This window comes from Antechinus flavipes, chromosome 3, assembly GCF_016432865.1.
Source record: "Antechinus flavipes isolate AdamAnt ecotype Samford, QLD, Australia chromosome 3, AdamAnt_v2, whole genome shotgun sequence".
Taxonomy (NCBI): Eukaryota; Metazoa; Chordata; class Mammalia; order Dasyuromorphia; family Dasyuridae; genus Antechinus; species Antechinus flavipes.
This window is the reverse complement of record NC_067400.1, coordinates 484303146-484375234: the sequence shown is the minus strand read 5'-3', so window position 1 is coordinate 484375234 and position 72089 is coordinate 484303146.

The window sequence follows — 72089 nt, the reverse complement described above, 5'->3', positions numbered from 1 at the left end:
TACTAACTGCTAAGTAATTAGAGTTGATCTAATCTTACAAGAAGTTGTTTTGGCCAGAACCTGAAACAAGGTACTAAGTAGAACTAATCAAGACAAGGCTTGTGTTCCCACCTTTACTCAAAGTCCACACCTTAAAGCTCTTTGGGCCAGAGAGCACTATGGGAGAAAACCCATAATCCCATTCTCTCAGAAGGTTCACATATAAGGCGAGACAGCCATTCCAGAATACTTTTTTCCTCTTGGCTGGCTGATCGCGCTAGACTCGAGAGAAACGACTCTGCTGCAGAGAACACTTTTGACGGATTTCAGTGGAGCTACGCCAGAAGCCCTCTCTCTGCGGCAAGTTGGTGCTGGGCTCCCCAGAAGGAGATAAGAGAGATCTTCCATCTCTGTTGGAGGCAGAAGAAAGCAGAGGCAGAGGCTGAAGGGCAGAACCTTTGGATTTGGAGACATCCGAAGGGCTCTAAGCCTCTAAACCGGCTGTGCCCTGAGAAGAACAAACTCCAACATTTGAACTCTTAACAATTCACCATATAAAATGCACGATGAAAATGGGGAGATGAATACTCATTGTCCAATGCTGAGTTAGAGATCTACCTCCAAGAGGCATCTGCCTCAGCCTGGAGGTAATATGATATCATTGAAAAGAGGTGTTTTTGTGGGAAAGGAGTAGGAAAACTTTAATGTACATTGATTGGTGATGCTGTGGATGTCTACAAGTTATTATTATTCTAAGGCACAGGTGCATAGTACAGAAATGGGAGAGGTTGTGAACTTGTATAGTTTAAGAAGTTACCATGACACTAACTTTATGGTAACTTTTTAAATATAGCTGATTTCTGGCATCTGTTCTTCTAGCCTCCATTTAAAACATACAAAATTATATAGCAATGTGACTATATTTAGCAATGTGAATAATAGGAACTTAGTGACCAAAAGGTTCCATGTTGTGCATCTTTATCATCAGCAATATCACCATCATCAATGTCATTATCATTCACCAAATAGCACAGACAATGTGTATATGTAAACTAAATGCCAGTGACCTTCACATATTCTTGAGAAAATGGAAAAATGGATAATTAAAGACATGATTGATGAATATCCAGAAAAGAAACAGGAAAGAACAAAAATATTATGGCTAAGCCAAGAACAGATTGTGCCAAACTTATCTCAGGGTCTACCTCCCACCCAAATCCCTTTTGGAGCAGGATTACTAAAACAGTAGAGGCAAAAATATTAAAGAAAGATAAATTTTGTACTTTTTGTTCTCAAATGACACACAAAAAAATGTAATAACAAATCATAACATGTAAGTTGTAGAGAAAAATACATATTTTTGTAGATAGATTTATAATTCACTTTAATTTTATTCTAGGTAAAAATTAATAAGCACATACATAATATGTGGAAGTTATAGAGATGTAATAGATATAGTCTACCTAAATTTTGGCAAAACTTTTAATAAAATTTCATGTAATATTATTGTGCAGAAGATGAAGAGATATAGATTAGATGGAAATGCAATCAGATGGATTTATAATTGGAAGTGTGGCTGAATTGAATAAATAGTTCTTAATGGATCCATATCAACATGAAAGAGAAGTTCCAGAGGATTGCCCTAGGAATCTATGCTGTTTGACATTTTAATCAATGATTAGGAAAAAGATAATAGATGCTATGCTAGTCAAATGTGCTGATAACACAAAGCTATAAAGGATAGCTAGCCCATTAGATAATGAAATCAAGATATGGAACAATTTTGATAAGCCAGGGGCTATTGAATCTAATAAGGTATAATTTAATTAGAATAAATATAGTCTTATACTTATTTTAAACAACAACAATTTTAAAAGTATAATATGGGTGAAGCACTGTTAGACAAGTTTTTGTTTCTCCTGAGAAAAGATACCCACATTTTAGTGGAATGAAAGCTCAATTATAGTAAGCAGTGTGATGTAAACAGCACAAAAAATTAATGTGACTTGAGGCTTAATTGAAAGGTGCAGATACCAGGAACAGGGAGAAGAGAATTTAGTTATTTTCTGCCCCCATCAAACTTCATGTGGAATGTTGTATTCAGTTTCTATGCACTTTGGTTTATGGGGATTAAAATTATTCTACTACAATATTAAAAACAAAACAAAAACAACAACAAATTCTAAGGTAAAGCTGTGAATCAATGGCACTTTATTAAAAGGTCCATGATTTCCTCCAATGAAATGGGTCTCAATTCTTCCCCACAATCTGAGATGCCTCCTCATTCCAAAGCCTTATTTTCAGGGAGCTAGATGCCCAGTCATTCAAGAATAGCTATAATAAATACAGAACAAATACAGAACATTTCCATTGATTGATGTGTGACACATAAGCTAAAATAAAGAAAAAAATATATCAGCAGAGTCACAAGTTGGGTGAAATAAGGAATATTTATACAGAAGATTAATTCTCCTTAATTTGGGCAAGAACAAATGCCACCATCATTGTCCTCAATAGTCATAAGATGGTTACTGCTATTATTGGGTAAAGGATTGTTCTGGAGGTGCAAGAATTTTAAGAAAGACATTGATAACTTGGGAAGTATATTGATGAGAACATACAAGATGGTTTTAAGTCCATGACCTGTGAATAACAGATGAAGAACTTGGGCATACTTAGATAGAAGAAAAGAAGACTCAGACTTAACATGAAAACTGCTTTCAAATATTTGAAGGGTTATGATGTGGTAGAAGGATTAAATTTGTTCTTTTTGTCCCCAGGGAGTAGAACAAATAACAAATGTGTGGAATTTGGAGAGTTGAAATTTGACCTACTCTAAAAATGCCAGAAAAATAGAGCTACTCAAAATTGGAATGCACTGTGTAAATAGGCAGTGGGTTTCCTAGTCTTAGAGGTCTTGAGGCAGAGGCTGAATGACAATTATCTGGGTATGTCATAGTAGGGATTCCTCTACTACTTTCTGTAATCTCTATCTAGTTCTCAAAATGCAAGTTTCTGTGGTTTTATTTATTCCCATTTTCAGCTCCAGGCATTTGGCTTATATAAGGAAGAAATTTTTCTTAATTTGACCCTTTGATTTCAGTAGATAATGATCTAATTTCTGTAGCCCTGCCACTGTTTTTTTTTTTTTTATTATATTATATCTATATTACATTATATCTATCTATTAACTATCCTCTCTCTATCTCTCTGTCTCTCATTCTCTTTCTCTGTCTCTGTCTCTTTCCTCACATTTATGTAAATTTACACATACTCATATTGATGAGGATAATGCAGCCTCACCCAGAAGAGAATTTGCATTCCCTGGGAAAGACTCTGTTCCCACACATTATGCACCTTTTGGATGCAAAACCTACATTCCCTGGGAAAGACTCCTTTCCCACACCCTATCTCAAGTATGTTCTTTTCAGATGTAAAACCCAAATTGTTCTGTTTCTATATAAGAGTAAGCCCTGAGAAAATGTCTTTGGGCAATTCTTTGACATTGTCCACTAAGAGAACATCTTAGTTTCTCTCTCTTTAATAAAAGCCTTTCTTATCACAGCCTTTTGTGTAGCGTTTCTCGCTCCGAACCTGCCCTAACTTGGTGTTCTGGAGAACTAGGAGACCAACCCATTTTCCTGCCATGATCCATACCTCATCAATATCTACTTAAGTATCTGCACACATCTATCTATAATATTCACAAACATCTATGTGTATTTGTTTTCTAGACTTTTGTGTCATATCTATATAAAGTGTAAGTGGCATGAGGGCAGGGAGGCATAAAAAACAGTTAGTTTTATATACATTACTCTTCTGTAAGTTATCTCATTCAAGCCAGTCTCTTGATAGTTCATGTTTGATACTGAAACAAAATGAAACCTGTAAGTCATTCGATAATTAACAAAATATATATTTATCCAGGTATATCAGGAAAATGTTCAATATGTATAAACATTGAGTTGATCTCAAAATGGTTCAAATGAACTAAACTTCTTTGGGAGATATATCTATTGTAATCCACCAGTCAAGCCTGAGAGTTCCTGGCACTCTTGACTGCTTTGTACCTGCTCAGTGAGGAAAGGACATAAATTTTCTTACTCCCTCATTGCTCTGAGGCAATTACATCAACACAAGTACAATGGATACTATTTGTTAGAATTCATATCTTCACTAGAAAAAGAATTTTTAATTGTTAATGTGAATATGTTCTCAAATTAACACTGAACCAGCTCAGCAAAGCGGGAGAAGCAAAGAAAGATTCCATTTTTATCTCCATCAGAGCCACATATAGTGCTTTGTAAATGAATGGATGACCAGAATGATCATCAACACCACCAGGCATTTAATACACTTTTTGCATGCATGTACTTTACTAATTACACTTAATTATGCTTATTGCCAAGATTAGAGTAAAGAAAATATCCTACCAGAGCTTCACTCTATATAGGAATTATTTTAGAATAATTATATTGATGAAAAGACATATTCCACATCCATTTATACTCTCTCTCTCTCTCTCTCTTTCTCTCTCTCTCTCTCTCTCTCTCTCTCTCTCTCTCTCTCTCTCTCTCTCTCTCTTTTTATATATATATATATATATATATATATATATATATATATAAATAAACACACTCATTCACATATAGAATAACATAGGAAAAAGCAGGGTGATTCAGTGGCTATAGCTCTGGACCTAGCATCAGGAAGATTTGAGTTTAAATCTGGCCTCAGATACTTAATGGTTATATGACCTGAGGAAATCTCTTAACCTTTGTTTTTCTTGATTTACAGAACAAAGGAATGGCAAAAACAAACAAACAAACAAACAAAAAACTCCAGTATCTTTGCCAAGAAAACTGCATGGGCAATGTAGTCCACAAGGTAACAAAGAGTTGGACATATGTGAATGACTGAAGAAAAAGAACAACAAAAAATACCAGAGAACTATTAAACAAATATCAATACTATGGTATAGATGAATATAGTCCAAAGTCAAGGCAGTTTTAGTTATAAGAGGGTGGAATTTCAGCTACATGAAGATGAAGGAGAAGATTTATAACTTTATATAAATATTATTCAAGCAAAAAGAAGCATTGAAGCTTGAACATGTGCTCCAATGACATCTTTCTTACCATTTGAGACCCAAGTGTTTACAGTAGCCAAATATCTTGAATTAAAATTAGAAGGAATACATTGACAAAAGATGTTTTTTTATACATAACCTCATTAAAAATACACTTTCTGGGTTTGAAATCATCACTGTCTACAATTTTCTGGTTCTGATATGCTTCTTAAATTAATTCAATAATCATTTTTAAGTACTCTCTATATTCACATTTTAATTCAATTTTGCCCTCTAAATTCAAAGTCACCTTTTTATAGTCAACTGTGCTTGAAAGTGGTAATACAAAGTTAAAGTCTCCTTATCTCAAGAAGCATATATTCTACTGAAAAGATATAATTTTTACATGAATTATTGAATAAAAATTTACTTTCAGAGGGATTACCAATACTGACGATGGATTTTAGGGATACTATTTCCTGTAAATAGCTGTTTGTTTGTTTGTTTGTTTGTTTTTGGACAACATTACTCTGTTTGCATGTGTTTTTTGCACCCATATCTATTTTTTTAAATAACTTTTTATTGACAGAACCCATGCTAAGGTAATTTTTTACAACATTATCCCTTTCATTCACTTCTGTTCCGATTTTTCCCCTCCCTCCCTCCACCCCCTCCCCCAGATGGCAAGCAGTCCTATATATGTTAAATAGGTTACAGTATATCCTAGATACAATATATGTGTGCAGAACCGAACAGTTCTCTTGTTGCACAGGGAGAATTGGATTCAGAAGGTAGAAATAATCTGAAAAGAAAAACAAAAAGGCAAACAATTTACATTCATTTCCCAATGTTCTTTTTTTGGGTGTAGCTGCTTCTGTCCATCCTTGATCAATTGAAACTGACTTAGAGGACTTCCGGAGCGGAGCCAAGATGGCAGAGCAGGCACACACTACTCTCTAAACTCCTCTCATTACCCTCATAACCAACTATTTAATCCAGCCTCAAAAATAACTCCTCACTCCTTAAATTCATGAAGATTAGAAGCACTACAATTTACCAGCCGAAGTCCATCTGGAAGCTCACCAGGAAAGGTTTGGCCTGAGGGGCCAGGAACAGACTAGCACAGGAACGAAAGGCTAGCGTCCTGAGCAGACCGGGCAGGGGTGATCTCTGTGGCTAGAGAAGTTATAGAGACGACTCTGCTATAAGCTAACTGCTCTGCCTTGATTACAAAGCAGTAAACTAGCAGAGAAATTAAAGCCTAAAACAGAGGATCCTCTAAAAAATGCCAGAAACTAACGAGATCTGGCTGTAACCCCTCAAACCCGGAAGTGACTCAGACAGACTTTTTCTCAGCCCTATGGCCACATCCTGCAGTTCAAGGCTTTTGCAGGGGCAGTTACTAATATGCACAGCAGGGAAGCACAGCCTGGGCAGCCTCTAATCAGCATAGTGGGGGGCTCAGCCTGGGGCAATAGAACCTCCCTTACTGACTGCGCTTCTGGAGCAGACACTTCCAATCCCAACAAATCCATTCACTGCTCAGCTGCTAATACCCACAGCCCCAGGGCAGGGTTTGGCTTGGGGCAGTGAAACTCTCACTGCTCAGTATCTAGCCCCAGGGTAGTCATTATCTCACACAGCCAGGGTTCTTTGAAGGGCAGTTTCCCAGCCTGGCCCTGCAGGCCTGAGTTACTTTCGGGTGGGGAACTCTTTCCCAGAGCACTCCAGTACCTCGCTGCTTTTTGTAGCCAGTTGGCAGGACAGCTACCCGTCCATATACCTTTCACTACTCTGCAGAGGAAGCTGGTAACCTCCTGGCTCTGAAGGCAGACCTTACAGGCTTTAACAAAATGAGTAAAAAAATCGAAAGAACGATTGATAGTTTCTACACAGAAAGAGAACAGCTTTTCAACCCTGAAGAGACTAATAGCAGACAGTCTCCAGACAATTGTTGGTCTCCAATACAAAAGGCTCTCCTAGAAGAGACTATTCAAAACCTTAAAAGAGAGCTAGAAGAGAAATGGGGAAAGGAAAGAGAAGCTATGCAAGAGAGTACAGAAAAGGCACATAACTCACTAAAAGAAAAATTTGATAAAGTGGAAAAAGAAAACAACTTCCTGAAATGTGAATTGGAAAAGGTAAAAAACTCCCAAGAAGTGCAGGGAAAGAGAATTTGCGAATTGGAAAAAGAAAATAACTCACTAAAAAAAAAAAAATAGCGAAATGGAAAAAAATTTCATAGAGCAAAACAACTCAATTTGACATATACAAAAAGAAGTAAAAAAAGCTAATGAAGAAAATAACTCACTAAAAATCAGAACTGAATAAATAGAAATGACTGATTCATTGAGACATCAAGAATCAGTCAAGCAAAACCAAAAAAATGAAAGATTGGAAAAAAATGTCAAATATTTACTTGGAAAAACAACAGACCTGGAAAATAGATCTAGGAGAGATAACCTGAGGATCATCGGGCTACCAGAAAATTATGATGAAAAAAAGAGCCTAGATACTATTTTACAGGAAATCATCAAAGAGAACTGCCCAGAAGTAATAGAAGCGGAAGGGAAAATAGGCAATGAAAGAATTCATTGAACACCTTCTGAAAAAGACCCTAAAATAAAGACTCCGAGGAATATTGTGGCCAAACTTCAGAATTTTCAGACTAAAGAAAAAATTTTACAAGCAGCCAGGAAAAAAACAGTTCAAATACTGAGATGCCACATTAAGGGTCACGCAAGATCTGGCTGCCTCAACATTAAAGGATCAAAGGGCCTGGAATCCGATATTCTGAAAGGCAAAAGAACTTGGAATGCAGCCAAGGATAAATTACCCAGCTAAGCTGAGTATTTTTTTTCCATGGAAGAAGATGGACATTTAATGAAATAGAGGAATTCCATCTGTTTCTAAGGGAAAAACCAGACTTAAACAAAAAATTTGATCTCCAACAACAGGAATCAAGAGAAGTAGAAAAAGGTAAAAGGAACTCTTGAGAACTGTATTTCTGTTGTGGATATACATAAAAACCATATGTATAATTTGATTTTACTGATATAACATAAAAAAGGAAAGTAGAAATGGAAAGGTAGTCAGAAAAAGGGAAGAAGGGAGATAAAAATAGGGAAACTACATGTGACAGTGAGGCAAAGGAAACCTATCATATATGAGGGAACTTAGGGGGAGGAACATTGTGTGAATCCTACTCTCATCAGAGTTGGCTCAAAAAGGAAACAATTGACATATTTGTTTTACACAGACTCTTCTCTCACTTCATTAAAAAGTGGGAGAAGGAAAAAGAGTAATAAGGGAAAGGAACAAGAAAAAGGGAAGGGATTCAAAGGGAGGAGGGAGGGATACTAAAGAGGGAGAGCTGTGCGATGTTAGTGGGACCAATAAGTTTAATACTAGGGAAGAAGGGAATGAGGGCAAGAAAAAGAAAAGTATAATCTGGGGATATTAGGATGGCAGGAAATACAGAATTGGTTATTTTAACTGTAAATGTGAATGGGATGAACTCTCCCATAAAGAGGAGGCGGATAGCAGACTGGATCAAAAGTCAGAACCCTACAATCTGTTGTTTACAGGAAACACATTTAAAACAGGGAGATACATACAGACTAAAGGTAAAAGGCTGGAGCAGAATCTATTATGCTTCAGGTGAAGTCAAAAAAGCAGGGGTAGCCATCCTTATCTCAGATCAAGCAAAAGCAAAGATTGATCTGATTAAAAGAGATAAGGAAGGAAACTATATCTTGCTTAAGGGTACTATAGACAATGAAGCAATATCAATATTAAACATATATGCACCAAGTGGTATAGCATCTAACTTCCTTAAAGAGAAGCTAAGAGAGTTGCGAGAAGAAATAGACAGCAAAACTATAATAGTGGGAGATCTCAATCTTGCACTCTCAGATTTAGAAAAATCAAATCACAAAACAAATAAGAAAGAAATTAAAGAGGTAAATAGAATATTAGAAAAATTAGGTATGATAGATCTCTGGAGAAAACTGAATGGTGACAGAAAGGAGTATACTTTCTTCTCAGCAGTTCATGGAACCTACACAAAAATTGACCATATATTAGGACATAAAGACCTCAAAATTAAATGCAGGAAGGCAGAAATAGTAAATGCTTTCTTTTCAGACCACAATGCAATAAAAACTACATTCAACAAAAAGTTAGGTGTAAATAGACCAAAAAGTAATTGGAAACTAAATAATCTCATCTTAAAGAATGATTGGGTGAAACAGCAAATTATAGACACAATTAATAATTTCACTCAAGATAATGACAACAATGAGACATCATATCAAAATTTATGGGATGCAGCCAAAGCAGTAATAAGGGGAAATTTTATATCCTTAGAGGCTTACTTGAATAAAATAGAAAAAGAGAAGATCAATGAATTGGGCCTGGAACTTAAAAAGTTAGAAAAAGACCAAATTAAAAACCCCCAATCAATTACTAAACTTGAAATTCTAAAATTAAAAGGAGAAATTAATAATATAGAAAGTAAAAAAACTATTGAACTAATAAATAAAACTAAGAGTTGGTTTTATGAAAAAACCAATAAAATTGATAAACCTTTGGTAAATCTGATTAGAAAAAGGAGAGAGGGAAATCAAATTGGCAGTCTTAAAAATGAAAAAGGAGAACTTACCACTGATGAAGAGGAAATTAAAGAAATAATAAGGGGTTACTTTGCCCAACTTTATGCCAATAAATTTGATAACCTAAGTGAAATGGATGACTACCTTCAAAAATATAGGCTTCACAGATTATCAGAGGAGGAAGTAAATTGCTTAAATAGTCCTATTTCAGAAAAAGAAATAGAAAAAGCTATTAATCAACTCCCTAAAAAAAAATCTCCAGGACCAGATGGATTTACATGTGAATTCTACCAAACATTCAAAGAACAATTAGCCCCAGTGCTTTATAAACTATTTGAAAAAATAGGGAATGAAGGAGTCCTACCAAACTCCTTTTATGACACAGACATGGTACTGATACCTAAACCAAGTAGGTTGAAAACAGAGAAAGAAAATTATAGACCAATCTCCCTAATGAATATTGATGCTAAAATCTTAAATAAGATATTAGCAAAAAGACTACAGAAAATCATCCCCAGGATAATACACCATGGTCAAGTAAGATTTATACCAGGAATGCAGGGCTGGTTCAATATTAGGAAAACTATCAGTATAATTGGCCACATTAATAATCAAATTAACAAAAACCATATGATCATCTCAATAGATGCAGAAAAAGCATTTGATAAAATCCAACATCCATTCCTATTAAAAACTCTTGAGAGTATAGGAATAAATGGACTTTTTCTTAAAATAATCAGTAGCATCTACTTAAAACCAGTAGTAAGCATCATATGTAACAGGGACAAACTGCAACCATTCCCAATAAGATCAGGAGTAAAACAAGGTTGCCCACTATCACCGTAACTATTTAATATTGTATTAGAAATGCTAGCTTTGGCAATAAGAGATGAGAAAGAGATTAAAGGAATAAGAATAGGCAACGAGGAAAGCAAATTATCACTCTTTGCTGATGATATGATGGTATGCTTAGAGAACCCAGAGACTCTACCAAAAAGTTATTAGAAACAATCCACACCTTCAGCAAATTTGCAGGATATAAAATAAACCCACAGAAGTCATCAGCATTCTTATATATCACTAACAAAACCCAACAGTTAGAGTTACAAAAAGAAATTCCATTTAAAGTAACTACTGATTGTATAAAATATTTAGGAATCTATCTGCCAAGGGAAAATCAGAAACTTTATGAGCAAAACTACAAAACACTTTCCACACAAATTAAGTCTGATCTAACCAACTGGAAAAATATTAATGCTCTTGGATTGGGCAAGCAAATATAATAAAGATGACAATACTACCTAAATTAATCTATTTATTTAGTGCTATACCAATCAGACTCCCCAAAAACTACTTTGATGAACTAGAAAAAATAACAACAAAGTTCATATGGAAAAACAAAAGGTCAAGAACTTCAAGGGAATTAATGAAAAAAAAATCAAATGAAGGTGGCCTAGTTGTACCAGATCTAAAATTACATTATAAAGCAGCAGTTACTAAAACCATCTGGTATTGGCTAAGAAATAGACTAGTTGATCAATGGAATAGGTTAGGTTCAAAGGACAAAACAGCCAATAACTTTAATAATATAGTGTTTGACAAACCCAAAGACACCAGTTTCTGGGATAAGAATGCATTATTTGACAAAAATTGCTGGGAAAATTGGAAATTAGTATGGCAGAAACCAGGCATTGACCCACACTTAACACTGTACACCAAGATAAGATCAAAATGAGTTCATGACTAGGAATAAAGAATGAGATTATAAATAAATTGGAAGAGCATAGGATAGTTTACCTCGCAGACCTGTGGAAGAGGGAGGAATTTATGACCAAAGAAGAACTAGAGATCACTATTGACCACAAAATAGAAAATTTTGATTATATCAAATTGAAAAGTTTTTGTACAAAGAAAACAAATGCAGACAAGATTAGAAGGGAAACAATAAACTGGGAAAACATTTTTACAATCAAAGATTCTGATAAAGGCCTCATTTCCAAAATATATAGAGAATTGACTCTAATTTATAAGAAATCAAACCATTCTCCAATTGATAAATGGTCAAAGGATATGAACAGACAATTTTCAGATGAAGAAATTGAAACTATTTATAGATATATGAAAATACGCTCCAAATCATTATTAATCAGAAAAATGCAAATTAAGACAACTCTGAGATACCACTAGGTGGAATTGTGAACACATCCAGCCATTCTGGAGAGCAATTTGGAACTATGCTCAAAAAGTTATCAAACTGTGCATACCCTTTGATCCAGCAGTGTTTCTACTGGGCTTATACCCCAAAGAGATACTAAGGAAAGGAAAGGGACCTGTATGTGCCAAAATGTTTGTGGCAGCCCTGTTTGTAGTAGCTAGAAGCTGGAAAATGAAAGGGTGCCCATCAATTGGAGAATAGTTGAGTAAATTGTGGTATATGAATATTATGGAATATTATTGTTCTGTAAGGAATGACCAGCAGGATGAATACAGAGAGGACTGGCGAGACTTACATGAACTGATGCTAAGTGAAACGAGCAGAACCAGGAGATCATTATATACCTCAACAACGATACTGTTGGAGGATATATTCTGATGGAAGTGGATCTCTTCGATAAAGAGAGTTAATTCAGATCAAAGATGGACAGAAGCAGCTACACCCAAAGAAAGAACACTGGAAAATGAATATAAACTGCTTGCATTTTTGTTTTTCTTCCCGGGTTATTTCTACTTTCTGAATTCAATTCTCCCTGTGCAACAAGAAAACTGTTCAGTTCTGCACACATGTATTGTATCTAGGATATACTGTAACCTATTCAACATGTAAAGGACTGCTTGCCATCTAGGGGAGGGGGTCGAGCGAAGGAGGGGAAAAATCGGAACAGAAGTGAATGCAAGGGATAATGCTGTAAAAAAAATTACCCTGGCATGAGTTCTATCAATAAAAAGTTATTAAAAAAGGAAAAAAAAAAGAAACTGAGTTAGATCTCTTTGTCAAAGAAATCCACTTCCATCAGAATACATCCTCATACAGTATCATTGTTGAAGTATATAATGATCTCCTGGTTCTGTTCATTTCACTCAGCATTAGTTTATGTAAGTCTCTCCAAGCCTCTCTGTGTTCATCCTGTTGGTCATTTCTTACAGAACAATACTATTCTATAACATTCACATACCACAATTTACCTATCCATTCTCCAATTGATGGGCATCCCTTCATTTTCTAGTTTCTAGCCACTACAAACAGGGCTGCCACAAACATTTTGCCACATACAGATCCCTTTCCCTTCTTTAGTATCTCTTTGGGGTATAAGCCCAGTAATAGCACTGTTAGATCAAAAGGTATGCACAGGTTGATAACTTTTTAGGCATAATTCCAGATTATAGCTGTTTTTTTTTTAAACCAAACATTCTTATTTCCTGCTTGAGCTCATCCTTGTTTTAAGCCTTTAAGGTAATAATACAATAATTTCATCAACTTTTAAAAACTTTTTTTTTATCAACTCATGGCATGTAAGTCCTAGAAAATAGAAGGAAGGAAAAATGGAACAAGTGTTTTTAAAGCAGCTACTATGTGCTAAGCACTTTTCAAATATTATTGCATTTGATCCTTTCAAACACCTTGGCATGTTGGTGCCTTTATTATTCCCATTTTACAAACAAGAAAATCAAGGCAGAAAGCGAAGTTAAGTGGTTTTTCCAGGGTCACACAGATAATGAATATGTGAGCCTTAATTTGACTCACCTTTTCCTAAGTCCAAGCTTCGGAACAGGTAACTATATCTTCTTGTTCTTCTTGTCTCTCTCATTTCTTTCATTCTTTTTATCCTCCTCTTCTTCCTTCTCCTCCTTTTCCTTCTCCTCTTCTTCCTTCTCCTCCTCCTCCCTCTCCTTTTCCTCCTCCTTCTTCTTGTTCTTGTTCTTATTTTTCTTTTTCTTGTACTTGATCTTGTTCTTGTTCTTCTCTTCCTCTTCCTCCTCCTTCTTCTCCTTCCATCCCCAACCCTACCACTTATTAAGTGTTGTCTCTTTTAACTTTCATTTTTTTTCTCTATAGAAAGCTAATATATATGCCTTAAGATAAAATTACCTCAAAAGGTTTTTGTAAAGAAACCTTTTCTGATGTGCTTTATAGAGATTATGTATTTTTCTTACTAATAATAACAGATTTTTCGTTAACTTAGTTCTTGCCATTTTATTCTCAAGAACACAAGAAGCCCAGTGTCCTTCTGTTTCATCAGGAAGTAAAAGTTCACTATCTTTCAGGATATTAAGTTCTTTAGGTATGATTATGATTTCATCATCCAGTAATGTTTATTATACAGTGAATGTCAGAAAATATCTTCATGTGTAATTGAAAGAAAACTACTAAATCGCATGAAAAAAGTGTTTTTTGTGATTGTATGTATACTGGGTTACTTGAACATGAGAGTACATTTTTCCACCACAAATTTATTTGCTTCTTTATAAAATCCTATAATAGGTTGTGATAGTTGTGATAGTAATTATTCTCATTTTATGGATGAGAAATGTCAGCATCCATCTCCAGTAAATACCAAGAGTATGAATCTGCCTTGAATATCCAAGGCCAGGTGGAAGATATGCTTTGCAATCTTCATTTATTAATCTGAGAGCCAGGACTTATATACTCTTTAAGCTAGTGTTATATTAACACTAACTACCTCCAGGTGATGGCATATATATTTCAGGGTTAATGCATAAACCATACTTTGACATTTCAATTCCAACTTAACTATCATTACAAATGTATTTATCAAAACAGAGTTGTAAATAGCATAGTTGTGATACTAATCAATACCAAGGTATTTGTCAAAACAGAATTGTAAATAGCAAAAATGATCATACCAGTGATTTATCAAAATAGAGTCATAAATAACATAGTTTTGATGCCTTGTTCTTGTCATATGCATTCTCCATCAAAATTATCCTAAATTCATTTTGAGTATGTCTTTCAGTCATTGTTAAAGTTGGTGAGCCAATGCTTTGGATTGCTTTCTCTTACAAAGAGCAGGTCTCAAATAATACCTGGACCAGATTCTTGCTGTATATGGAATTATTCAATACTGGTCCTCTACAGAAAAGACTGAAGGTAATTCAAATAATTTGACTTTTTTGCTCATGGTTGTCCTGTTAGAAACTGTATGAAGGATTAAAATTCAATATTTTCTGACTCTATTTCTATCACTCTATCTACAACGACCATGTCTCTCATAGTAGATATCTTATAAATATTAGATTAATTGAATTTTCCCTATTGTATTATTTCTGTGTTATGTACTATGTTATTAAACTAGAAATGTATTCTATTATAAACTAGGAATGTATTCTATTATAAACTCTGTACTTTTTACTTCACCAGCTTTCTTTTACTAGTCTTAAAGATAGTTACTATAGGATTCCCCTTTCCCCTTAAAAATTGGAGTGAAAGTACTATGTAACATACCCTCTAGTCAGGCATAATTTGATTTGGGTTAACTAGCAATAAAGAGAGGAATAGAAAACAATTTTCAGTATACAGTCTGTTCTTAGACTACTAGTAAGTTATTATTTGTTCTGAATTGCCTTTATATAGGAAAAATCCCCCACAAAAATAAACAAAAAAACTGAGAAAGTGCTGCTATCAATATCATATTCATATTAAGGCAGAGCTGTCATCATTGTACCATTGAGCATTCCTAGAATGTTGATGGGGATCAATAGCATTTATAAAATTAATAAAATTATAATATAATGTAAATTATATCCACATCACAATTTTTTAATTAGTCATTGTGTCAGTCAATAAACATTAAGTGCCTATCATGCTAAGGAAGGACTTGGAAATTTCACTGATATCTCATTCCTTTTTAAATTCTGCATGTTTTCCTGATTTTTCCAACTTATAAAATAATCATTCACACACATACACACACACACATACACACACACACATTCTCTCCTCCTACACGTACAATAGATCAGTCATATGGGGTTTGCTACATGAAAGAAAGAAACAGAGACAGAGTGACAAAGAGATGTGTTAACAACTGCTGTACTTACTCACCACTGTGACTAAAAAGTAGTTTTCTGACTACATTGTTTCCAGAGATTCATTAAAAAAAGGTAATGAATTTGAAGTAGCAATCTTTTTCTATACATTATTCCCAACCATGTCTCTGGACATTTCATACTCTTTGAAGATTATTTTAACGATGTCTCATCTGATTTTGGCTTCTTGTATCTCCTTTCAAGGTAAAGATGGATTCAAATAGTCACTTCTATTTAAACAGTTAGCTCTTTCTCCCTGTGCTTTTGATATATTTCTCTGGTTTTAAAATCTTCAAAGGTTATATATGCTCCCTGATGCCCTGCTTCTGGTCATAGGGTATTTATAGTTTCTTTCTATCATTCTCTCTATCTTTTTCAAATGCATTATGTATTTATTCAATCTTTTAACACAATATTCTCTGACAGAATAATAATTCTTTTAATTCAATTAAATAGGAAAATGGACACCTAACAAATTTTCCTCTTTTAATTTATAACCTTATATAGTATCTTTATTCTAAAATTGTATCCCAAGCTTATTTTTACATTTTTATTGTTATAATAGCTATAATTTATATAATCTGTTAAGATTTTCAGAATAGTTTACATGTTATATAATTTAATATGCACCCAGTAACACATGGACTATTTTTAGTCCTGATTTACAAGTGAAGAAGCTGAAGAAGACAGACATCAAATGACTTGTCAGGACTCAATAGCAAGAAAGAATTTGAGACAAAATTCAATCTCCAGTCTTCCTAATTTCAATATAGCATGTTATCTATTTAGCTTCAAGAGATATTTATTAAAGATACATTTTCTTTCTAATATATTTTGCTCTTCCATCTTTTCCAAAGTATCTCTTGTCCCTTTACTACCTCAGAAAGCCAACACTTTTTACAAAGGCTTTAATGAGGAAGGGGAGAGTTCATCAAAACTAGCTGACACATCAAAAAAGCTCCATATCATTTTCAGTGTTCTATACCTTCAATTTTTCATGTATGTACCATGTTTCCCCAATAATAAGACACTGTCTTATTATTTTTTTTTTTGGACAGAAAAATGTTAGAGGGCTTATTTTCAGGGGAGGGCTTATTTTAATGAACATTGACAGCAATTTTAATAAACAGGTAAATGTGAACAAAAAAAAAGTACCTTTATTCAATAATGATCATGTCATCTTCTTCAAAAACATCGTCATAAGTGTCCATACCCTGAATTCCGTCCTGGATGTCTTGCTCCTCTATTTCCTTCAGAAGAAGTGGACCCATTCTGTCATGTCCAGCAATATAGGTCTCTTTAAATGAACATGTCTTGTCCAGGTAACCTGCTCGTAGTGCCTTGGCGACACAGCTGTCAGTAATTTTATCCCATGACTTCTTCACCCAAGCCACGACTTCTTGCAGACAAGGCTTCACAAAGTTTCCACGCTGATTTCTTTCCATTCTATTTTCAAAGTAATCATTGACTTCCATGCGCAAATGGTCCTTGAATGGCTTGTTTATTGCAATATCAAGGGTCTGGTGATAGGCAGTCATTCCTCCAGGAATCATTACTTGATCTATTCTTCTCTCTGCAAGGAAGTTCTTCATTTCTTTAGCGTGGTGAGTGCTGGCTGAGTTCTTCTTTTATGCTCCATCATGCCCCTTTTATCCTCCATCATGCCCCCTCACTCCCACTTACATACCGGGTTTTTATGTTGTCCTGCCTCAGCTCTCCTCCGCGGCACTGCTCTCAATGGCGCCAGCAAACAAAACACTGGGGAAGAACAGGATGATGCACTCACTGCTGCAGCTCTGATTGGATGTAGCTCGGAGAGCGGCGTGCGTTTCACCCGGGGTGGGGAGAGGAGGAGATGGTGCATACAGAGGGTACCATAATGTAGCGTGTAGCACAGGGGATCACCTTCACTACAGTAGCAATCTCAATAGGGCTTATTTTCAGGGGAGGGCTTATTTTAGAGAAATCTTACACAATAAGGGGAGGGCTTATTTTCGGCATAGGTCTTATTATCGTCGAAACACAGTATTTGTAGGGTTTTGACTTTTGATCCCGTCTGCTATCTATTTCCACTTAATGGGAGAGTTCATCACATTCACATTTATGGTTAAAATGACTAATTCTGTATTTTCTGCCATCTTATTATCCCTAGATTATGCTTTTCTTTTTCTTACCCCCCCACCCTCTTTCTCAGTTTTAAACTTATGCGCCCCACTTGTATCACACCTCCTATCCTCTTTAGGATTCCTCCTTCCCCCTTTTGAATCTCTTCCCCTTTCTTGTTCCCTCCCTTATTACTCTTTTCCTTTTCCTTTTTCCTCTCCTCCTTTCTAATGAGGTGAGAGAAGATTCTCTGTAAAATAAATATGTCAGTTATTTTCTCTTTGAGCCAACTCTGATGAGAGTAGGAATCACACAATGTTCTTCCCCCTCTCTAAATTCCCTCAGATATGATAGGTTTCCTTTGCCTCTTCGTGTGATGTAATTTCCCTCTTTTCATCCTTCTTTCCCCTTTTTCTGACACTATCTCCTTTCCATTTCTACATCCCTTTTTTATGTTATATCAGAAAAATCAAATTATACAGGTAGTCTGTATGTTTATCCACAATAGAAATACAGTTCTCAAGAGTTTCCTTTTACCTTTTCTGCTTCTCTTGAGTCCTATTGTTGGAGATCAATTTTTTGTTTAATTCTGTTTTTTCTTTAGAAACAAATGGAATTCATCTGTTTCATTAAATGTCCATCTTCTTCCCTGGATGAAAATGCTCAGCTTGGCAGGTTCGTAACTGCCCTGAGCAAGCCCATACTGCGGAATGTTGCTGCAGAGTTGTGTTATGGTCTGCACTGGGTCCTTCACTTCCGATTTTGGGTGGGTATAGTCAGATCCTGTTAGGTTCTGGAGGTTTTTAGGGTACTTTCTCCCTTTGGCTTTAATTTCTCTGCCAGTTTACTGCTTTGTAATCAATGTAGAGCATTCAGCCTATGCCAGAGTCAGAACCTGAGGCCACCCCCTTTCTCATCAGCTCTGTTTGCTAGTCTTTCCTACTTCCCTGCCTGTGCTGGTCTGTTTCCTCCCCTCAGGAAAAATCTTTCCTGGCGATCTTCCAGATTATCTTCAGCTGGTAAATTGCTGTACTTCTAATCCTTGTGGGTTTAACCAGTCAAGCACTATTTTTGAGGTTGGATTTAATAATTGGTCCTGAGGTTATAAGAGGAGCTTAGAAAGTTGTGTGTGCCTTCTCTGCCATCTTGACTCCACCTCTTGTTGCTTCTTTTGCTAATCTTTGAGCTTCAGTAATGACTTCAACTTTTGAACTATCGGGTACATACTTCCAATCAACAATCATGACCTGAGTCATATTATCCAATTTGGTGAATTGGTCTTTGTGGAACATGTCTTTATTTTTACTTGTTTTTCCACCATTTTCTTTCCAGTTGTTAATCTATTCGTTCATACCTTTGGTGATAAACAGGTTATCTGTCCACACAAGTTTGTCCGTATTTTGGGTCTTTGCTTGCTCAAATCTTGTGTTCCTTCTCTTCCATTACTTTTGCAGGCCCCCTGAATATACACAGTGTTAGGGTGTGATCCTTGGTATGGTTGTCCATACCAGCTTCCAGGTTTTCCACTTTACCAACCATATTCATGGCTATTTGGAGTGTGCTTCCAACTTATGTCCAGTATCTGCAAAGTTTTAGTGGGAAAAGAAAGTAACTTTGCATCTTTTGTTTTCTATGTTCTTCTTATCACTTAGTACCTTTCTGGTTTGGGGCAGCTGAAGTCAGTCTATTGATCCTTCTCAAACTGTCATTAGGGAATTGATGTCCTACTAACTATGACTGAAATGTAAGAAGAGTTCTTTTAGGGCAGTATCAAAGAAAGAAAGATTCTAAATTGAGCAGTGTTCCCTTAATCTGAATGACAACAGCAAGACATCTCAAGATCTTGACATTGGCTCTCTCCAAACAATATGTCTGAGTGTATGACTTCTGAAGAAATCTCTAATTTGTAATACAAGGAAACCTGCAAGGAAACTAATTTAATTTAATCTACCTTTTATGTGATGGTAGGAAGGTGCTTTAAGTTAGCATTAGTTATGCCATAGGATGAATTCCAAAACTGTGAGCATAAGTGTTCTGTTTCCTGGGCTGTGCCCCATGATGGTATCATAATTAAAAAGTCATTTTGTTCTGGGTTTACTTTATAAATTGATTTAAAAAATAATTGTGAGAATTTATATAACACTTTAAGGTTTGCAAATCATTCCATAAAAAATATTATCAACTTTGATCTCTATAACAACCCTATGAAGTTGGAGTCTTATTGCACTTATTTTATAGATTGTATATATATTATTTATATGGATAGGTACATGTATAGCAGCAAAGAGCTTATTCAAACTAAAAGAGAACACATTCGGAAGTTGAAAGAGGAAGTTAAAATTCTACATCAAAAATTGGAAAGGAATGTGAAGTATGGCTCTGGCCCAGCTCGATTCCCCCTCCCCGACATGTTGCAGTATGTTCTTCAGTTTGCCAGCACCAAGCCTGCCGAGGAAGTGCCTCCCTCGGGGCATGCCTCATCTCTCCACTGCCCCATTTCTGACCTGGCAGCCAAAAAGAGTATTAGATCAGAAGAATACTCTGGCAAAGTTGAAGTTTCTCTATCCTCCTTGGAAAAAGAAAGTTTACTACAAAGTGATCTGATAAATAAGCCATTTACATCTTCCCGACCTTCAGTGAAAATGCCTGAGCACCCAGCTCCACGAACAATTACTGAGGAGGAAATGAATTTTGTTAAGACTTGTCTTCAGAGGTGGAGAAGTGAGATTGAACAAGATATACAAGACCTAAAGAACTGTATTGCAACTACTACTCAAACCATTGAGCAAATGTACTCTGATCCCCTTCTGCCAATTTGAGATTGTCAGAACTTAAATGGCTCACCCAATGTCACACAGTTAAAAACATGCATGAGATGAGATTTGAACTCAGAATTTTCTGATTCTGAGTCTAATGCTCCATTTGCTATACCACTCACCTGCCATTAATTATATGTTGCATCTTTAATGCAATCTTACATCTTTAATGTCTTCAATTACTGTGTTCTTGGTAAGTTGTTGTTATTCAAATAATATGGGGTGATGCTTTGTACTTTTTCAGGAGAAAACTAGGTTTCCATGAGCACTGAAAGATAGAAAAAATGAAACAAAGAGATGTTGGAGAATAGATTTAGAGTTATTTGTAATCTTGAACATCATATAATGTCTTGGTTCATAGATAGTTCCTGATAGAGCCAAGGTCCAAAATCACTTCTTTTTTTATAAATACAACCTTTCCAACATGTTTCAGCAACTTATATTTCTGAAGGGTCTAGTGGGAAAGCAGGCTATTATGACTGTAGATAGAAAGGGGCTTATGTTGAATTTACTAGAGAGGCATAAAAACTAAAGATTGGCAGTAAAAGCTCACAGAGAGGAAGCCTTTGTTGTTGATTACTCTTTGCAAATTCTAGTTTGATTCCTGTATCTGATCACTTTCACTATAGGATTACCATGTGGTAAAGGTCCATAGCCAAAAAGTTGTAAGATGGGATCCATTCACCACATTTCTGTGGTGGGATATACCTTTTGACTGTTTTGAAAGACATAGATCCCAATGGAGAAATAACTTTGGACCCATGCAATAGAGTGGACCAAACAGAAATTAGTACTATGAGCATTTTGGAGATCAGGGTGGGATTTATAGCTTTTCTAGAAGCAAATTTCCATTCCTTATTCTGACTCCTTTAGCATCTAATGATCATTTTCTAGTTTAGTATCATCTAAAGTATTATGTTTTATTGCCAGGTGACATGTTTTAGAAAGGAAAAGGTTATAAATACAGTCATGGGTAGATTTGAAACCATGCTTCATAAGGATTATTTAAAATTTCAGAGCATTCTTTAACAGGAAAAAAAAAAAGCTGGGATATTTGAAGGATTAATATATAAAAGAGACCTACAGAGCAGAATTATGACTATAGTATAGAAGACAAAAGAATATTGGAACAGAGAAGACCAGAATTCATCTTCAGAAGAGGACTCTGAAGTAAAAAAAAAAAAAAAAAAAAGACTTCTACTCCAAAGAGTAATGTTGACTCCCTGCCCACAGAATTTGTTGAAGAACTTTAAAAAAATTAAAAGCCAAATAAGAGATATTAAGGAAAAACTAAAACATGGAAAATATCTATCCAAGAAAAATAAGAAAATTATAAGGGAAAAAAATAAGCAAGTAAGCAAATATAAAAAGAAATACAATGTCTCAAAGATAAAAATAACTTTGAAAATTAGAATTGGGCAAGGAGAAGCCAGTGAAGCTATAAGAAACCCAGAAATAACCAAACAGAATATAAAGAATGAAAAGAGGGAACCAAATGTGAAATGTTTTATTAAAAAAAAAAAAAAAAACAGGTCTGGACAACAAATCAAGAAGAGAAATTATAGGGGCAACTAGCTGATACAGTAGATAGAGCACCAGCACTGAAATCAGGAGGACCTAAGTTTAAATCTGGCCTCAGACATTTAACACTTCCTAGTTGTGTGATCCTGGGCAAGTTACTTAACCCCAATTGCCCTAACAAAAGAGAGAGAGAGAGAGAGAGAGAGAGAGAGAGAGAGAGAGAGAGAGAGAAAGAGAGAGAGAGAGAGAGCACGCAAGAGAGAGACAAATTATAAGAATAAATGAATTGCCTGGGAAAATGTAACCAAAAAAAAGAACCTTGACACAAGAAATAATCCAAAAAATATATATAATTTAGGATATGCATTCTCCAAAATGTATAATGAAATCAGGGTTAGGGTTGGATGGAGATCAAAACAAAGAATGGATGATGAAGACAAGGGAGGATCTATGTGTATTAGGTAGTTAAATAAGCAAGACAAGTTGAGAAGTAGAATTAAAGAGAGTTAGTAGGGATAAGATATAAGAAATGTACACAAACACAATAATAATGATCAAAAGTTGAATTTATTGGGAAAAAAGTATGAGTAGTACTCATTGATCTCAGACAAAGTCAGATTTAAATAGTCAATTAAGAGAGACATCTCCATTATATGTCAGCTATCTTAGTATTGTTTTAAATATCTGTTTATGTATGTATATAGGCATATGTAAATATGTCTGTGAATATTGGTGTACACACACACATACAAACAGATCTATATTTAACTGTAGTCTTTTTTGGAGGAAGTGGGAAAGCTGAATGGGAAAAAAAAGAATAAAGCAAAAAGTACACAGCAGAGAACAAAATAAAACCTATAAGAAAACAGAGACAAGATTGATAATCATGAATATAATGTCTTCTATTATATATGCTTTCTGAAAATGGAAATTAATAGTGATATATTTTCTATCCTCTCTGATGTTCTGCTGGATACATGATGATGATCTTTTTTATCTTTCTTTCTTTTTCTATTTCTTTTTTTTTTGAATCTGAGTTTTAAATAAATTTAAAATAAAAAGAAAAAAAGCTCTTTCAGTAAGTCTTCTTGGGCTTGTTTCCAATTCACATTTTAAAGGCTTTGTTTGTAACTGTATTGCTTTCATTATCTTTTAAATTTGTTTTGATCTTACCTGTAATCATAGTAGATTTTTATCATTAGATTCCTTTTTGTTTTTTCATTTGTCCATTCTATTTCTTGATTTTGAACCCTAATGTTAGTATTTGTCACTAATCTCCAAATGGCAAATATGAAGAAGAAGATTACTGTCTCAAGCTTCAATTATATTTGCATGCTATTTACAAAGCTAGTTTGGGGGGTTAAAAGTTTTCAGTGGTTCCATCATAGTGTGATCTGGGAGATGGAATTAGTGCTATACTGGTCTGTGCATTATTTCTTCCCTAAGAAGAGTCTGTGATCCTTTCCAGATTACAATTGAGGCTACTCCTCTTGATCTCTGATCCTTTGCAACCCAAAGTGATACTACTCATGAGAGCTACCTCTTGCTTTAGAAATAACTTGCTCCTTTCCAACATTATTATAAGTAAATTGGAAGAACATAGGATAGTTTACCTCTCAGATCTGTGGAGAAGGAAGGAATTTGTTTCCAAAGAAGAGCTGGAACTCATAATTGAACAACAAATAGATAATTTTGATTATATTAAATTTAAAAGTTTTTGTACAAACAAAACAAATGTAGACAATATTAGAAGAGAAGCAACGAATTGGGAAAACTTAAACATTTAAGAGTTCAAATAAAATCCACTCAGCTTCCAGTTTCTGGCCTCTACAAAGAGGACTGCCACAAACATTCTTGAACATACAGGTTCCTTTCTTTCTTTAAGATCCCAAAGAGATCTTAAGGAAAAGGGACCCACATGTGCAAAAATGTTTCTGGCAGCCCTTTTTTAGTGTCAAGAAACTGGAAACCAAGTGGCTGCCCATCAACTGGAGAATGGCTGAATAAATTATGGTATATGAATGTAATAGAATATTATTATTCTGTAAGCAATGACCAGCAGGATGATTTCAGAGGCCTGGAGAGACTTACATGAACTGATGCTGAGTGAAGTGAATAGAACCAGAAGATCATTGTCCACGGCAACATCAATATTATAGGATGATCAAGTCTGTTGCACTTGGCTTATTCCAACAATGAGATGATTGATGCCAGTTCCAATGATCTTGTTATGAAGAGAACCATCTATACCCAAAGAGAGGACTGTGGGAACTGAATGTGGATCACAATATAACATTCTCACTTTTGTTGATGGTGTTCACTTGTATTTTGTTTTCTTACTCATTTTCTTTTCTTTTTGATCTGATTTTTCTTGTGCAGCAAGAGAATTGTATAAATATATTTTCACATATTGGATTTAACATATATTTTAACATGTATAATATATATTGGTTTGCCTGCCATCTAATGGAGTGGGTGAGGGGAAAGAGGGGAATATCTGAAACAAGGCTAGGCAAAGGTCAGTGTTGAAAAATTATCTGTGCATATGTTTTGAGAATAAAAAAATTTAAAATTAAAAATAAAAAGGAAGAATTAAAAAAAAAATTGCTAGAGAAACAGATTTTGTCAGTTTCTTATTCCGTGTCAAATATTAGCACGGGGATCCCCTGTAATATTTTTCTGAGCAATTTCCTGGTCGACATCTCCATTTTGAGCGCTCCTCAGTCCTTTGCTGCTTTCTCACCACCATTTAGCTTCCCTACTGGAATTTCATCCACATGGGCTCTAGATCAACTACTGTCTGTTTGAAATTGAACTCTCTTCCTGACCTTCTGAGTTGTTTTGGCTTGTAAGATTGTTTCACTATGGTTTTTTATTTGCTCTGCATTTCCATAATTTGATTTGAAGCTTTATTTTATCCCTGTTTGCTGGGGAACATTGGGAGAATTCAGCTGAGTGCCATCTTTATTGTGCTATCTTGACTCTACCCCACCCCTAAATGATAATATAAATTATATTATCTCCATTGTATAGATGAGAATCTCATCCATGACAGAGACTAATTATGTTTTCATAGATTTTAAATGTCTATGTTTCTTTGACTTTTTTCTGATAGACACATTTTTACAAAGACCACATAAGTATAGCCAGTTTTATAATTCACTGCCAAAAAATAATGGCTTATTTCTCCCAACATATTCCTTGCAGATAGTGTATAGCTATATAGTTTATTACCCAACTTGTGACAGACTACCCTGACTCTTGTGTTCTTTGTGTGATGCATAAGAGAACAAAAATATGAAAATAAATATCTGCACATATTAATGTGAGCCAAAGAATTTAATCTAGCATCCAAGAAAAATGATTGGCAAATTTATTGAAAATCTTAAGTTTGTATATTTAGAGCTAACAATATGTATTTCTTGGTTTGAATTGAGATCTCCTTAATTTATTCTGGTCCTTACAACCTGTCAAGGAAGAAAGCATTTTCTGAAATGAAAAGCATCATAGAAGATGTTCAAATTTTGTAAATATTAGAACACAGTGACAAGAACATTATATAAGCTAACAAGAGATTATACTTAAGATGAAAACTATAAAGAAAATTCAGAATAATCATTTTAGTAATAAATATTATCTTTAAGCACATTTATCCGTTTATACTGGAATAAATTACATTTATTGTTCTTATGTGTTTTGTAAACAGCAGGGTTAGAAAAGTATTTTTAGTGAAGCACTCCCCATAATAATTTCTGTTGGGATGTATTGGCAGGGATTTGAAAGGTATGAAATGATATTTTTTATGCCCAAAAATAACGTTATTTGAAGTTCTCTGTCCAATATCAGAGAGGAGAAGACAATAGAGTATATAAGTATGTCTGTATTATGTTATTCTAAGTGATAAAAACATTTTAAAGGTAATTGAGGATGATTCTGGGGACAATAGGCTAGTCTTCCTTGTACCCTTTGTTTAGGCAGCTGATTTAAACACGTGGCATTATTTTTGAGTCATTTGAGGCTGAGCCAATTCAGAAAAATGCAAAATGAAAGGAATAAAATATTTTAAGTTTAAAATTCAAAGCATGAAAAAATGGAACTATTTCCCCATCAATGTGCTTCTAATGAAAAAAAAAGTGAGCTCATGTTATGCCTGCCATGTCTTTGGAAAACAAGGTTTATGTCAATCTATTGAAAAACTTCCTAATTGAATGAGTGGTGGGAACTGCAAAGGTCAGAAGAGGGAGTAAAGGTAATCTACCTTATGCTTGTTTCCTTCAGCTTCAACAAAGTGAAATCACAAGAGGGCAAGTATAAAATGCATTCACATTGAGAACTTTCCCAGGAATTTTGCCACTCTATCCCTTTTCCTTCCCTCAGATATGATGAATGTCTCTTAGACCCTCATTCAAGTATATTTTTCCATAAAGCTGTGTTTCAGGCAATTGGCTTTGGTAAAAACCAAAAACCAAAAACCAAACAACAACAACAACAACAAAACCTCCCCTCATAATTATATAAATTTATGTTTCTGTTCAATGAAAGGAATTAGGCAATCTCTAAGTTTTCTTGCAGTTATTTATTCTATAATCCCATTAAAATCTAGGTTTATAATAGAACATGGAATGATATTAAGGAAAAGAACTTTGCTTGATATCCAGTGCTCTTTCTGACTGGTAGTAGAGAATTATTTAGGATTATTTTCTTTTATTTACATGGTTGTATAAAAGCTTTATTTATTCCCTAAAACTATCTATGGTCATATAAAAAAAAATGCTCTAAATCCCCACTGATTAGAGAAATGCAAATGAAAACAACTTTGAAGTACTTCCTCATACCTGTCAGATTTGCTAAAATGACAGGAAAAGATAATGATAAGTGTTAAGCAGGTTGTGGAAAAATTGGAACACTAATGCATTGTTAGTGGAGTTACAAATTGATACAATTATTTTGAGGAACAATTAGGAACTATGTCCAAAGGGCTATAAAGCAATGCAAATCAGCAGGGCAACTAACAAGTTTGAATTCCAATGAGATCATAAAATAGGGGAAAGGACCCACATGCAACAATATTTGTAGCAGCTCTTTTTGTGGTAATAAAGAATTGAAAAATGAACAGATACCCATCAGTTGGAAATGGCTGAAAAAAATTAGAGTATATGAAAGTAATGACATAACTTTTTTTGTGGAAAAATATGGGTGATTTAGGCAAAGTTTTTATTGTTTTATAATCTATACACAAATTGGGTCATAGTGGAGGCAGACTCAAGTTGGTAAAGTAAAATCAGAGGCTTACCTGAGCTCTTACAAATTATCTTCCAAACTACATTAAAATAATGCCTCAAAACAAAACAAATTTTGGAATGACAGAACCAACAAAAAGGACAGAGTGGAAAAAAGCTTTCAATCTCATGACAACTTATATAGTTCATAGGAAAGGCTTGTCTCATTGGGAGGAGCTCACTTCAATGCCAGCCATACCCTGGCAAGCCAGCAATAGACCGTGAGTGTGACTGAATGAGCAATGACATCTTCTGGAGCTCTCCAGCAACTGACAGTAATGTGTTGGACAATTGGTCAAAAAAAGATTACAAAGGATCTTCCCTAGCAATAGGTACAGAATTATAAGTTGCAGATCCAGCTCAAATAAAAGCAATAACTCACTAAATAGTATAGACACAAGGGAACAGGTTTCCTAGTAATAGTTCCAGGGTAAAAAGAACATTTGTGTTCACTCACAGATTAGGGAAAACAAAACAAATTGAACCACAAAAACATGAATTCCTAAAAGAGCAGAAAAAATATTTTGAAAATTAAGAGGAGACAAAATATTTTTGGGAAAAGAAAGTGATACAAAAAAGCATTTAAAAATGTTGGTAAAAGAAGCATAAACAGCACTGAAGAAAATAACACCTTAAAATAGAATAGGCCAAATAATAAAATGGCACAAAAGTATTAGAGAAGAACTCCTTAAAGACAGAATTCATCTAATAGAAAAAGATATATAGAAATTTACTAAAGAAGAATTCATTAAAAAGCAAAATTGATCGAATAGGAAAAAAGTGGTATGGAAATTCACTTAAGAAAAGAACTTTACAAAGTAGAATTGTGGAGGGGAATAGGGGGATGGGAAGGGGAATGAGTAAACCTTATTCTCATCAGAGTTAGCTCAAAGACAAAATAAGATACAACTCAATATGGGTCTGGAAATCTGTCTTATATTGTAAGATAGCAAAATGAAGGGGATATGACAGTAATAGAAGAGATGGCATCTTGGAGGAGGAAGTGATCAGTAGCAAAACATGTTTGAGGAGGATCAGGGTGAAAGGAGAGAAAATAGAATAAAAATGGGAGGAAATAGTGTTAACAATAGTAATTGGAAAAATTGGAAATTGGAAATTGGAAAATTTATTTTGGAAAAAATAATTTTGAAGGAAGTTTCTCTCATTTCTTATATGTATTGGGAACCCAGTCAAATTTATAATAAAAAAGAGCCATTCCCTAATTGATAAATGACCAATGGATTTGATCTATGACCAAAAGATCTATAAAATCATGCATTTCTATGATCTAACAATACCATTAGTAAACATATATCCCAAGAGAACTTTTTTTTAAAAAGAGAAAAAGGACTTTTATGTGCAAAAATATTTATAGCAGCTGTCTTCTCAGGACAAAGAGTTGCAAATTGATGAGATGACCATCAGTTTTGGAATGGTTGAATAAATTGTGGTATGTAATTATGATGAAATATTATGGTTTTATGGGAAATGATGAGTAGGATGCTATCAGAAAAACCTGGAAAATCCTCCATTAACTCAATCAAAGTGAAATGTAATAAATATAAAATAATAGCAATATTGTGGGATAATCAGCTCATGACTATCCCGAAGGACTTATGATAGAAAATGCTACACATACCCAGAGAAAGAATTGATTGTGTCTGAATACATACAGGAATATACTCTCTAAAATAAAACAAACAACAAACAAAACAAAACAAAACCTTTTCCTTCAGGGTTTCTTTCTTTTTCTTTTTCTTTTTTCTTTTTTTTTCTTTTTTTTTTTTTTTTTGGAGGGGGAAATTAGGCTTTCTTTCACAACATGACTCTTATGGAATTGTTTCTCATAACTTCACATGTGCATTCTTGTTGGTAAGTAGGAATGAGGAGAAAGAAAGACACTCTGGAACTCAACGTTTAAAAAAAATGTTTTACATACAATAGGAGAAAATAAAAATATTAATTTTTTTAAAAGTAGAATTAACCAAATTGAAAAGGAGATAGAAAAACTTAAAATACTTAAAAATTAAAATACAACAAATGCATGCTAATGACTCCATGAGATATCAAGTAATACAGTCAAAGGAAGCCATTTTTTTTTTCAAATAGAAGCAAATTTGAAATATCTCATTGGAAAATAAACTGATTCAGGATATAGAGCAAGGAGAGATCTTTTAGGAATTGTTGAACTACCAAAAAAAAAAAAAAACATGAAATGATAGAGACAGATAAACAGAGGCAGAGACTAGGCATTATCTTTCAGGAAATTATCAGGGAAAATTGCCCTTTAATCCAAGAATGCAGAGGATGAAATAAAGATTGAAAGAATGCATTAAGGATCATCTTTTTTTAATTAAAGTTTTTTTTTTAAATTTTCAAAACATATTCATGAACAAATTTTCAACATTAATCCTTGCAAAACCTTGTGTTCCAATTTCCCTTCCCTCCCCTAGATGGGAAGTAATCCAATATAGGTAAAACACAGTAAATATATATATATATATATATGTTAAATCCAATTTATGTAGGCATATTTATATAATTATCTTGCACAAGAAAAATCAAATCAAAAAGAAAACAAAATGAATTCAAGCAAATAGCAACAAAAATGCTATGTTATGATCCACACTCAGTTCTCAGATTACTTTATCTGGGTGTAGATGGCTCTTTTCATCACAAGATCATTAGAAGTGGACCGAAGATCTCATTGTTTGTTAGAGTTCAAATGTTGGAGTTCTTGTTCTTCTCAAAGCACAGCCGATTTAGAGGCTTAGAGCCCTTCGGATGTCTCCAAATCCAAAGGTTCTGTCCTTCAGCCTCTGCCTCTGCTTTCTTCTGCCTCTAACCAACACAGAGATGGAATGTCTCTCTTGACTCCTTCTGGGGAGCCCAGCCACCAACTACAGTGGTGTGAGATGAAGATGAATCTGGTTGTCCACTGAACTCTCCACTCGTAGCTTTATCCTCTGAAAACCCTTTGTCTGCCACCAGAGTCGCTCCTCTCGCGTCCAGCTGAACTTTCTTCTGCGACCAGCCAGCCAAGAGGAAATAATGTATTCTACCATGGAGCCCTCATCGCTGGCCTTTTATCTGACTCTTCTGAGAGAATGGGATTATGGGTTTTCTCCCATAGTGCTCTCTGGCCCAACGAGCTTCAAGGGAGGTGTGAATTCATTGAACTCCAATGAGTAAAGGTGTGAACACAAGCCTTGTATTAATTAGTTCTACTTAGTACCTTGTTTCAGGTTCTGCCCAAAACATCTTCTTGTAAGATTAGATCAACTCTAATTAGTTAGCAGTTAGTAAGGATTCCAACAATTGTTGAAGAATCAAGTACATCAGAATTGATCATCATATAATCTTGTTGTTGCCGTGTATAATAATATCCTGCTTCTGCTCATTTTACTTAGCATCAGTTCCTATAAGTATCTCCAGGCCTCTCTGAAATCACCCTGCTGAATCATTTCTTATAGAGTAATAATATTCCATAATATTCATATACAATAACTTATTCAGCCATTCTCCAATTGATGGGCATTCACTCCAATTCCAGTTTCTTGCCACTACAAAAAAGGGCTGCCATAAACATTTTATATATGTGGGTCTCTTTTCCTCTTTTAAGATCTCTTTGGGATATAAGTACAGGAAAAATACTGCTGGATCAAAAGGTATACACATTTTGATGGTCTTTTAAGAATAGTTCCAAATTGCTCTCTATAATGGTTGGATCAATTCACAACTCCACCAACACTATATTAGTGCCTTGATTTCCTGCTCCAACATTCATTATCTTTTCCTATCATCTTAGCCAATTTAACAGGTGTGTAGTAGTATCTTAGAATTATCTTAATTTGTATTTCTCTGATCAATAGTGATTTAGAGCACATTTTTATATGACTAGAAATGGTTTTAATTTTTCCTCTGACAATTGTCTGTTTGTATCCTTTGACCATTTATCCATTGGAGAATGGCTTGAATTCTTGTAAATTTGAGTCAATTCTCTATATATTTTAGAAATGAGGCCTTACTCAGAACCTTTGAATGTAAAAAATGTTTTCCTAGTTTATTGCTTGTCTTCTAATCTTGTCTGTATTAGTTTTGTATGTACAAAAATGTTTTAACTTAATATAATCAAAGTTATCTATTTTATGTTCCAAAATAAAAAACAGTATTTCTTTGGCCACATGTCCGAGAGGTAAACTATTCTTTGTTCTCTAATTTGCTTATGATATCATTCTTTTTTATTAAAGCTTTTTATTTTCAAAACACATGCAAAGATAATTTTTCAACATTTACCCTTACAAAATCTTGTGTTCCAATTTCCTCACTCTTCCCCCCCTGCCCCACCACCTCCCCTATATGGAAGTAATCTAATATATGTTTTTTTCTTTTTAATAGCTTTTTATTTACAAGTTATATGCATGGGTAATTTTACAGCATTGACAATTGCCAAACTTTTGTTCCAATTTTTCTCCTCCTTCCCCCCACCCCCTCCCCTACATGGCAGGATGACCAGTAGATGTTAAATATATTAGAGTATAAATTAGATACACAATAAGTATACATGACCAAACTGTTATTTTACTGTACAAAAAGTATCAGACTCTGAAATAGTGTACAATTAGCCTGTGAAGGAAATCAAAAAATGCAAGTGGGCAAAAATATAGAGAATGGGAATTCAAAGTAATGGTTCTTAGTCATCTCTCAGAGTTCTTTCACTGGGTGTAGCTGGTTCAGTTCATTACTGCTCCATTAGAACTGATTTGGTTCATTTCATTGCTGAAGATGGACAGGTCCATCAGAATTGATCATCATATGTGGTGAGCTTTTTCTTCTCAAAACGCAGCCAGGTGATAAAAGTTCAGATCTTTTATTATCCCAATATAGCCCGGTTAGCTTAGAGGCCTATCTCTCTGCTTGGTTCCAAGAGCTCTCTCCGAATGTCACCAAATCCAAAGGTCTGGTCCTTCAGCCTCTGCCTCTGCTTTCTTCAACCTCCAGCCAGCTCCAACTCTTCATGTCATTCCGCTGAAATCTCGACTTGTAGCGTCTTCACTCTCTAGAACTCTCCGACTGGCCCATTGGCCTATTTATGCTCCTTCCAGAGAGAGGGATTATGGGTAGTTCTACTTAGTACCTTGTTTCAAGTTCTGCCCAAAACATCTTCTTGTAAGATTAGATCAACTCTAATTACTTAGCAGTTAGTAAGGATTCCAACATCTCCCCCTTTCTTTTGTTAGATGAAAACACCAAAGGGAATAGGAAATCTAATCAGATTAGTGGGTTTCTGAAGGGGTACACATAAATCCATCAATATGGGCCAGAACTTTGTAACAGATATACATGGTATACATAAATCCATCAATATGGGAGGCATTATACATAATTTATAAAAGCACACAGCAATATAACACAGGCTAGTGGTAATGTAACAAATAACATGAATCAACATGAAAATTTAACTACTGCAAAAGTCTCATCAACAATCTTTCATCTCAAGAAATCCAGTGATTCTTGCAATTGCTTAAAATACATAAGCCCATAGTAATATAACACAGGCTAGTAGTAATGTAACAACATAAATCGACCTGAAAATTTACAAATGTCCATAAGTCCTAGAAATAGTCGATAAGGAATCCATTGTCCATTAGTTCATGCACCAGGAATCTAATAATTCCTGTAAGCTCTGAAGTACTGCAAAAGTCTCATCAACAATTTTTCATCTCAGGGAATCCAGTGATTCTTGCTGGTTTTTCAGGAACTGAAAGCTGAAGATTTTAAAGTTCTTTTGACAGTCTCATTGTTAGCCTTTTCCACCTGTGGAAATTTAAGCAGATCCTCTTCCCCAAGCAGTTAACCTATCTAATTCTCTTCTATTTACCACTTTTGGGATTTCTCCTCATCATCTGGTAATTACATTGGAGCTTTTTGCATTGGATATTGTCTTGTTGTCTTAAAAGGCCTGTATTCTTCCCAACTGTAATCCTGATTGCTTTTCTGTTGGTTGATGACATCAGAGTTCTGAATTTCTAAAGTCTCTCTGGGTGTAACCTCAGCTGCTATCATGCCCCACCTGTCCTTTGATTGATACTTTAGAGCTGGGTCCTGCCTCTCATTCCTCTGGGTCAATATACATTTAGAGGCCCAGTGAAAGCCTTGGTTACATTTTGGACATGGGGTTTTGGGTTTTCTCTCACCCTGTCTTCTCACTCTATCTCCATATCTACAATGAGCTCTCAAATGTCCAACTTTTCCGCAATGAAAACATCGACGAGTTTCTCTAGAATTCCTCTGCCAAGAAGGACCTTGTCTTTCCATGTTCATCATAGTCTGGGCATAATAAGCATTTGTGCCCACTGTGGCACAGCGTCTAATGATCTCCTCTAAAGGAGCATTTTTGTCTAGCCCCCATATAATTCTCTTGCAAATCTCATTGGCATTTTCCTTAGCCAAATGTCTAGTCATTATTTCTGTTGCTGCATTAACTGCTAAGTAATTAGAGTTGATCTAATCTTACAAGAAGATGTTTTGGGCAGAACCTGAAACAAGGTACTAAGTAGAACTACCCATAATCCCTCTCTCTGGAAGGAGCATAAATAGGCCAATGGGCCAGTCGGAGAGTTCTAGAGAGTGAAGACGCTACAAGTCGAGATTTCAGCGGAATGACATGAAGAGTTGGAGCTGGCTGGAGGCTGAAGAAAGCAGAGGCAGAGGCTGAAGGACCAGACCTTTGGATTTGGTGACATTCGGAGAGAGCTCTTGGAACCAAGCAGAGAGATAGGCCTCTAAGCTAACCGGGCTATATTGGGATAATAAAAGATCTGAACTTTTATCACCTGGCTGCGTTTTGAGAAGAAAAAGCTCACCACATTTTGGCGCCCAACGTGGGGCAAACAGACCCCTCAGTGGATTTCAGTGGAAAAGCTCCGATCCTGATTCAAGTGGAAAAGCCTCTGATCCTGATCCAGTGGAAAAAACTTCAACCCAGAAATTAGGGTGAGTGCAACAAAGAAATTTTGTTAGAAGAGTTAAAGTAGAATTTCAGCTAAGATGGGACAGATATTTAGAAAACAGCCTGTTTATGTTCAAGGAAAATGTTTAGAGAGCATTGTCAAAATTATGGAAAGCCAAGGTTTAATTATAAGTTTACAGCAAATCACTGAACTTTTACAAACTGTAAAGGACATATGTCCTTGTTTCTCTCTTGATAAGGAATTAGATCTAAATGAATGGAAATTGGTTGGAGAGGATCTTTGTCAATTCTATGATAAAAATGGGCCTAACTCAATAATTAATACATATAATGTAATACAATTGGCTATAAGAAGTTATTTAAGTGATAGAATGATGAAAAGGAAAGTACAGGAGGAAGAAATGCCAACTTTACTAGGTGAAAAGGAGAACGAATCAGATGAGAATGGAGTTAATTACAATTCTGAGTATGATACTTCACAGCAGGAGGAATTAGGTGATTCCACATCTCATGACCCTCCCCCCGCAATTAACCCTTCATGGGTGGAACAAGGGGGAGGGAGAGAGACAGAAACACAGTCAGCCTCTGCCTCTGCTTTCTTCAGCCTCCAGCCAGCTCCAACTCTTCATGTCATTCCACTGAAATCTCGACTTGTAGCGTCTTCACTCTCTAGAACTCTCCGACTGGCCCATTGGCCTATTTATGCTCCTTCCAGAGAGAGGGATTATGGGTAGTTCTACTTAGTACCTTGTTTCAGGTTCTGCCCAAAACATCTTCTTGTAAGATTAGATCAACTCTAATTACTTAGCAGTTAGTAAGGATTCCAACAATCATATAGTATTGTTGTTGAAATAAATAATGATCCACTCAGTTTCCAGTTTCTGGCCACTACAAAGAGGGCTGTCACAAACATTCGTGCACATACAGATCCCTTTCCCTTCTTTATGATCTGTTTGGGATATACGCCCAGTAGTAACACTGCTGGATCAAAGGGTATGCACAGTTTGATAACTTTTTGAGCATAGTTCCAAATTGCTCTCCAGAATGGCTGGATGTGTTCACAATTCCACCAACAATGTATTAGTGTCCCTGATTTCCCACATCCCCTTCAACATTCCACATTATCTTTCCCTGTCATTCTAGCCAGTATGACAGGTGTGTAGTAGTATCTCAGAGGTGTCTTGATTTGCATTTCTCTGCTTAATAATGACTTGGAGCATGTTTTCATATAGCTAGAAATAGTTTCAATTTCTTCATCTGAGAATTGTCTGTTCATATCCTTTGACCACTTATCATTTGGAGAATGGCTTGATTTCTTATAAATTAGAGTCAATTCTCTATATATTTTGGAAATGAGGCCTTTATCAGAATCTTTGACTGTAAAAATGTTTTTACCAGTTTATTGCTTCCCTTCTAATCTCATCTGCATTAGTTTTGTTTGTACAAAAACTTTTCAGTTTGATGTAATCAAAATTTTCTATTTTGTGATCAGTAATGATCTCTAATTCTTCTTTGGTCATAAATTTCTTTCTCTTCCACAGGTCTGAGAGGTAAACTATCCTTTGTTCCTCTAATTTATTTATAATATCATTCTTTATGCCTAGATCATGAACCCATTTTGATCTTATCTTTGTGTACGGTGTTAAGTGTGTGTCGATGTCTGGTTTCTGCCATACAAGTTTCTAATTTTCCCAGCAATTTTTGTCAAACAGTAAGTTCTTATTCCAAAAGCTGGGGTCTCTGGGTTTGTCAAACACTAGATTGCTATAGTTATTGACTGTTTTGTCCTTTGAACCTAACCTATTCCACTGATCAACTATCTATTCCTTAGCCAATACCAAATGATTTTGGTAACTGCTGCTCTGTAATATAATTTTAGATCTGGTATAGCTAAGCCATTTTCATTTGATTTTTTTTTCATTAATTCCCTTGAAATTCTTGACCTTTTGTTTTTCCATATGAATTTTGTTGTTATTTTTTCTAGGTCATTATAATAGTTTTTTGGGAGTCTGATTGATATAGAGCTAAACAAGTAGATTAGGTTAGGCAGTATTGTCATCTTTATTATATTTACTCACCCTATCCAAGAGCTTTAATATTTTTCGAATTGGTTAGATCAGACTTAATTTGTTTGAAAAGTATTTTGTAGTTTGGCTCATAAAGTTCCTGATTTTCCCTTGGCAGATAGATTCCTAAGTATTTTATACTATCATAGTTACTTTAAATGGAATTTCTCTTTGTAACTCTCACTGTTGGATTTTGTTAGTGATATATAACAATGCTGATGATTTATGTGGATTTATTTTGTATCCTGCAACTTTGCTAAAGTTGTGGATTATTTCTAATAACTTTTTAGTAGAATCTCTGGAGTTCTCTAAGTATATCTTACTTCATCATCAGCAAAGACTGATAATTTGGTTTCCTCATTGCCTACTCTAATTCCTTTAATCTCTTTCTCAACTGTTATTGCCAAAGCTAGCATTTCCAATACAATATTGAATAGTAATGGCGATAGTGGGCAACCTTGTTTTACTCCTGATTTTACCGGGAATGGTTGCAGTTTGTCCCCATTACATATGATGCTTACTGATGGTTTTAAATAGATGCTGCTGGTTATTTTAAGGAAAAGTCCATTTATTCCTATCCGCTCCAGTTTTTTTAATAGGAATGGATGTTGAATTTTATCAAATGCTTTTTCTGCATCTATTGAGATGATACTATGGTTTTTGTTAATTTGGTTATTAATATAGCCAATTATACAGATAGTTTTGCTAATATTGAACCAGCCCTGCATTCCTGGTATAAATCCTACTTGATCATGGTGTATTATGCTGGGGATGATTTTCTGTGGTCTTTTTGCTAATATCTTATTTAAGATTTTAGCATCAATATTCATTAGGGAGATTAGGGAGTCTATAATTTTCTTTCTTTGTTTTCAGCCTACCTGGTTTAGTTATCAGTACGATGTCGGTGTCATAAAAGGAATTTTGTAGAGCTCCTTCATTCCTTATTTTATCAAATAATTTATATAGCTTTGGGGCCAATTGTTCTTTAAACATTTAATAGAATTCACATGTAAATCCATCTGGTCCTGGGGATTTTTTCTTAGGGAGTTGATTAATAGCTTGTTCTATTTCTTTTTCTGAAATGGGACTATTCTAGCAATTTACTTCTTCCTCTGTTAATCTGGGAAGCCTATATTTTTGGAGGTAGTCATCCATTTCACTTAGGTTATCAAATTTATTGGCATAAAGTTGGGCAAAGTAACTCATTATTTCTCTAATTTCCTCTTCATTGGTGGAAAGTTCTCCCTTTTCATTTTTAAGCTACTAATTTGATTTTCCTCTCTCATTTTTCTAATCATATTTACCAAAAGCTTATCTATTTTATCGTTTTTTTCATAGAACCAACTCTTAATTTTATTTATTATTTCAATAGGATTTTTACTTTCAAAATTATTAATTTCTCTTTTTAATTTTAGAATTTCAAATTTAGTATTTGATTGGGGGTTTTTAATTTGGTCTTTTTCTAGCTTTTTTAGTTGCAAGTCCAATTCATTGATCTTCTCTTTCTCTATTTTATTCAAGTAAGCCTCTACAGATATAAAATTTCCTCTTATTACTGCTTTGGCTGCATCCCACAAATTTTGGTATGATGTCTCATTGTTGTCATTATCTTGAATGAAATTATTAATTGTGTCTATAATTTGCTGTTTCACCCAATCATTTTTTAAGACGAGATTATTTAGTTTCCAATTACTTTTTGGTCTATTTACCCCTAAGTTTTTGTTGAATGTAGTTTTTATTGCATCGTGGTCTGCAAAGAAAGCATTTACTATTTCTACCTTCCTGCATTTAATTTTGAAGTCTTTATGTCCTAATATATGGTCAATTTTTGAATAAGTTATATGGACTGCTGAAAAGAAAGTATATTCTTTTCTATCTCCATTCAGTTTTCTCCAAAGATCAATCATGCCTAATTTTTCTAATATTATATTTACTTCTTTAATTTCTTTCTTATTTGTTTTGTGGTTTGATTTGTCTAATTCTGAGAGTGCAAGGTTGAGATCTCCCACTATTACAGTTTTGATGTCTATTTCTTCTTGCTACTCTTAACTTTTCTTTTAGGAAGTAATATAGCATACCACTTGGTGCATATATATTTAGTATTGATATTGCTTCCTTATCTATGCTACCCTTTAGCAAGATATAGTTTCCTTCCTTATCTCTTTTGATTAGATCAATTTTTGCATTTGCTTGATCTGAGATAAGGATGGCTAACCCTGCTTTTTTGACTTCACCTGAAGCATAATAGATTCTGCTCTGGCCTTTTAGCTTTACTCTGTATGTATCTCCCTGCTTTAAATGTGTTTCCTGTAAACAACATATTGTAGGGTTCTGACTTTTAGTCCAGTCTGCTATCTGCCTCAGCTTTATGGGAGAGTTCATCTCATTCACATTTATGGTCAAAATGACTTATTCTGTATTTCCTGCCATCTTGTTATTCCCAGATTATGTTTTTCTTTTACTTGCTCCCCCCACCCCAACCCTCTTTTCCAGTTTTAAACTTATGTGCCTCATTTGTATCATGCCACTCACCCTCTTTAGGATCCCTCCCTCCCTCCCTTTGAATCTCTTCCTTTTTCTTGTACCCTTTTCTTATTACTCTTTTTCTTTTCCCCTTTCCTCTCCCCCTTTTCAATGAGGTGAGAGAGGATTTTCTGTAAAACAAGTAGGTCAATTATTTTCTCTTTGATACAACTCTGATGGGTGTAAGATTCTCACAATGTTCCTATGACTCTCTGAGTTCCCTCAGATATGATAAGTTTCCTTGCCTCTTCGTGGGATGTAGTTTCCCTCTTTTTATCCCCTCTTTCCTCCTTTTCTGAAAAGTATCCCTTTTCAATTTCTACTTCCCTTTTTTTATGTTATATCAGTAAAATTATACATGCCATCTTTATGTATATCCACAACAGAAATACAATTCTCAAGAGTTCCTTTTACTTTTTCTGCATCTCTTGAGTCCTATGGTTGGAGATCAAATTTTTTGTTTAGTTCTGTTTTTTTTTTCCTTAGAAACAAATGGAATTCATTTGTTTCATTAAATGTCTAAAATGCTCAGCTTAGCTGGGTAGTTTATTCTTGGCTGAATTCCAAGTTCTTTTACCTTTCAGAATATCAGCTTCCAGGCCCTTCGATCCTTTACTGTGTAGGCAGCCAGATCTTGGGTGATCCTTATTGTGGCACCTCAGTATTTAAATTGTTTTCTCTGACTGCTTGTAATATTTTTTTCCTTCATCTGATAGTTCTGAAACTTGGCCACAATATTCCTTGGAGTTTTTATTTTAGGGTCTTTTTCAGAAGGTGTTTGATGAATGTGGTGAGCTTTTTCTTCTCAAAAAGCAGCCAGGTGATAAAAGTTCAGATCTTTTATTATCTCCAATATAGCCCGGTTAGCTTAGAGGCCTATCTCTCTGCTTGGTTCCAAGAGCTCTCTCCAAATGTCTTTAAATCCAAAGGTCTGGTCCTTCAGCCTCTGCCTCTGCTTTCTTCAGCCTCCAGCCAGCTCCAGTCTTCATGTCATTCCGGTGAAATCTCGACTTGTAGCGTCTTCCTCTCTGGAACTCTCCGACTGGCCCATTGGCCTATTTATGCTCCTTCCAGAGAGAGGGATTATGGGTAGTTCTACTTAGTACCTTGTTTCAGGTTCTGCCCAAAACATCTTCTTGTAAGATTAGATCAACTCTAATTAGTTAGCAGTTAGTAAGGATTCCAACAGATGAATTCTTTTGATGCCTATTTTACCTTCTGATTCTATTATGTCTATTATGTCTCTTTGATGATTTCTTGTAAAATAATATCTAGGCTCTTTTTTTCATCATAAATTTTTGAAAGTCCAATAATCCTCAGATTATCTCTCCTAGATCTATTTTCCAGGTCTGTCATTTTTCCAAGTAGATATTTTATGGTTTTTTTCTACTTTATCATTTTTTTTTTTTGGTTTTGCTTGACTGATTCTTGCTGTCTCAATGAATCATTAGTTTCTATTTGTTCAGTTCTGATTTTTAATTAATTATTTTCTCCATTAACTTTTTTACTTCTTTCTGTATATGTCCAATTGAGTTTTTAAAGGAATTGTTTTGCTCTATGGAACTTTTTTCCATTTCACTAATTTTTTTTTTTTTTTTTAGTGAATTATTTTCTTTTTCCAATTCACAGATCCTACTTTCTTGTGAGTTCTTTGTCTTTTCCAATCCACAAATCTTACTTTCTTGTTCACAAATCTTACTTTCCAAAGATTTTTTTTAATCTTTTCCAATTCATATTTCAAAGCTTCTCTTTCCTTTCCCTATTTTTCTTCTAACTCTCTTTTGAGACTTTTAATGGTCTCTTCTATGAGAGTGTTATGTAAAAGGGGACAGGTACCATTCCCCTTTGGGGTACTATCTGGTGACTGTTTGCTATTAGTCTCTTTGGGTTTGCAGACTGATCTTTTTCTGTATAGAAGCTGTCTATTGTCCTTTTCATTTTTTAATTAATTTTTTAAAGCCTTTAGGGTATGTCTTCAGGGCAAGGGGGTTACCAGCTTCCTCTGCAGAGCAGAGAGAGATGTAAACCGGTTTCCAGAGTGTTCTGAGTGAAAGTTTCCCCCTCCCCAACTGAAGGTGATTTAGCAAGGGTGTTTTATCCCAGTGGAGAACCGCTGTGTGGTTTAGCTACTGCCCTAAGACTAGAGACTAAGCAGTGAAAGTGTTACTGCCACAGGCCAGAGCCCCTTGTTGGGCTGTGGGTATTAGCAGCTGACCAGGAAACAGCCCGGCTCAGAGTGGAAGTCTCTGCCTGGAAGCAAACCACCCTGCAAAATTTTATTGCCCCAGGCCGAGCCCTGCACTGTGAAGATTACAGGCTGCCCCAGGCTGTGCCCCCCTGTGCAGGTTCACAACTGCCCCAAGGAAAAGTCTTATACTGCTGGTTGAACCCCAGGGCTTGTACTGAGATTTGCACTCTCACTTCCAGCCTGGGGCTTCACTCTGTCTGCCTCCAGTTCTCCACCTGCCTGCACTGATCTTCTCCCAAGCCCCTCAGAACAAACCTTTTCTGGCGAGATTTCAGATAATCTTTGGCTGGTGAGTTGTTGTACTTCTAATCTTTATGAGTTGTAGCAGTCAAGCCTATTTTTGAATCTGGATATAATCTTGATAGTGAGGGTAAGAGAGGAGCTTAGAAAGTCACAGGTGCCTTCTCCGCCATCTTGGCTCTGCCCCAGTTTGATAACCTTTTGAGCGTAGTTCCAAATTGCTCTACAGAATGGTTGGATCAGTTCACAATTCCAACAACAAGGTATCAGTATCCCAATTTTCCCATATTTCCTCCAACATTCATCATTATCTTTTTTCTGTTATTTTACCCAATTTGTATAGTATCTGAGGTATAGTAGTACCTCAGATTTATCTTAATTTTCATTTCTCTGCAATAATGATTTAGAGCACCTTTTCATGTGACTAGAAATGATTTTACTTTCTTCATCTGAAAACTCTCTTTATCTTTTGATCATTTATCAACTGGAGAATCTCTTGAGTTCTTACAAATTTGATTCAGTTTTCTACATATTTTAGAAATGAGGCCTTTATGAGAACATCTGAAAGTAAAAATGTTTTTCCAGTTTATTGTTTCCCTTCTAATCTTGTCTGCATTAGTTTTGTATGTACAAAAATATTTTAACTTAATATAATCAAAGTTATCTATTTTATGTTCAGTAATGTACTCCTATTCTTCTTTAGCCATAAATCCCTCCCTTCTCCACAGATCTGAGAGTAAACTATCCTTTGTTCTTCTAATTTGCTTATAATATTATTCTTTATGTCTAAATCATGAACTCATTTAGATCTTATCTTGGTATATGGTATTAGCTGTGGATCAATGCCTAATTTTTTCTCCCAAAAGCTAAAGTCTTTGGTTTTGTCAAATCCTAGAATATTAGTTATTGACTATTTTGTCCTGTGAACCTAACTTATTTCACTAATCAACTATTCTATTTCTTATCTATTACCAAGTGGTTTTGATGACTGCTTTTTTGTAATATAGTTTTAGGAATGGCACTGCTAGGCCAATTTCACTGGCATTTTTTTTTCATTAATTGCTTTGAAATTCTTGACCTTTTGTTCTTCCAGATGTACTCTTAATTATTTCTTTTACATTTGTAAAACAATTTCTTAGGAGTTTGATTGTTATGGCACTGAATAAGTAAATTAATTTAGGTAGTATTATCATTTTTTTTTAATATTTGCTCAGCCTATCTATGAGCACTTGATATTTTTCCAGTTGATTAGATCTGACTTTATTTGTGTGGAAAGTGTTTTGTAATTGTGTTTATATAGTTTTTGAGTTTGCCTCATCAAGCACCTTCTGAGAAAGATGTAAAAAATGAAAGCACCCAAGAACATTATAGCCAAATCCCAGAATTACCCATAAAATATTGTAAAAACTCAGAAAGAAGCAATTCAAATATTATGGAGCCAAAGTCAAGATAACAACAGCATCTAGAATCTTCTACATTAAAGGACTAAATGTCTTGGAAAATGATATTCTGGAGAGCAAAGAGTGAGAGATTATAATCTTTTTGGTGGTTGTTGAGTTGAATAGAAATGGATATTAATGAAATAAAATACTTTCAAGCATTCCTGATGATGGGAGTATTGTTTTAAGGTTCTTGTTGTGAAAAGCTATTGTGGTAATTATTAGTGGAGAATAACTACATAAGGAAAAAAAGGAAGAAAAAGAGTTGGGGATAAGAGCAGGAAGCCATGGAAAAAGTTGTCAATGGAGAGGAAATTGTTTTCTAATATTGTGACCTACCAAAGAGAAGATTTGTTTTTGTTATTATTGTTCATTTTCAGTCATCTTTGACCCGTGGTGACCCCATTTGGAGTTTCCAAATATTAGATTGGTTTGCCATTTCTTTCTCTACCTCATATTACAGTTGAGGAAACTATGGAAAACAGAGTGGAGTGACCTGGCCAAGAGCCCACAGATAATAAATGGTTTAGGCTTTATCCCTTCTGTTTCTTAGTTACTCCAAAGAGATGGTTGGCTTATCTAAAATTTTGGCACTATAGAGTGGGAGCAATTTTCACAATTCTCCTTCCTTGACAGTCTCCTTATTCACTTGGAATCTATTTGAACTTGACCAATGCTGAACTCTCAAGGGACTAATCTCTAAACACACACACACACACACACACACACATACACACACACACACACATTATTGAAATACAGGCTTATTTAATATTTCAGAGAACTTAAATGAAAATTGTCTGGTTCTGAAAATTACAGTTCAATGCAAATTCTAAATGCATTCCAAAACTATTGGAAATTGACAAAACATACAGAAATTTCTAACCCCTCCTAGCTCGGCCTTATCTTTTCCTTCAGATTTACATAGTCCTTTTAAATTAGATATGCCAAAAATTTCCAGGTTAATAAAGAGATTTTTGGGAAATGTTTTTCTTTAAACTCAAATTTACAACCAAATCAGAGGTCCTTTTATAACTCTAGTTCATCTCTACCTCTCATACGTGAGAGAATCTGCTGAAAATTCTGTGCATTTTCTTTTAGAGCTGGAAGGTGTTTTAGAAATTATTTAATACATATTTCTTATTGTACTGCTAAAATAAACTAGGGATCAATAAGGTTAAATAATTTTAATAAATGCTTTATTATTCATTTTCCCAAAGCTATCAAGTAAGTGGTATAGTAAATCCATGTACCTAAGTCCCTACCACTCATCCAACATGTATCATTTTCCTTTTTCACTTAACTGTCTTACTTTGGTATAAGAGACTTCTCATAAGATAGGAATAAATTGTAAATGTATGTAATATAAAAACAATACCTTAATAAAACTGAAAATGACAAAAATAAAAGCATCCTATTCCACTTAAAGTGTTTATCTGATAAATAAAAATGATCACTTAAACCCCGAAGCTGTGAAAGGCAATCCATCTTATAATAGAGAGGTAGGGTCTTCACTGAGAGATGACTTAGTCAGAAATCAGATTTGGTTAAGACTAAGTAATCTTCAAAGTTTTGAAATCAATTTGTTTGAAACAAGTAGGGAAATTCAGATTTTGACTTAAAAAGGATCAGTCTGGGCATTGGTACTAAATATAATAGATAATAATAAAATACAGATACTTCTGGAGAATAGAACTTTTGAATGGTTCCTTCTATCATCTTAAACCTTTTTTTTTTTTTTTTAATTATAATGTGGACATGGAAATAAATTAACATATCCCTTTCTGTCTCAGTTGAATACATTATGCCAGAGACTCTTACAGTAACTTACACTCTGCAAAACCAATAGAAAGATGTGTAGCTAAGGAAAGAAGGGGTAAAGGAGGAAGAAAGGTTTTTTTTTTTTTACAATGTTTCTCCAATTCTATGATGATTTATTTGTGTGGACATTACCTTGAAGGGCAGCACTTATAACCTGCTATTTTCTTGATTTAAGAAATTAAGGAAAATATTCAAAATTGAACAGGTAGAAGCTGTGGAAGTCGTCATGGTGGCTAAATGCTTGCTATATTTCTTAAAAGTCTAAATAAAAACTCTTTCCCACTTCCATGATCTTGGTAAGTGACCACACAAGAGGCAGTTTGATATTAGAATTAATCTGGGGTTGGGGACTTGTGATCCTGAGTGAGCTCCTCAGAAAAAAAGACTGTCCTCTAACCTTCAATCAAATTGTTGGTGCATTTCACTGTGCTAACCTCAAATTTTATTATCTTTATTTTCCCAATATCCTGAACCGGGTGTGATATTTTACCTAGCTTCAAAATGATGTCATCAACACAATTATTTAGGGGCCAAATGCCTTTGGGAAATAGGTATGTTTTGAAGCCGTTCCTTCTTTTGCAACTAAGTGATTTTTTTTTTCCTTTTTCAATTTGCTAAAGTTGCTGTTGTCTCTCTCCTCCTTTTTTCCTTGTTTAGAAACGATGGAGAAAAGATAACTGATAAAATGTTCTGTTCTTTGTGTGGGTTGTGATTTTACACACTCAGACTCAAAAAATGTGAGCTCTAGGAGACTCCATAGAGAAGTAGCCCAAAATCTTCATTGTGAAAATTGAAATATGAGTCTATGAGAAGTCAACCTAACTGAGAAATTATTAGTACTCTGAGGACCACAGCTTTTTTTGCTAGGTCACTGCACAGCATATTATCAGTGTTTAATCCCCAAACTCAATATTTTGTTTCACTGAAGGGCAAGATCATATTTTTTTCATTACTATAAATAATGATATTCATCACAATATAAGTAAATTAAATATCCTTTGTTAAAAACAGAAAGAGGAATCACTTCCTATCAATTAGATTTTGAGGGAGTACTTTATTGAAATAATAATTGTCTGCCAAAATTAATGTTGAAGGAGAGTTGGTGCATGATTTTTTTGTTCACAGATGACTGTGAAGTCAATCTAACCTTTGAAGCTGAGATGCATTCTTTGCCATTTGTACTAATTTTGCCCTAATATTTAAAATTTTTTTAAAAAAATATCACTTTCTCAATTACATATGAAACAAGTTTTTATTTAAAAAAATTCTGAGTCCTAAAGTCTTTCTTTTCTTCCCCACTCTTACCCCTACCATTGAGAAGGCACATATGGAATTATGTAAAACATTTCTAGTAAAGTCATGTTGCAAAAGAGAATACAGATACAAGCCGTCCTCCAAAAAAAAAAAAAAAAACCCTTCAAGAAAAAAAAAAGTATGCTTTAATCTGTATTCAGACATAATCAGTTCTTGGTTTATAGATAACATTTTTCATCATGTTCTTTAGAATAATATTTTATCATTATATTGCTGAGAATGACATTCACTGCTGAATATTGCACAGCATTGTTATTATTTTGTACATAGTACATTTTACTTTGCATAAGCTCATAGATAATTTTCCAGGTTTTTATGTTGGCATCCAGCTCATAATTTCTTATAGGACAATATTATTCCATCATAATTACATCGCACAATGTATGCAGCCATTCCAAAACTGATGGGCATTCAATTTTTAATTCTTTGCCTTCTGAAAAGACCTACTATAAATATTTTTGTCCATATAGATCCTTCTATTCTTCCCCCTGCCATTTTAAAATTTCTTTTTGCATATCTGCCTAGTAGGGGTATTGTTAAGTCAAAGGGTATGCATGATTTTCTTTGATAATTTCTTGGAAGATGATGTCTGGACTCTTTTTTTTCCATATGGCTTTCACATATTTCCTGGATCTATTTTCTAGGTTAGTTTTTTTTTTTTTTTTAAATGGGATATTATATATTGTTTTATACTTTCATTATTTTTATTTTACTTAATAGTTTCTTGATTTGCAATTTAGATACATCTCCACTCCAGATTTTCATATGGACTGTGGTAGAGCCTTCCAAACTCATATTGGTATGAGTTAAATGTAGTACACATTGTACTTTTATTCAGACAGTGATTACATTTTGATTTTCTTTTAGAATAAAGGACAACAGTCAACTCAACTAATCAATTAATCGAATAAGTAAAAGACCTGGGTTCAAATGTTGGCAACACAAATCTCATCTTTTAGCCCCTCCATTTCCCCATTTTGAAAGGATTCAGTGGACTAGGTTGTTAAAAGAGCTTTAGAGAACTAAATTCTAAAAAAAAAAAACTATGGACTCCTGTCAATTGATATTAAGAAGATTCTGAAGCAAATTTGATTTAACGAGAAAAATAATTCATAAATGGAAAGTTGAATTGTAGGCATTGTAGTGTCTGAGTCCTTCAGTCTAGTTTGACTCTGCATCACACCATAGCATGCCAGGCTCTTCCAATTTCAGGGGTTCATTTTCTCATAGCATCTTTTAATATTTTAATATCATTTATGGGTTTTCTTGACAAAGATATGGGAGTAGCTTGCCATTTCCTTCTCCAATGGAACATCTTTTGTCAAAACTCTCCATTATTACTTACACATGATGGGTAACTCTCATAGTTTATAGTTTTAGAGAGCTCATGCAAGGCCCTTTTCATGACAAGGCAATGACTGAGGAGTGGACATATTTCTTTAATCTTAGTTAAAATAAGGAACAGAATAATTTAGTGCCAAATGAGACAATTTTGAAACTAAAAAGATCTAATTTCACACATATTACATGTGTGAAATTAGTTGTCATGTGATCATAAATATTTAACAACTAGTTCTCCAGAACCAAATACAAATATATGCACATACTATTTTTGATTTCAACATTTTCATCACGATTTTCTAAATCTAGAAATCAAGAAAACACTAAATCAAGCTCTAATTTGTAGTATTTTTTGATTTCCAAGATATTAATGCTCACAATGAAAATTTAGCAATTGACTCTTGTAAGATGACTCAAGCTGGTGAGATGGCACCAGCAAACTTTTGGACTTAGGGCAAGCTAATTATTGTTTTAAGGCTCTAGACAAGTCTGAAAGAGGATGTGCTTTACAGAAAGTGCTGCCCTGCATTTTTAATTCCCTCACTAGGGAATTCCCTATACCAGTGAAACCACAGGTCAAATTTGTCCTAAATTAATACAGAAGAATACAATTATATAATGTGGTTTCTTTTATATATGTAAATAGCTTTCTCTCTCTCTCTTTCTGCGTGTGTGTGTATGTATATATGTGTGAATATGTGTACTATTGAATGGGAGAGGAAACAATCTTTGAAATAAAATTTGGACTCCTACTGACCTTAGTAATGAAACTGTAATCAGAAGTAGATTGAACTTGAAAACCTCATCCATTAAACTAATGATATTTAAGAAAGCAGATAGATATAATTGTGCTCTGCTACCTCCTCACTCTGAAGAAAATTGAATGGTCAGTCGTTGTAGTACATCTCCCGATTCCTTTCCTGGAAGGAATTAAAGTCTCCCTTGGGGGATAGAAGAAGCTAGAGATGTATTTTTGACTTTTTGAGACACACAATGACATCCAATAATAAATGTTAGGACAGCTCTCATCACAGTTGGAAAATTTGATCCTTGAGATAACAGAAACTCATTGGAATTGAATGAATGGTGTGTGTTGTTCGTGTGTGTGTGTGTGTGTGTGTGTGTGTGTGAATTCTTTTTGAGGTCTCATTTTTAGAGATGATTCCAAAATACTCGTGCTTTTCTGCTGATTCTAAGGAGTTTACAATAGTCTTCTTCATAGTTTACCTTAGCTTTTATCTTCACCACCCCCCAAATGCCTTCCTTCTTTCTTTTAAATGTTGTCTTCCTTCATTAGAAACTTTGATGGCAGAGGTTGTTTTTTTTTGTTTGTTTGTTTGTTTGTTTGTTTGTTTGTTGTTCATTTGTTTGTATATTTATCCATAGTACTTTACCTAATACTTGGAACATTGTAAGTGCTCGGAATGCAATTTGTCTATCTGCCTGTGATGAAAGAAGATCATTTTGAATGACTCAATCTAAGATTCTACTAATCATAAATACTGTTATTATTATATGCATATTATATGCATATAACCGTCCTTTCTCCAATATGAACAGGCTTAATATAGCCCATAATCTATTTTTCCAGTGCAAAATGAAGAAAACATATTATAGATGGAATGGTTAATCAGTACATTATATAATTCAATCTGGCTCTTATTTACAATAAAACTCTTGGTAGAGCTTACAACAATGATGTAAGAAGGTATCTGAGAAATAAATAAAATAGGCATCATAAGTATTTTCTATGTGACTGGTTACCTAATATATATAGGTAACTTTGTTTAATGAAAAAAGGTTTGAAATTACAGAATGACCAAAGTAGGAAGAACATTATTTTATTTAATGTAGCCTGAAGTTTCAAAATGAAGGAATGTTCAGCTTAGGTCATATCATTCTTTGGAAAGTAGTTCCTATTGATGAATGGGGAAGTGTTAAAAATACTTTTATAGATCCACAGTCTAATAGGTATGGGTACTATTTCCCTAGGTACATATCATAGCCTTGCCATGCCATTTCATCCTATGTGCAACTTGTCAATATCACTTCATAAATCTCCCTTAAAAATCTTACCCAACATGTCAGATTCCTTCCTTTGCATCTCTTATTAGTCTGTGATTATGAGGTCAAAATTATGGTTGCCCCTTTGTTACTACTAATTGTTGCTACTCAAGTAAATGAATAAATAAAAAGATAATTATCACATATTTCCTATGTACATTTCACTGTGATAAGAACTGAAGAAACAATTGAGAAAATAAGAGTGTTTCTTGTCTTAGAATGCTCACATTCTAGTAGGGGGACATGTCCAGCTTACCTCCTTTTTTCATCAGACAAATCCATGAATGCTACTGGGAATTATAAAAATCTTTCTATACAGTTGAAAATAGAATAACATTCTGGATATGAATATAGGAAGATAAGTGGTCTTCTAACCCTAGGGCAATATCTTATGATCTAAGAATGGATAATTAGTGAAGTAAAGAAAGAGCAAGTATAGAAAGGAATTTAAAGATTTGAGAACTTCTTCTAGTATCAATCTGTAAAAACTAAACAAAACAAAAAACCTTGAAGCAAACAAAACACCCAAAACAAAAACAAAAATTCCTTTCATTTTCTTGATAGATAAAGAATAATATGGCATGAAGGTCTCTATCAATCATCCCTCATTCTTAATATATTACTAATTTTTTACTGGTTAGATATTTCTCTATTGATATTCTAGAATATCATTTTCTTTGATGTTATAGGCCCAAACATTATCTCCACCACATTGCCAAAAAAGTTTAGCAGTTCAATGTACTGTAGTCTTTCTTTTCTTATAAAAGCACATTTCTGATTTTAAAAAGTAAGATATGATTACAATTCTATTTTGACATTGATTTCAATGAAATATTTTTAAATTAAAGTAAAAATACAGAAGATAAGCCTTTATCAAAAGTTTTATTATTTAATATAGCAGCTTAATCATACATCAAAATGTTAGAATGGAGGATTTTCATCTGGTCCAGTGGAGGCAGGACCCACAGGACAACAAACCTATTGGATTATTTGTGAAGTCCAGGTTAGCTCCCTGAAGGCCTCAGAATCAGCTGCAGTCAGGATAAGCAAAAGTCCTTGGTCTTTAGGGGGAGAAGTGAAGGGGTTGGACAGAACTGCCACAGGTTCTCAGCTGACTGACCTCCCTTCTCCGCATTCTCCTCCAAAGTGACTCTGACTTGTCTTACTCCACCCCCTAATCCCTCCTATGTTTATCTGTATACACCAAAAGACCCAGCCAGCACAGAATAGTGAGAAGGGCCATTTTCCAAGCATATGCTAATAGAATATTGCCTAATAGATAATTAGCCTTAAGTGTTCGGTTGTCTGATTCCAGTGCATCAACTCAGAGTTTCAGCCCTTTACAATTATTGAAGTTGAATCAACATTTGTGATACTCATTTAACTCCTTTGAAGGTTACAGAATAACCAAAAAGCAAGGGGAAAAAAAAAAAGGTTGAGGAAAGGAAAATTTGAGTAGTAGAACTTAAACTAAGAGTATATTACATTTAGTTAACAGATTAAAGTTAAATTATTTTCTATCCTTAAACAGTTTGAATTGAACAAATACTTATATTTTATTCTTCTTCACCTAATTGGTGTGGAAGGGTACCTATCAGCAGGTTTTTTGGTCATGGTGAATCCTTAAAGGAGAAGCAAGCAGAACTACAGGTGTAAATTCATATTATAGCCACTGATATGAATGCTTCTCTTTCTCTCTCTCTCTCTCTCTCCCTCCCTTTCTCTTATACACAAGCATGCACACACACACACACACACACACACACACACACACACACACACACAGTTTGTGTGTATGGCTATGGTTATTTTCTGTAAACTGATATCCCTTCTTGGAATGTTCTGGAATTAGTTTGTGATCATGCTTTCATTGTTGTTTCTTCTTCATTTTGAAAAAGGACCAAAAATATCAGGAAGGTGACATCATGGTTTGCAATGAATTAGAATTAAATGAGGGAGGGCCATGCAAAGTTGTTAGTCTCACTCTTTCCTCCAAAGCCATTTTGGTCCATGGCCAGATATAGACAAGGGCAACTGGAGATGGGTGCTAACAAAAATTACCAACAAACAAAATCTCAGTAGAATATACAAATTCATTAAAATAACTAGAAATCCTAGAATTGAAGCAAGATCCCATTTTAAAGCATTTTAAATAAGATCTTTAGGGGAAAATTTCCCCCAAAATAAGAACATTGGAGGAAAGTTTTGGGGAAAGGATTTATGGCTTAGAACAAACAGGACAGAAACATATGTAGGTAACAGCCTCTTTCATAATTAGAGACTACCAAATGGGTTAATAATTGCATTGGACAATAAGGAATATTAAAACAAAGACAGAAGCCTAAAATAATGACAAAATGAAAGGTATCTCATGTGTAAAAAAAAAAATGACTTGGAAAACTGTTCAATGATTAAGGTAGGTGGTCCAGTAGATAGAAAACTGGTCCTGGAGTCAGCAGGACCTGAGTTCAAATACTTTTTTCCCCACCCTTTTTGCTGCATTTTCAGCCTTTCTTTCATTAGAATATGAAGCTCCAGGTTCACTCTCATCATGGAAGCCATGAAAAATGAGGGGAATAGGATTTTTTCTCTTGCTATCTCTTTTACCCTGACTCCAAGAAATGAACCTAGGAGTCTATTTGTGTTATATATCCCTCTTATTTTCTACTGATAGAGAGAATCCTCCCAGGAGCTGGAATTTAAAGCCATGGTGATCTTTGAGTTGACTTCATCCCTAGCACTCTACACTGCACCAACTAGTTGCTACTAGAGAACCTGAATTCAACACTAAGAACTATCAAATTATAATCACTAGAGATTTTTATCTCATATAGTATATTTCACTAATTATAATTTAGGACTCATAGTATTGTAATAATAGTTTAATGCCTTCAAAACGAAGTGTGAATACCCAGGTATTTTTTGAGGAAATACAAACAAAAAGAAAAGAAAAATAGAATGTTTAACTTTGTGTTTTTTATCTCAATTATTTTGATGAAATTTGTTTTGATTAAACTGATCCAGATAATTTTTTCATGACTATAGTTAACTTTATTTTTCTCATCAGAAAATTGGCTTTTCCTGTCTTTTGACAATTTATCAATTGGGGGATGACCTATAGTCTTATAAATTTGATCCAATTCTCTCTTTCACTATATCTTCCTCTCTATATGAGAAATGAGGTCTTTATCAGAAACACTTACTGTAAATACACCCCCCACACCACGGTTGTGCTTTCCTTCTAATCTTGATTACATTAATTTTATGCAAAAGCTTTTTATTTAATATGATCAAAATTATTTATTTTGTGCCTTGAAATGATCTCAATTTCTTGGTTTGTCATAAACTCTTCACTTATCCATAGGTCTGACAGATAAAATATTTCTTACTCTTCTAATTTGTTTATGGTATTATTACTCTTTCTGGCTAAATCATATATTTATATTAACTTCATTTTCATATATGGTATAGGATTCTGGTCTACTTTTTATCATATTGCTTTTAAGTTTTCACAGCAATTTTTGTCAGATAGTAAGTTCTTGTCTAGAAATCTTGAGTCTTTGGATTTTCAATTATTAGAGTATATGATCACTTATTACTGAATATTTTGTACCCAATTTGATTCCACTGATCCCCAAATCTGTTGTTTTGATGATTAGGTTTTATAATACAGCTTGAGATCTGGTATGCTAGACCATCTTCTTTCACATTTGTTTTAATTAATTCCCTTTATAGTCTTCACATTTTTTCTTCCTGATGAATTAAAAAATTTTTTTTGAGCTTTATAAAATAATCTTTGTTAGTTTCACTATTATGACACTAAATAATTAGATCAATTTGGGTAGAATTCAAAAATTTTTTGGCTCAGCTTACCCATAAACAAATGATAATTTTTCAATTGTTTAGAACAGTTTTTATCTTTATGAAAAGTATTTTATATTTGTGTTCCTATAGTTCTTGGCTTTATCTTGACAAGTAGAATACCAAAAATTGTTATCATCTAAAGTAATTTCTAAATGGAATTTTTCTTTCTACTCTTGCTGTTGGACTTTTTTCGTGATATGTAGAAATGCTGATGATTTATGTGAGTTTATTTTATACCTTACAACTTTGCTAAAGTTATTAATTTTTTCAACTACTTTTTAGTTGATTATCTAGGATTCTCTAATTATACCAATATATCATTTGTAAAGAATGATAGAATTTTTCCTCACTGCCTATTTGAAGTTTTTTTAAATATCTTTTTATCTTTTTTTATGACTATAATTAGCATTTTGTACATTATTGAATAATAATGGTGATCAGAATATTCTTGCTTCACCCTTGATTTTATTGAGAAGGCTTCTAACATCCTCATTAAAGATAATTCTTGTTGATGATTTTAGATAAATCCTGCTTACCATTTTAAGGAAAATCATTTATTCCTATGATATCTAGTGTTTTTTTTTTTTTTTAATAGGAATGGATCATGTATTTTGTCAAAAGCTTTTTTGAGATAATTATGTTATTTTTTGGTTTTGTTATTAATTGGGCCAATTATGTTAACACTTTTCTTGATATCGAATCACTTCTGCATTCTTGATGTAATTCTCACCTGGTTACAGTGTATGATTTTGGTAATACATTTCTGTAATCTTTTTGCTATTATTTTTTTAAAATATTGCATTAATATTTATTAGGGAAATTGGTTCATAGTATTCTCTCTTTTTTAGCTCTTCCTAGGTTAGGTATCAACACCATATTTAATCTTACAAAAGGAATTTAGTAAGGCTCTTTCTTCACCTATTTTCCCCAATAATTTATTTAGTTTTGTAATTGTTTTTTATATCTTTGGTAGAATTCACATGTGAATCCATTTGGCCTTCAACTTCAATTGGCTTGTTGGTACTCCCCTCACACTCCAATGTGACAGAACTTTCCTCAAGAATTACGAATTATTTTTGACTGGAAAGTTGTTTCATTTCATATTTTTGTGGGTTCTGACATGCTAAAATCTGTTTAGAATCATTACTTAAAGGTATTTAGAGAGGACAGGGGCAGAGTATAGGCAGATCCCTATCTTTACTCTATCATCTTGGCTTTGCATCCAGTAATTCATATTTTTGTAAATTTTCAATCACTTAAATTAAATTGTCAGATTTATTGGCATGTCACTGGGCAAAATAGTTTTTAATAATACCTTTAGCCTTCCTATTAATTGGCCATTATTTTGTTCTTTTTATTGTGATTTGGATACTTTGTTTTTTCTTTTTAAAATAAAACTTACCAATGGTTTATTTTTCCATTTTTATTTCATTAGTTCAATAGTTTTCTTACTCTCAATTTTGTTAATTTCTACTCTGTCAGGGTTTCCAATTTAGTGTTTAATTATGAGGTTTAATTATTCTTTTTCTATTTTTTAGCAGCAAGTCCAATTTATTGATTTCTTTCTATATTTTATTGATGCAAGTGTTTAGATACAAAAATTTCCCCTAAGTGTTGCTTTTGCTACATTCCATAAATTTTGCTCTGTTGTCTTATTTTTGTCTCTGTCTTTACTGACATTATTTCTTTGACTCTCTCTTTCTTTAGGATTAGAATATTTAGTTACCCATTAACTTTTAATCTTGCTTTCCATGGCTCTTTATTAAATGTATTTTTATTATATCATGATATTGAAAGGATGTTCTTAATATTTCTGCCTTTCTACATTTGATTATGAAGTTTTTAATGCAGTAATAGATGGTTAATTTTGTATGTGTATATGAGTAGTTGACAGATATTGCTGAGGAGGAAAAATGCAAATTGTTTTTCGTCCCCATTTGTTGTCAGTGGCTGCTGGAGGTCTAACTCAGACCTGATGAATGGATCTCTTCATGTAAAAGAATGATGATGATACAAGGAGACTGAGAGACTGTTGCTTGTTGCTGTTCTTTGACTATGCTTGTGGGTCTCCTGCCTTCTTCATTCCTCCACTAAGAACAAGGACTCATGCTGGTCCTGAGATACTCCAGAGAGCAAATCCCGATGGTATATTTTGGCACCCCGGCGTGGGGGCTCTAGAAAGCACACTACATTTTGGTGCCTGAACAGGGACATCCAGGACACTACATTTTGGCCACTAAACCCAGAGCCTTAGACATGAAGCTCAACTGACGCAATTGTTGAGTTCAGTTAAGTTCCTGTGACCTGGAGATATGGTAAGTGACCTGGAAATAGGGTAAATACAAAAATAGACAAGCAGGAAAATTTTGTTAGGACTAAATTAGTTGCTTTTGTTTTTCAGCCGCAATGGGGCAAATACAAAGAAAAGAGCCTCCCCCACCCCAAAGGGAGTATGAAGCATGTGGAGTAAGGTTAATAGAGAAGCAAGGTTTGTTGGTAACTCAGAAGCAGATCACCGGGCTCTTAAATATATTACAGTGCACATCTCCTTGTCTCTCTGAGCAAGAAAAATTAGAAATAGAGTGTGGGAACTATTGGGAGAGCAACTAATTGAATATTACAAAGCTATGAGTCCTGATTCTGTTTCTGAGGAAACATTCCTTATGTACAACATAATACAATTGGCTTTAGGGAATCTCACAAGTTTTAAAACAAGAAAAGATTTTAATGTGGATGGCCAGGCAAGAAAGTGTGAGGAGGAAAAGCAGGAGAGGGATGGTACTGACAAAGCAGCTGGAAGGCATGGAGAGTTGGGCAGAAAAAGAGTTAAGTATCTTAAGTACAACACTGATGAGCTTAACAGGTGTGGTGCTTCTCACTTTCACACAGTTCAGTTCCTCCTAACTCAAGCAGGCACCCTTAGGGCATTAAACATCTCTTGACCTTCCTCCCTCAACTCTGCCTTTGTAGGTGGGAGGAAAAGGAATGGGAAGGGTAGTGAAACCATCAGCACTGACCATGAAGCACTTTTGCTCACCCCTACCATGTCATCATTACAAGCGGCATTAGTTAAAGTTAAAGAGGAAGGACAAGATACATCTGGTTTGAGGATAGAAGCATACCATGTGATTGAAGACCCTTCAGGTCAAGCCAGGAAAAGATACACTTAATTTGGAAGTTATCAAAGATCTGAAAAAGGCTTGCACTCTTTATGGTCTATATCCTCTTATGTTAAGATGTTATTAGAGAATTTGGCTTGTGAAATTTTAACACCTAGTGCTTAAAAATCTATAGCAAAGAATGTTTAGAACATGTTTAGAAACTTGTGGCTTTCTGAGTATAGTGAACTCTGTAAGATACAAGCCCAATGAAATAGGCAACCTGGAGTTAATATACCAGTCACCTCTGACCAACTAACAGGTGTAGGTCGTTATGCAGAAACTTTAGCTCAGATTAATTACCCTATAGCAGCATATGAGCAAATTGCTGCTGCTGCTATCAAATCATAGGGCACCCTCCCGGGAAGGCAAGATAAAGGAGAAGTCTTCACAAAAATAGCACAAGATCCAAATGCACCCTTTGCTGATTTTGTGGGACATCTGCAGACAGCTGTTATACAAACTATTGTGAAAATGTATCAACAGAGATTATGATAAGACAACTGGCTAGGAAAATGCTAATGAGGTTTGTAGAAGAATTATACTAGCACTACACAAGGATGCTCCTTTAGATGAGATTATAAGATGCTGTGCCATAATGAGCACAAATAACTTTTATTTATGACTATGATGCAGACTTTTCAAGATATCAATATGGGAAGACAGGGTCTCTTTTGGGAAGGGACTTCAAAAGAGACTCGTCAGTGCTTTCAATGTGGTAAAGTAGAGCATCTGAAAGCTCAATGTTGGCAAAAAGATAAAGTGAAAGAACAGAGTAAGGGAACAAGACCCAAAACCCAATGTACAAAATGAGTAAAGGCTTCCACTGTGCATCAGAATGCAGAGTGATTCAGGGAAAAGGGAAGTGGGGCTCGGCTCCAGGGGCCCAGGCAAAAAACACTTGGGTCATGATGGCAACCATTTACACCCAGAGTGTCATTAAAAGTTCAGTGTTCCAACATGATCAGTCAGCCATGAAGCAACCTGATGGGGGAAGGAGATTAAAATTAGGGAGAATAGAGTCCTATGTTGCTGCAACTACTGAGATATCCCCTGGAGAGGTGAGATCAGTCCCTGTCTGGCCTGTGGATCCTTTGTCTCCAGACACAGTTTGTTTGACCATTTTACTTCCTGTGAGTGCTTACAAAACAGTGTCTATCCATACACTAATTTGGGAAACTGGGAAATGTGTAGCTAATGTCCCAGTCACTAATATAGGTTGACAATGTGTGATCTATTTCCCAGGAGAAGTATTAGCATCAGGCCTCCTGATACACACTTCTGATATGCAATTTGGTGATATTTGCCCTGATTTTGACTCTCAAACAACATAATCCAGGAATATTCTAGACTGCAGCTGTTGTAGCTTATCATTCTATGCTCACTGTCTATGTAAATGGTGTACCATTGAAAGGGTGGGTAGAAACAGGTGCAGATTGTAAAGTCATTAGAGGTGCCACCTGGTCCACTCACTGGTTAAAGATATGTCTGGCATAGGAGGATCAATAGCAGCTGAAATTAGTCCTCTTTGAAATGGACATCTGAAGATAAACAGGAGTTTTTATTCCTTCTGTAGGCAAAAAAGTCCCCATCAATTTGTGGGAAAGAGACATCTTACAAGAGGTAGGATTATAATTGAGTACTTTGGCTTTTTAGGCAGGGCTGCTGTTGAAGGCCTACTATCACTCTCACTTGTTCCCATTCAATGGAAAACTAATACACCAGTGTGGACAGAACAGTGGCCCTTACCAAATGAAAAAAATTCAGCTTTTGACCAAGGACATTTACAACCTTCTCTAAATCCTTGGAATCCCTCTGTATTTGCTATGAAAAAGAAATCTGGAAAATGGAGGATATTGACTAATTTGAAAAAAGTAAATGAACAGATGGAAATGATGGGAACTCTTTAGCCTAGACTTCCATCTACTCGATTACCTAGGGTTATAGACATTAAGGATTGATTCTATTCTATCCCTCTAGATAAGGAGAATACGAAAAGATTTGCCTTTTCACTATCCAGTGTTAATTTAGCTGAGCCTTATAAAAGATATGAATGGACAATTTTGCCACAGGGAATGAAAAATAGGCCGACATTGGGCTCTATGTGTTGTGATACATAGCCAACCACCAGTGGCTGCTGGAGTCTAACTCAGACCTGTAGAATGGATCTCTTCATGTGAGAAGTGTTACAATGTAACAAGGGGACTGAGAGGCCATTGCATTCTCTGACCTCTCTTCTCTTCCCTCTTGCTTCCACTTTATTTCATTTCCAATCCACAAGGAACATCTACATAAGTAAAGTTTGCTTTGCAACTTCAAGTTTATGATTCACAGCTGTGGTGACTCTCGGAGAATTGACCTGTCCCTTCACTTAGACATGGTCCTTAACACCCATTCATTTTTCTGCAGAGATCTATTCTAATTTTTCCAATATTTTATGCACTTTCTTAACTTCTTGTTTATTTTGTAGTTGGATTCATCTATTTCTGAGAGAGAAAATCTGAGGTACTTTATTACTGTAGTTTTACTTTTTCCTCCTGTAACATTTAATTTCTTTTAAAATTGCTGCACATATGATTAATGCTAATGCTATTTTATTGCTGGTTATACTTCTAAGCAAGATGTAGTTTCCTTCCTTGTTTCTTTTCATTAGAGCTATTTTGACTTTTGCTCTAAGATCATTATTGCTACATCTACTTTTTATATTTTAGTTCATAAGATTATTTAAATGCAATGTTTTTAATTTTCTTGCATTATAGCTTTCAATATTAATCTATTTATTATATCTAAACAATTTATTTGACCCAGAAAAAACCACTGTTCTATAACAACTTTTACTTATTTTTACAAGATTAATATATAGAAGTGCTATTAATATTTCAGAATATATTGGACATGGAGAAATACTAAATTGCAATAATGTTAGATACCACAAAGATCCTGCTGTTAAAATTTTGATTTCTGGGGAAACGGTAATAAAGGAGAGATAGTCCAGGCAATGTACTATGAATACTTTTAGATGAAAGAGATAATTTTAAATATGGAGAGTATAAGTAAGGAAGAGTTTGGCATCTACAAAAGGTCACCAAAATTAGACATTAAATTAAGAGAAGGTTTTAGACATGCTCACTGCAGGTTTTACGTTGTGCAAAAGCTTGGAAATAGAAAGACAGAACAAGAATAGAGTAGAGACTAGACAAGTTTTTTTTTTTTTTCAAATGTGCAATTTTTCACCCTTTTCCATAATTATCATGCTGCACAAGAAAAATTAAATCAAAAAAGAAAAAAAATGAGAAAGAAAAAAATGTAAGCAAACAATAATAAAAAAAAGTGAAAATACTATGTTGTAATCCACACTCTGTTCCCAGTCCTTTCTCTAAATGAAGACTTCTTCATCACTAGAACATTGGGACTGGCCTGAATCATCTCATTGTTGAAAAGAGCTACATCTATCAAAAATGATCATCATATAATCTTGTTGCCATGTGTAATGATCTCCTAGTTCTCATTTCACTCAGCATCAGTTCATGTAAGACTCTCCAACACTCTCTGAAATCATTATGCTGATCATTTCTTATAGAACAATAAGATTCCATGACAATCATATACTATAACTTATACTCCCATTTTCCAACAGATGGGTGCACATCCTCTCAGTTTCCAGTTTCTTGCCATGACAAAGATGATTGCCATAAATGTTTTTGTCCATGTGCAAGCACAGTTTGATAGCCTTTTGGTCATAGTTCCAAATTGATCTCCTGAATGGTTGAATCAGTTCACAATTTCACTAATGTTGTATTACTGTCCCATTTTCCCATCTCTCTAACATTCAGCATTATCTTTTTTTTTTTTTTTTTTTGGTCATTTTACCCAATCTGGGGTGGGGGGGAGGGAGGGAAGTAGTGATACATTAGAGTTGTCTTTATTTGCATATTTCTGATCAATAGTGAGTTAGAGTACCTTTTCATATGAGTAAATATAGTTTCAATTTCTTCATCTGAAAATTGTTTGTTCATATCCTTTGACATTTATCCTTTAGAGAATGTCTTAAATTCTTATAAATTTGAGTCAGTTCTCTTTAGAAATGAACTCTATATCAGAACCTTTGATTGCAAATTTTTCCCCTAATTTATTGGTTGTTTTTAAATCTTTTCTGCATTGGTCTCATTTGTACAAAAACTTTTTAACTTTATATAATTTTAAAAATTAGCCATTTTGCATTTTATAAGGTACTCTAGTTCTTCTTTGGCCACAAATTCCTTCCTTTTCTACCAATCTGAGAGGTAGATTATGCTTTGCTTTTCTAATTTGCTTATAATATCACTCTTTGTGTCTAAATCATAACCCATTTTGACTTTATCTTGGTATAAAGTGTTAAGTGTGGGTCAGTTCCTAGTTTCTGCCATACTAATTTCCAATATCCCAGCAGTTTTTATTAAATAGTGAGTTCTTATCCCAGAAATTGGGGTGTTTAGGTTATAAAATACTAGATTACTGCAGTAATCTTGTCCTGTGATCTTAACCTATTCCACTGATCAATTATTCTATTTCTTAGTCAGTACCGAATGGTTTTGATGACCATTGCTTTATAATATAGTTTTAGATTCTGGTACAGCTAGACCATCTTCATTTGCATGTATTTCCTTAATTCCCTTAAAATTCTTTACCTTTTGTTCTTCCAGTTGAAGTTTGTTATTATTTTTTCTAGCATTGTAAAATAATTTCTTGAGAGTTTTGATTGGTATGGCACTGAATAAGTAGATTAATTTAGATACTATTGTCATTTTTATTATGTCAGCTTGGCCTACCAATGAACACCTGATATTTTCACCACTTATTAGTCTGATTTTATTTGTGTGGAAAGTGTTTTGTAATCGTGTTCATATAGTTTCTGACTTTGTTTTGGCAGGTAGATTCCCAAATATTTTATATTAACAGCAGTTATTTTAAATTAAATTTCTCTTTGTATCTTTTGCTGCTGGACTTTGTTGGTATTATATAAAATACTGATGATTTATGTGAATTTGTTTTGTATCCTGCAACTTTGCTAAAGTTATTATTTTTTTCTAGTAGTTCTTCAGTTCATTCTCTAGAATTCTCTTAAGTATACCATCATATCATGAACAAAGAATGATAATTTGGTTTCCTTATTATGTACTCTAATTCTTTTAATTTCTTTTTCTTCTCTTATTGCCAAAGATAATATTTCTAATATAATATTGAATATTGATGGTGATAGTGGGAAACCTTGTTTCACCCCTGAACTTATTGAGAATGGTTCTAGTTTATTTCTGTACCCAACAGTATGTCTATTATTCCCTCTCTTAGCCATTTTCAATGAGAATAAGATTTAAATGATATCCACTACACCTATCTTTCCCTTCACTACCTTTAGTACTTTTTTACATGAAACAACTTACCCCATTCTAATTTTCTCTTCTACCTTATCCCAGTTCAATCTCTTTTTATATCCCCTTAACTTAGTTTTTTAAGGCTATAATAAGATTTCTTTCTTTATCATGAAAGTCAACTTGTCCCCTGCTTTCTATCTGTATATGTCTTTTAACTGTCTTAATAGTATACGCTACTTAAGAGTTACAATTATCATCATCCTATGTATGGATGTAAAAAATTTAATGTTACTGAATCCTTGTTTTCTTTTTTCTTTTGACCTTTTTGTGTTTCTCTTGAGTTTTGTATTTGGAAATTACATTTTCTGTTTAATTATGGTTCATTTCTTCAGAATAGCTCAAAGTTCTCTATTTTGCTGAATGTTAATTTTCTCCCTGAAGGATTATGCTCTGCTTTGCTGAAAAGGTGAATCTTGCTAGTAATCCTAGCTCTTTCACTTACTGTAATTTCTTATTCCATGCTCTCTGTTCCTTTAATGTAAAAGTTTTAAATCTTATGGGATTCTGACTGTGGCTCTGTTATATTTGAATTGTGCCTTTTTGACTATTTGAAGTATTTTCTCTTTGATATGATTTTTTAAAAATTTTGGTCATAACATTCTTAGGAGTTTTCATTTTAGGATCTCTTTCTGGAAGGTAATGGTGGATTCTTTCAATTTCTATTTTATCTTCTAATTCTAGGATAGCAGGGAAGTTTTACTTAATAATTTCTTAAAATACAATGTCCAGGCTCTTTTTTTTTTTTTTTTGATCATGGTTTTCAAGTAATCCAAAAAATTTTTAAATATAACTTTTGAATATATTTCCATGTTAGTTGTTTTTCTGATGAAATATTTCACATTTTCATCTATTTTTTTCATTCTTTTATTTTCTTTGCTCAGATTTCCAAACACCCCCTTCTTTTACAACTTTTAAAAGCATAACAAAACAAATTCTGAATGGGAAAAACAACAAAAATTCAGAAGGAATGATTTTTTTTTCCAAGCCACTGAAAATTAAGAAGACAGAAAAACTCTTCTGCAGACTTTGAATTAGGGACCTACTGAAAGAGTGCCATGACAGAGTGGAAGTGATGCAAACTGTAGGTTATGTAATGGCAGAATGAGGTAGTGTCAATTGTCTTGGGATAATAAAGGGATTGAAAATCAGGTCAGAAATAGTATAAACCCCTGTACTATCAATGGGTACAATATTTGGTGATATTTTACAGGTCTGTCATCCATTAATCAATTTGAGGACACAGTTTCAGGTTGCAATAAAGTATTCAAGTTAAATAGGGAACAAGGCTCCTACACACTAGAGATTAATGACCAGATTTCTCCTCATATCACAGCACTTTGAAAACACTTAAACTTACAGGCATTCACTGAATTCTCTCTCTCTCTCTCTCTCCCCCCACCTCACTTTTTATGTGTGTATGCATATTCTACATGTATATGCATTTGTATAAAAATAAATACTAAAAGCAGTTGGTTATAGACATTCATCTTACCAAAGTGGGAAGTAACAGGGGAATGGGAAAAGAAGAGTAAATCAAGAAAGAAAGGAAGATTAAGTGGGCTAGCAAAAATAAAGAAAATAGTCTTTTGAGGGGGACTTTTTAAAGTTTTGATTTAAGTTTAAGTTTTGATTATACTTTACTGTTGGATATAGTTAAGTCCATTTTGAAGCAGATAATCTATATTGCTGGTAAACCCCGTAGAGCTCTTTTTTTTGTTTGTTTGTTTGTTTTCTTTTTTTTTTTTTTAGCAGCTTCTGAATTTCTTCATCATTTTCATCAACTATTCTTGATGTTTGTGAGTGTTCTGACCCAGAAGAGTAAATGCCATTTTGCACACCAAATCTCAGATAGCTGCCCAGCCCACTCCTTTTCTGTTTTACTGTAACCAACCATATATTGATTCAACTTTCCCTTTAAGTTAGCAAGGAACTACTCCTACTCAGAGAAACACTCTAATATGTTAACTTTAAGTCTTCTGGCAGTCATCTTGTCTTAGGGCCAGTGAATTTGTTGAATAGAAGATTTAGTTTGGAAAGAATAAGTCTATAACAATTCCAGCATTCTGAATCACACATTGACTTCATCACTCTAACATCCAGTCTGTCTCTTCTCTTTACAATGACATAGTCTATTAGTTACCAATGTTAAGAATTTCAGCCATTCCAGATTTAAAATATATCATAATGTGAACACATTATTGAAATATAAAATGAATAATTTTGCTTATTTGATATCAAAATTTTCTCATATAAATTTAAACTAATATAGCCAAAAATAGAAGAAAATCAGAAAATTGGAGAAAAAATACTTGTTATTATTTCAGATAGGACATGATTGTTTTAGAATAATGTTGTATATAAGAAATGATGAGCTGATTGATTTACAAAAATATGGAAAGATTTGAATAAAGCCATCTTCTTCTAGGGAAAGAAATTAAAAATAGAAATATGCATACTACAATAGTACATAGATTATCTATATACATATACACACTCACATTTTATTTACTCACATAGTTTTCTCTATGATAGAGGGAGAAAGGTAAGGAGAAAAATATAGTACAATGTGTATAGAAGAAAACAAAAAAAATCTAGAAAAAGGAAAAGAAAAACTAAAAATCTGAAACCAAAATATAGTATTTATTGCATTTATTACAGAAATTTTCTTGAAATGAAAATTGATTGCTTTACATCGAATCTTCTCATGTTATATTATATAATATAAATATCTCTTTTATTTTCTTGTTTTGTATTTAAGTTTAAAATAAATAAAAAATAATTCCTGTCAGTCTTTGCTGCAAGTGCATCAATGAAATGGTTTTGAATTTTACAAAACTGTGTCTATGTTTTGATGCAGGAAAAGCACCACTAGTTCTATATCCAAAAGAAATTAAAAAAAAAACAGTAAAGAATTTATCTATCTACTGTCTATCTAACTATCTATCTACCTATCTATCCTCCTATCTCCTGGTTTGTTGATTGTTGTTTGCTATTTTGATGATAAAGAATTAGACATTGAGGAGTTGTCTATCAATTGAGGTACATTTGAATGCATTTGAATAAATTGTTATACATGCTTATGTGGGGATATTATTGTGTTATAAGAAGTGATGAGGTGGGTAATTTTAAAAAAAAACAGCAACTGGTCAGACTTATATGAACTGATGTAAATGAAATGAGCAGAATCAGGAGAATGTTATACAAATTACCAGCGATATCATAAATATAATTAACTGTGAGTGACAGTAATTTTCAGCAATATATATTCAAAATAATTCCAAAGGATGATGATGAAAAACTGATATTTATAGAGAAAGGACTGATGGATTTTGAGTATAAATTGAAATAATTTTTTTTCATTTTATTTTATTAATTTTCTTTGCAATGTAGCTAAAATGTTTTGCATGACTTCTCATATACAATTGATATGATGTTGCTTGATTTCTTAATGGGCCATAAAAGGAATGCACAGAGGGATTAATTTAAAACTCAAAAGAAAAAAGAAATAAAAATTAATTTCTTTTACCCAAATTAAGAAATAGTCAAAGGATATGAAAAATTTTCAGATGAGGAAATTAAAGCCATCTATAGTCATATGAAAAAGCACAGTCCAACAAGAATTAGGAACCACTACTTCTAGATTTTTCACTAATCATCTCTTTATTGAGTTATTCTAGAATATCATGTGCAAAGTCAAAGTCAGTGACCTAAAGTTTCTAACTTTTTCTCTTCCTTTAAAAATTTATTTGATTTTTCCTATTTTTTGCTGATGTTCCCATTTTTCGTTAGCTTAACAATAACATTTGTCAGTACTTTTAAAATCTGAAGTTAAAGTTGATTTGGTCAGATTAACTTGAATTCATCAAGGTCAATTAGATTTTTTGTTTATTCTTTCCTTATTAGGGAATATCTGCAAGGCAGTATTTTTTGGTAGCAATTTCAATGTTAAGTATATTTTCCTTTTTTTTTTTTTTTTTTTTTTTTTTCCTTTTTTTTTTTTTTTTTATTTTTTTTTTATTTTTTTTTTTTTTATATTCTCTGTAGTTTTCTTTTTTTTTTTTTTTTTTTTTTTATTTTATTTAATAATAACTTCGCATTGACAGAATCCATGCCAGGATAATTTCTACACGACATTATCCCTTGCAATCACTTATGTTTCGTTTTTTCCCCTCCCTCCCTCCCCCCCCCCCCCCCCAGGATGGCAAGCAGTCCTATATATGCTAAACATGTTGCAGTATATCCTAGATACAATACATATTTGCAGAACCAAACAGTTCTCTTGTTGCACAGGGAGAATTGGATTCAGAAGGTAAAAATAACTCGGGAAGAAAATCAAAAATGCAAATAGTTCACATTCATTTCCCAGTATTCCTTCTTTGGGTGTAGCTGTTTCTGTCCATCATTTCTCCAATGAAACTCAGTTAAGTCTCTTTGTCAGAGAAATCCACTTCCATCAGAATACATCCTCATACAATATCGTTGTCGAGGTGTATAATGATCTCCTGGTTCTGCTCATCTCACTTAGCATCAGTCCATGTAGGTCTCTCCAAGCCTCTCTGTATTCATCCTGCTGGTCATTCCTTACAGAGCAATAATATTCCATAACATTCATATACCACAATTTACCCAGCCATTCTCCAATTGATGGGCATCCATTCATTTTCCAGTTTCTAGCCACTACAAACAGGGCTGCTACAAACATTTTGGCACATACAGGTCCCCTTCCCTTTTTTAGTATCTCTTTGGGGTATAAGCCCAATAGAAACACTGTTGGATCAAAGGGTATGCACAGTTTGATAACTTTTTGGGCATAATTCCAGATCGCTCTCCAGAATGGCTGGATTCGTTCACAACTCCACCAACAATGCATCAATGTCCCCGTTTTCCCGCATCCCCTCCAACATTCATCATTGTTTTTTCCTGTCATCTTAGCCAATCTGACAGGAGTGTAGTGATATCTCAGAGTTGTCTTAATTTGCATTTCTCTGATCAATAGTGATTTGGAACACTCTTTCATGTGAGTGGTAATAGTTTCAGTTTCTTCATCTGAAAATTGTCTGTTCATATCCTTTGACCATTTATCAATTGGAGAATGGCTTGATTTTTTATAAATTTGAGTCAGTTCTCTATATATTTTGGAAATGAGGCCTTTATCAGAACCTTTAATTGTAAAGATGTTTTCCCAGTTAGTTACTTCCCTACTAATCTTGTTTGCATTCGTTCTGTTTGTACAAAGGCTTTTTAATTTGATATAATCAAAATTTTCTATTTTGTGATTGGTAATGGTCTCTAGTTCATCTTTGGTCACAAATTTCTTTCTCCTCCACAAGTCTGAGAGATAAACTATCCTATGTTCCTCTAATTTATTTATAATCTCGTTCTTTATGCCTAGGTCATGGACCCATTTTGATCTTATCTTGGTATGTGGTGTTAAGTGTGGGTCCTTGCCTAATTTCTGCCATACTAATTTCCAGTTATCCCAGCAGTTTTTATCAAATAATGAAATCTTATCCCAAAATTTAGAATCTTTGGGTTTGTCAAACACTAGATTGCTATAGTTGACTATTCTGTCTTGTGAACCTAACCTTTTCCACTGATCAACTAATCTATTTCTAAGCCAATACCAGATGGTTTTGGTGACTGCTGCTTTATAATATAATTTTAGATCAGGTACAGCTAGACCACCTTCATTTGATTTTTTTTCATTAATTCCCTTGAGATTCTCGACTTTTTATTGTTCCATATGAATTTTGTTGTTATTTTTTCTAAATCATTAAAATATTTTCTTGGAAGTCTGATTGGTATAGCACTAAATAAATAGATTAGTTTAGGGAGTATTGTCATCTTTATTATATTTGCTCGGCCTATCCAAGAGCACTTAATATTTTTCCAATTATTTAAGTCTGACTTTATTTGTGTGAAAACTTTTTTGTAATTTTGCTCATATAATTCCTGACTTTCCTTTGGTAGGTAGATTCCCAAATATTTTATGCTATCAACAGTTATTTTGAATGGAATTTCTCTTTGTATCTCTTGCTCTTGGATTTTGTTGGTGGTGTATAAGAATGCTGAGGATTTATGGGGATTTATTTTGTATCCTGCTACTTTGCTAAAATTATGAATTATTTCTAATAACTTTTTAGTAGAATCTCTGGGGTTTTCTAGGTATACCATCATATCATCTGCAAAGAGTGATAGTTTGGTTTCCTCATTGCCTACTCTAATTCCTTTAATCTCTTTCTCGACTCTTATTGCAGAGGCCAGTGTTTCTAATACAATATTGAATAATAATGGTGATAGTGGGCAACCTTGCTTCACTCCAGATCTTACCGGGAAAGGTTCCAGTTTTTCCCCATTGCATATGATGCTTACTGAAGGTTTAAAATATATGCTCCTAACTATTTTAAGGAAAAGTCCTTTTATTCCTATGCTCTCAAGTGTTTTTATTAGGAATGGCTGTTGGATTTTATCAAATGCTTTTTCTGCATCTATTGAAATGATCATATGGTTTTTGTTTGGTTGGTTGTTGATATAGTCAATTATGTTAATAGTTTTCCTAATATTGAACCAGCCCTGCATTCCTGGTATAAATCCTACTTGGTCATAGTGTATTATCCTGGGGATGATTTTCTGTAATCTTTTTGCTAATATTTTATTTAAGATTTTAGCATCAATATTCATTAGGGAGATTGGTCTATAATTTTCTTTCTCTGTTTTCAGCCTACCTGGTTTAGGTATCAGTACCATATCTGTGTCATAAAAGGAGTTTGGTAGGACTCCTTCAATCCCTACTTCTTCAAATAGTTTATTTAGCATTGGAGTTAATTGATCTTTAAATGTTTGATAGAATTCAGATGTAAATCCATCTGGTCCTGGGGTTTTTTTCTTAGGGAGTTGATTGATAGTTTGTTCTATTTCTTTTTCTGAGATAGGAGTGTTTAGGATATTTACTTCTTCCTCTGTTAGTTTAGGTAAGCTATATTTTTGGAGGTATTCTTCTATTTCATTTAAGTTGTCGAATTTATTGGCGTAAAGTTGGGCAAAGTAACTCCTAATTATTGCTCTAATTTCCTCTTCGTTAGTGGTGAGTTCTCCCTTTTCATTTTTAAGACTAACAATTTGATTTTCCTCTTTCCTTTTTTTAATCAGATTTACTAAGGGTTTGTCTATTTTGTTGGTTTTTTCATAGAACCAACTCTTAGTTTTATTAATCAATTCAATAGTTTTTTTACTTTCAATTTTATTGATCTCTCCTTTTATTTTTTGAATTTCAAGTTTAGTGTTTGATTGGGGGTTTTTAATTTGTTCCTTTTCTAGCATTTTTAGTTGCAAGCCCAATTCATTGACCTTCTCTTTCTCTATTTTATACAAATAGGCCTCTAGAGATATGAGATTTCCCCTTATTACCGCTTTGGCTGCATCCCATACATTTTGGTATGATGTCTCATTATTATCATTTTCTTGGATGAAGTTATTAATTATGTCTATAATTTGCTGTTTCACCCAATCATTCTTTAGTATGAGATTATTTAGTTTCCAATTATTTTTTGGTCTACTTTCCTGTGGCTTTTTATTGAATGTAATTTTCAATGCATCATGGTCTGAAAAGGATGCATTCACTATTTCTGCCTTACTGCATTTGAGTTTGAGGTTTTTATGTCCTAATATATGATCAATTTTTGTATAAGTTCCATGAACTGCTGAAAAGAAGGTGTACTCCTTTCTGTCCCCATTACATTTTCTCCAGAGATCTATCATATCTAATTTTTCTAGTATTCTATTTATCTCTTTGACTTCTTTCTTATTTATTTTGTGGTTTGATTTATCTAATTCTGAGAGTGCAAGGTTGAGATCTCCCACTATTATAGTTTTACTGTCTATTTCTTCTTGCAGCTCTCTTAATTTCTCTTTTAGGAATTTAGATGCTACACTACTTGGTGCATATATATTTAATATAGATACTTCTTCATTATTCATTCTACCCTTTAGCAAGATATAGTGCCCTTCCTTATCTCTTTTGATTAGATCAATTTTTGCTTTAGCTTGATCTGAGATCAGGATGGCTACCCCTGCTTTTTTGGCTTCACCTGAAGCATAGTAGATTTTGCTCCAACCTTTTACCTTTAACCTGCATGTATCACCCCGCTTCAGGTGTGTTTCCTGTATACAACATATTGTAGGATTCTGGCTTTTAATCCATTCTGCTAACCGCTTCCTCTTTATAGAGGAGTTTACCCCGTTCACATTTATGGTTAAAATGACCAATTCTGTATTACTTGCCATCTTGTTAACCCCGGTTTATGCTTTTCTCCCTTCTTACTCCCTTACCCCCTCCCTTACCCCCCTTCCCAGTATTAAGCTTGTGAGCTCCCCTTGCTTCTCACAGCCCTCCCTTTTTCAGTATCCCTCCCCCCCCCTTAGAGTTCCCCCCCCCAACTTACCCCTTTCCCTCCCAGTTACCGTATTCCCTTCCACTTAGCTTATTCCTTCCTTTTTCACTTTTCCCTTCTCACTTTTCAATGAGGTGGGAGAAGTTTCACCATAGATTGAATATGTCTAAAATTCTTCTCTTACTGCCAATTCTGAAAGCAGTAAAATACTCACTATTTTCATTCCTCTCCATTCTTTCTCTCAGGTTTACTAGGTTTTCTTTGCCTCTTCATGAAATGTAGTACCCCCACTTTCCCTTTTTTCTAGTACAATGTCCTTTCCACACCTAGTTTCTAGAACAAGGTATACATGTATTCTTTATACATCTTTACAGCCGAAATATAGTTCCCAAGATTAATCTTTACCTTTTTAGATTTCTCTTGAGTTCTGTGCTTGTAGATCAATTTTTTGTTAAGTTCTGGCTTTTTCATCAGAAATAGATGAAATTCGCTTATTTCGTTGAATGTCCATCTTCTTCCCTGGAAAAAGATGCTCAATCTCGCTGGGTAAGTTATTTTTGGTTGCATACCAAGTTCCTTAGCCTTTCGGAATATCATATTCCAGGCCCTTCGATCCTTTAATGTGGATGCTGCCAGATCCTGGGTGATCCTTATTGTGGCTCCTTGATACTTGAATTGGGTTTTTCTAGCCGCTTGCAGTATTTTTTCCTTTGCCTGAGGGTTCTGGCATTTGGCCACTATATTCCTTGGTGTTTTGATTTTAGGATCCCTTTCAGTAGGGGATCGATGAATTCTTTCAATGTCTATTTTACCTTCTGTTTCTATGACTTCTGGGCAGTTCTCTTTGATAATTTCCTGGAAGATAGTGTTCAGGCTTTTTTTTTCATCATACTTTTCTGGAAGTCCGATGATTCTCAGGTTGTCTCTCCTGGATCTGTTTTCCAGGTCTGTTGTCTTCCCCAAAAGGTATTTCACATCCTTTTCCATTGTTTGATTTTTTTGGATTTGCTTGACTGATTCTTCTTGTCTCCTCGAGTCATTCAATTCCAATTGTTCGACCCTGATTTTCAGTGAGGTATTTTCTTCACTCACTTTTTTAAGATCTTTTTCTAATTGTCCAATTGAGTTCTTTTGTTCTGTGGAATTTTTTTCCATTTCGCCAATTTTGTTTTTTAGAGAGCTGTTTTCTGTTTCCAGTTCACTAATCCTATTTTTCAAGGATTTGGTTTCTTTATCCACTCTCTCTTTAACTGACTTCTCCAGGCTCTTTTGCCAAGCCTCCCTCTCCTTTTGCAGAGCCTCCCTCTCCTTTTCCCATTTTTCTTCTAGCTCCCTTGTGAGAGCCTTTTTAATTTCCTCCATGAGATTCATCTGTGCTGAGGGACATAAGGTCTCTTCCTTCGGGGATTCACCTGGGGACTGTTTGTTTTTAGTCTCCTCAGGGTTTGGAGTCTGCTCTTTATCTGTATAAAAGCTGTCCAGGGTTAAATTCTTTTTCAGTTTCTTGCTCATTCTGTCTATTTATCAAAGACAAACTATCAAAGAAACAGAAGGAAAAAAAACCCCTTGAATGGAGGCTGCTTTCTTTGGGGGAGGGGCAGGGTATTCGTGAGGCACAGGTCCTACTGTGCTATGGCGCCTGCGCACTGAGATCCGAGCGCTCTGAGATCCGAGCGGGCTAAGACACTGTGGGGGAGGGGTGGCCAGGTCCCGAGAAACTCCAGCTGTTTGGGATTGTATTCTTCACCCCCGGTGTTTTTAGCTTCTCTGCTGGGCTGCTGACTTGCTCCTATAGCAAAGCTCTCACCGCAGA